Here is a 72089-nt window from a genome sequence, read left to right as displayed (position 1 = left end):
TTCGTTCGAGGTTTACCCTACCCTTCGTGGATGTTTCGCTGTCTGTTCTACCCGCTGTGTGTTCTTCTGTGTTTGAGTTAGTTTTTCCCCTCGTGGACTTTTCTTTGTGTTTTGCTTATTTGTTATTTTGAAATAAACCGCATTTGGATCCTAACCACCCGTCTGCCTTCTCCTGCTTCCCGCACCCATAACATGTAGAATTTACTTAATGTTTTCAAGTTTACACTTTTACTTCTTTATAACCCTTTCTGCTATATAACCACAAAAAATATATATATTTTTTTATTTTTACAAATTTGGAAATAAAATGATATTGATACTTTGAAAATGGTTCTTGGCACAAAACATGAGAATACAGACTTTTAATAATGTGGTGTGGTGCAATGATATTTAGGCCTTTTGGACCATTTTGCACTGATCTTCAACCACATAATATCCAAGCCCAAAACATTTGGAATTTAACAGGGTTGGCATTTTGAAAGAGAAATGTCAATTTGTCATAAAATGTATAATTCAATGAAAATGTGTGATTTATTACAAGGTACCTAAACAGAGAATACAGATGATTTTATTTGAGTATCAGGGTTCATTCATATGCCCTATTACTGCAATATAAAAATTAGTTGCAGTTCAATGCTTCTAAACTGCTCAAAAATATCAATACATCTCATGCAACTCTCATGTAGAACAAGAGAAGTAAATAAAAACAGAACAGATTGGAACAAGGGTTCTTGATGATTTCCATTAAGAAAACCTCTCAGGTCTTGTCTTGTTATAAAGTCATTAGTCTTTTGATCAGTGGTAGATTGGCTCCAATAGAAAAGTGTGTGAGACAGACAGCAATTGTAGCATCACTGACCACGCAGGTGTCCAAACTTCATCTATGATTCACTAATTAACTCCTTATATCTGCCTGAAACTGTGTTTCAATTAGGCTTAATTTAACTATATGATGGAGGGATAGGGGGATAGGGGGTTTTGTTTTGCCATTTTTTTCTGGTTTACATTATTTTCTCATTTTAAAACTGAGCCCTTAATATATTGACCATCAAGCAATCTGTTGGACTGCATTCACTTCCTGTAAGTTGCTTTGAAACTGGCAAGCTCACCCTCTCTTAAGAGGCAGTAAGCTCTTAAACAGTTAATGTTACAATATTCTCTAGTGGACAAGTAAATGATTTGATGTTTGTGTGATGTCAGGATTGTAATTTCTGATAAGAAGCAGTTTCCCTTAAAATGTAATGTTTTCTGGCAAGCTCCTTTTTATAAGTCTTATAACACGGACATTGTGGTTTTATGCAGACTGTAGGAGCAGCAGAAATAAATTGATTCTGAACCTGGGCTGCCCTGAGCCCTTAAAGTCAAGCTTTGCCTGGTGTGGCTGAATCTTGCTAACACAGTGCAACTTTAAAGCTCATCAGTGAGGAAAGCAGGGTGATAAAAGAGAGGGCAGTCGCTACAAGATGCCCTCTGTTATCTCCACGAGGCAAAGTATCCATTGATTGGACTACATTGGCTACAGTGTGTGCCAATCTGCAGGCGAGTAAACATTACAATTCAGCTCCACCCATCTTGAGTCCATTGATCCAGTCATGCATCTGGGAGAGAGCCACAGGAGACCTTTGAGATGGCTAATGAGTCGAATTAACAAGGTGGATGAAGAAATAAGGCGCAAACATTAGAAGGGGGTCCAGGGTGCTGATGCTGACAGAAACATGCATTGTTTAATGTTTAAAGGTGTGTGTTTTGATATAATTGAGACTGGGACATGTTGTCTCAAGGGCTGTATCTCAGGAATGGGTTTTGTGTCTTGTGTCCAATTTCAACTTCAATTGAGTCCAAGTAAAAAATATAATATCTTTAGCTGTGGTTTAGGATGTTAGCTTCAAAACCAAGTTCAATAACCTCTTTTTGCTTGAGCTGTAGGGTAAATAATTGACTAAAATAAACCACACTAGGATGCATTAAGGTAAGGGTCAAGATCAAGTACATAATGAAGGTAGATTTTAACTAAAAGGTGGAACTGTTCTCAGGACAAGGGTATTTAAAATTTCAGGTAGTCAAATTTGTATTGGGGCACGTTTATGGCTATTTATGATTGCAATATTTGTTGGCCAAAATAAGGTTGTGTATTTTTGTGTTACACTAGAAAAAAGGGATAACCTGCAATTGTTACCTCAAAGACATATTTCTACTGGAGCTAACCAATAAAAATGACTTTTGTTGGTGTAAAGTAATACTTCTGACTGATTCAATCAGATGAAATAACATTTTTGACCTCAATAAACCAGTTAATTTCAATGTTACCACACGAAGTACATTGTTAGGTTACCTGACAAAATTGTTTACACTGTACCTTTGACATCTTTTTTTTTGTGTGTGTCTTTTGAATTGTTTTGTGTTTCTTAATTGTTTTACTATTTACATTTTCCTTAAAATCTATGCTTTTAATGGCAGTTTTCACAGACAGAACTTTGGGCATGTTGTTGCAAAACCCAAAACGAGTTGAACATTTTACCTAGAAGTACAAAAAAAAATAAAAAATAAAACCCAGTCTGTATGTACCTCAGTGATGGTATGACCCCTTGTACCTTAAATGTTACTTTTTTCTGATAGTGTACTTTTATTCATGAGCAATAATGGAATAAAGGTTCTACAGTTCATATACTGTACATTTAATACAATGTATGTGCATAAATATGTTCAGAACACGACTTTCAAAAATAAACCTACCCTAATTAATAGTCACTGAAGTAAAAAGTGTGACAACTAGCCCCAGTCTCTTCCACAGCTACAGAGATAAACTCTTTAGCTTTTCATGTATTACATACCTTGCTGATGGAGCAATCATGTTGTGGGGAAATAAACAGATTGTGAATATGCAAGATGTCTTCTGACAAACAAATTGGTGTTTAAAGAAAAAATGTGATCTGTTTCATACAACAAGAAACATAAGAGAGAAATATTATACCTCTGAAACCGGGTTGCATGACTGATGGTAATAAGGTGGGTGTGTTTTGTGATCAAATCTAGCAGAACTGCAATGGGGCTGCTGTAAAACTATTTGGAATTCAAAGCATGCCGCTCTCAGGTTCACATAGTATTCCAGCCAGACTTTCAACAGATTCTGTGGAAGTAATGTTACTGAAATAGGATGGCAAGCTCAGCTATTTATTTATACAGGGGATCAGTCTGCTTTGTCTCTGCAATCTCAATGTAAATTATTGTCAAGACAAAACATGCAAAATAAAAAAAAAAAATAAAGATAATCTCCAGGCTTGCATTCCATTACCATTAATCAGTTTGTTTACAGTTTTGTCCTTTTGTGTTGTTTAAGTTCAAACAATAACTTGGCTAATCCAAATATCCATGAACCGCCAGACAGAAAGATGTGACAAAGTGCTGATCTCTGATCAGGTTTTTCCATGCTTCATCTGGTCTAAAGGAATATTAGCTGGGATTTAGTTTTAAATGCAAATCAGGTCAACTCCAGCAGCCTTTCTGAATTTACTGCCATCAAATGTTTGGCTGTTTATGGGTTTATGAAGAGCAAGGCAGAAATATATTCCAGTCACAACCCCTTACACATCTGTCTATGCCTGACTGCTTCAAAGTGGAGCAGGATGGGGCCACAATTTCAGGCCTCAAACCACACAATAGTTTCAAAACAGCCTTTCTTTTTAAAGTCAGTAACTAGTGGTCACCACCATAATGCTAGGGGGTTTGAGTGTTTGTTCCGAGTGGTTTTAATCATGTTTTTATGCAGTTTAAGGTGTTTTGGGTGGTTGCAACTGTAGGTAGTAGCAAACTGGCCCAAGTCAAAACACCATCCCATTTTTCTAGTTTAAAACCCTTATATTAGACAATTTCTTTTGTGAATTCTAGTGGCGACATTCACATAAAACCCATGTCACTGCTTTAATAGCAGGTTCTATTGTGACAGCTTACCCCATATAGTGTGGACAAAAGGTCAATGTGTGTTCAGTGAACCGTATCTTTTTCTTGGGCAATAATGGCGAAAATGTTGAATTGCTTCTTTGTAGTCAAGATTTCAATGTGTGTCCATACAGATATGTGACTTTTAAAGATAAACCTACCACCTACTCTGAAACTGGAGTAAAAAATATGAAAACAAGTACCGATCAAGCTAATGAACATTTAGGATGCACTTCTCGGTTGGTAAAACAGTATGTTATTTAAACAAGTTGTATGAATAATTTTTGGACATACTTCATCCTGGAACCTGGGACCCCAATATGTGACGTTATAACCATAGGCGGAAATTGTGGGGGGGTCGGGGGGTGTAAGGACCCCCATCTGAGGGTTGTCCCCTCCAAAAATATCATTAAAATATGTGTATTGTAAATAATATAATTATATATTCTTCAAATAATTGTTTAAGAAATTAAATAATACAAATGCAAACGGGGCAACAACAAAAAAAACCTTGGTGTCCCCTTCAAATATTGCTCTTGAGAATTGTTATGTTTACTGTCCCCTCCAACATTTTGATGAAATTTTCGCCCCTGGTTATAACAACAATCACGAAAATAATCTACTCTGATTTTGTTAAAAAGCAAAATGTGATTAGGCTCTACGTTTGTGGGCAATGGAGGAGTCAGGAGACAGTCTCTTTATTTCTCTTTCAATGTTATGGCTTATAGCCAACTCAACAAAAAGGTTCTTTGTGTTGCTTTACTTTTTCTTGCTCGTCCCTGGTGCTCTCTCTCCCGCTCTGATGCTCTGGCATGCCTATTCAGGTCTCCCTCCACCATCATTATAATCAGAGACAGGTGTTAGAGTAATCATAACCCAGGTGATGATCCTTACTGCTCTCCCTCTCCCGCAGACCGACACATGACCACGCCCCCTGTTGTGAATTCTTTGACTTATTGTCAGTAACCTTTGTTAAAGTCTTGGGTTACGGAAAACACGCATTATACAGTTTGACGCAGATATGATTCTAACGTAACTGACGCATTCTTTATTACGCAAGTGGCGCAACCGGAGTTTGTAACGTTTCCATTCATGCGTAGCATCCCTAAGTGCAAGTTAAAGTTATTGATGACGTAAGTTCATATCATGATTCTTTGTTTGATGCGGAATGTTTTTGTATGTGTTGCAACCACTGATCTATATATATAGATATTATATATATAGATCAGTGGTTGCATCTAGTTCTGGCGTTAAGCCAGTATTTCAGCTGTTTGCGATCTGTATAATGATTAGTTTGTCACATATTAACACTCGCGCTAGCGCGGCTAGCTCGCCTGCTTATATTGCTAATATCTGCAATATTATTCTATATGTTCATTTATTTCCATATGTGCATAATACTATATTTTACTATATTGTAGTTTGTTATCTTTAATAACGCATAATGTGATCCATGTTATTAAGTCCTTTCCATAGTTTATATCCCTTGCTTTCTTTATCTAAGCATATATATGAGAGACATACATATATATATTGATATTGTTTATTGGTAATTTCTGTTGAATCATAACAGTATGTATGGATGTAAACAAGTTATTTATTTCTGTTTGATTGTTTATTACAGGAACTACCTCAGTTGTATACTGTTATGTGTACAAGGTTGAATCTTGCACAAATAAAAGGTGGGAAAGATATCTGATGACTCCTACTCCCTGATCAGAGTACTGTAGTGGTTAACACCTTAAAAAAACAGTGGGGTAATCCCCAACACCCCCTATGCCACATACCCCCACTGCCGACTCAGGCCGGGGCAACATTTCTGGAGAGAATGTCAGCCACAATCATCTGTGCCCCCGGTCTGTGGACCAACTCAGATTTATGATACCAACGGGTGATCCATGCGTTAGTATCCTTCATGCGGTGGAGCCACTGCAGAGGAGTGTGATCGGACCAGAGGGTGAAGGCCCGCCCCAGCAGGTAGTAGCGGAGGGTAAGAACACCCCACTTAATCGCAAGACACTCCTTCTCAATGATATTGTAATTTGTCTCACTGAAGGTGAGCTTTCGACTAATAAATAGCACTGGCTGTTCCTCCCCTCCCAACTCCTGCGAAAGCACCACCACCAGCCCCCTGTCAGATGCATCAGTCTGCAAAATAAAGGGGAGAGAGAAGTCAGGTGCATGTAAAAGTGGCCCCCCACAAAGTGCAGACTTTACCTTAAGGAAAGCCTGTTGGCACAACTATGTCCACTGGACTGGATCGGGAGCTCCCTTTTTAGTAAAGTCAGTCAGCGGGCTGGTGAAATCAGAATAGCTAGGCACAAACCTCCGGTAGTAGCCAGCCAACCCCAAAAACTGCCTTACATCCTTTTTGGTCTTGGTCGCCGCGCGATCACTGTGGCTTTGTTAACCTGTGGATGCACCTGTGAAGTGGAACCCCAGATACCTAACTTCCACCTGCCCAAATGTGCACTTCTTTGGGTTGGCCGTGAATCCCGGCTGCTGCAGAGCTTTCAGGACAGCCCTCAGATGTTGCATATGCTGCTGCCAGTCATTAATATAAATTATAATATCGTCCAGATGTGCGGCAGCATATGCCGTGTGTGGTCTGAGGATCTTGTCCACAAGGCACTGAAATGTGGCCGGGGCTCAGAACAAAGCGAATGGAAGGGTCATGAATTGGTGTAATCCGAGCGGTTTTGAAAAAGCAGTTTTTTCTCGGGATATTGAAGTTAAAGGGATCTACCAAAAACCCTTTTTTAAGTCCAGCATTGAGTAAAAATGAGCTGCGCCCAACCGATCAAGTAACTCGTCAATTCGCGGCATTGGATAAGCGTCAAATTTGGACACCGCGTTCACTGTCCGGTAGTCAACACAGAACCGGACCGAGCCGTCAGTCTTCAGTACCACCACTACCGGGCTGGCCCAATCGCCAATCGCCCGGGATGGTCTAGATATTGTGATCTATAAGGTTTGTGAAACTGGGAAGGGACGAAAACACGTCCGCTTGCAACTGGGCAATGTCTGTAAGATGCAAAAGTGAGAGGTGGTCTCCGCAAGGGACCAGGGTGAATTAATTTGGTTTTGGGAGATAACTCCGGCCCAAGCTCTGCCCTCTCCAGAACTATCATCGCAAAGGCTACAGGCACCGCCTCCCTCCATGGTTTGAGGTGGTTGGAGGTGGTTGAGGTGTTTGACATGCGCATCCCCTATCCATTCGCCTATCCTCATAATCGAGATCTCCGACTCGTCATGTGACCTAAAAGGGTCCTTGCCACTTGGTGAATATTTTGGAGCTCAAAGTGGGCAGCAATACAAGCACTTTATCTCCCTGTGCGAATTCCCGTAGTCGAGTGCCCCTGTCGTACAGTCGGCATTGACATTCTTGCCCTTGGAGCAAATTCTCTTGTGTTACCTGTCCCAAAGTATGGAGTTTTTCTCTAAGGTCAAGAATGTATTGAATTTGGTTTTTGCTATTCGAAGGTCCCTCCTCCCAAGCTTCCCATCGAACACACTGAGTGACCCATATAGTAGTTCAAATGGGGAAAACCCTGTGGAGGCTTGTGGGACCTCTCGTAATGCAAACGACAAGGGTTCGAGACAGTTTTTGGCGTCATTGTGTACGAACTTACGAACAATTTTTTTCAAGATCTTATTAAATCGCTCGACCAACCCATCAATTTGCGGGTGGTAAACACTGGTGTGAATCGATTTAATGCCTAATAATTTGTACAGTTTGTGTAGTGTATGTGAATGTTGTGCCTTGGTCAGTGAGGTTTTCCTTTGGAATCCCCACTCGGGAGATTATTTTGAGGAGTGCCTCCACAACACTACGTGCTGAGATGTTGCAAAGAGGCATGCCCGGCCAAACTAAGCAGGCCATTATGCAGTTCAAAGTCTTTTCATGAGAAAAGTAGCCAGCCATTGGGCTATAATGAGCTGCCTGGAAGAGTGTATCCCGACAGCTCTTTGGTACTAATAGCTGCATTGTATTCTCTTTGGTCAGAGTGTCCTGTGTCACTCAATACAACTGCTCTTTGATAATGAAAGTATGGGTATGTGATGTGAGTGTATCATTAGGCTGAAGCTGTTGACCATCAATTACTTTCACTTGGTCAAAGGATTGCTAGAGGGACTCATCACACGACTGCTCCAGAGGGAAATCCCCCTCTGGGCAACGATCCTGACTATATCTGGTTTCCCCACAGCTCCAGCAGACTGGCCTAGGCCTTGCTTATCAATATGGCTTAATCATATAAGCATGAGGGCAGAGCAGGTGCGGTAATTCCCATTCCAACTGACATTTCCTTTTTCTCGGGCTGGTTGAATTGGAGGCACGCAATGCCAGATCAATAGCAAAGGCGATAGTTGAGTTTCTTGAAAAGTGTAACCTTAAAAAAGAGAATCTTCAGGGTATTGCATCTGTGATGACTGGGGTGCACAAGATTTTAAAGGAAGAATGTGCTTTGCCAAATTTGGTTCTCATGTGTGTTTCTGGTCCTGCCAGAACCAGAAACAGTGATCATGATCCATAACTCTTCAATAAATTGAATGGCATCAATGCTAATATTATTTTAATTGTTTCACTGTCTCAACCTCAGGACTCCTATCCTGAGGTCTATCCTGCTTCGTGTTGGACTCCACTGCTACGTGTCTCTGTGTGATGATGACTAATAGCAGCCGGTGCCAGCCAAACATTACTTCAGTCTATTGCGATGGACTTCAGATGATGAACTGATGCCAACTCCAACCATAAGACATGGGATATTTCATATGCCATTGTCTGAACCTTGGATTTAGGATAGACCTCAACGAAATTACAGACCAGGTTGAACTGCAATGCAACTCACTGATCTCTGCCAGCATCACCTTGGTCTAATGATGGACTACACTCTTGAAATGGAATGCATAGACTAACAGTTGCTAACAAAAACCTTCATCAGCCAACTAACAAGGACAATTGCATCTATCTGAACTTCTGCAGTTAATCCAGGATGTACTTCAAAGACATTAGTCATTAATCTCAAAGTTCATACAAAGTCTTTGTTTAAACACTGTACCTTAACACTTACTTAGTTTAATAATTTTAAACCATGACTTGCACTATACAGAAGTAATATTGGCAAAATATTCATGATGTTAGCCAGAGGGGAACTGGCCCCCACTGTGAGTCTGGTTTCTCCCAAGGTTATTTTTTCCATTATCCAACATCTTATGAAGTTTTGTGTTCCTTGCCACAGTCACTTTCGGCTTGCTCACTGGGGTTATAAATACAATTATTATTGGATTACTTATTTTTAAACACAATTCACAATCGTATTTAATCAAACTACACAATGATGACTCATAGACATTCTTAATCTTCTGTTAATGCCTGATCTTCTGTAAAGTGTGTTGTGAAAGTTGCAATACAAATAAAAATGACTTGACTTGTGTGCCATTCATTAATTGGCTGTCAGTGCAGCATCCAAAGAATCCATCCCTAGGAGTGTTGAATACTTAATTAGGAAAACCTGCATCTGGTTTGTGATTTCCCCAAAATGGCGGGAGGCATACAAAGAAGTGTTTGCCACCATTAATTGTGGTCAGAAACCCCTGCAGATAACCAAAGTGTGTGCCACACATTGACCATCGATTGAGCCTGTGGTAACTTATATATTGGACCAGTCGGAAGAACTGAAACTCCACTTTGAGTTGAACAAGACAAGTGAGCATTGCTACATGGCAGCTGTGCTCCTTCCATGCCATGTACATTGACAAGACAAACTATGTCTACCTTACATTCTTAAAATCAATCCTGTCTTAAGTACAAGTTGCAGTGAAGTCATTTGAGGGAAAAAAAACAGATCATGTCAATCTTTTGGACAATCTGGTACACCTCTTAACATCGATTTGCAGCAGAGTAGTCAACCCTATGGCAAAAATGTATGTCCTGATGGATGCTATTGATGGACAGCTCAGTCCAGCACCATGCATTGGGTACCTTTTTGAGAGCACAATGTCCCAACTCAGTCTTGCACCAGAGGACAAAAAGGTAATTCGGAGACAATGCATCAACTATACTGTTGCTTTAAGCAAGGAGCTGCAAGCAAGGCTCCCAGACAACCTAGAAGCCTTACGAAACATGGACTTATTCAGTGTTAAGGAAATGCTAAAGCACAATAAAGGCACCATTTAAATTATTAAAGTAGCTGAGCTACTGGGGTACCAACCCCAGACAACTGACAAAATTGTTTCCCAATGGAGAAACATCCATTTGTTTAGGTGGGAATCAACTGAAAATACCATAGAGTTTTGTAGCGAAGTGTATAACTACACAGACTCTTCAGTCAAAACCATTTGAAGAACTGTGCAAAGCTGCACTCACTGCCCTCTCCTTGCCACACTCAAACGCAAAGGTTGAACAGCTGTTCAGCCAAATTAGTGTGGTCAAGTCAAAGTTAAGAAATAAAATGTCACTGCACACTCTCAACTCCATACTCCTGCGATATGGACTGAAGCTGGCTGGTGATACCTGTTACCAGCATAAACTTCCAAGTACAGTTCTGCAACAGTTTGGCACCACAGCAGCATACAGCTTTAAAGCCACACCATCCTCTTCTGCTGGTACCAGCTCATTGACAGTGCAGTTGGACAGTGAAGATGAAGAGGATTTCCTTGCCAATCTATGATTCATCATTGGATTTTCTGGAACTGGCAGAGACAAGGCTGATGGTGGCAGTGTGCACTGCATTGTGAATGAGAAAAGTGCCAGAGGAAACCATTGAACAGCTAGCCAGCCAAGCAGCACACCAGCCTGGAGAGAGTTGGAGAGAGGTGCCTAGCAGTACACACATCATATTTAAGTTAAGTTGCTAGTTGCAATTGTTCAGTAATAATTGTTCATTTATGGTGCACCTTGTTATTAGCATGTACCTATCATTTTTGATCAGTTAGGTAGCATAGTAACTAACTACCAATACACTGCTTAGAATTAAAATGGTTTAGAATGTGTAGTTTCACTAAGTAATACAAAAATACATACAATTTAATTGTTCAAAAATGTGTCACTGTTCAATAAAAAAAATTATATCTGATCATAAAAAATGTGTTGTGTTTATATTACTTTTACAAATAATATATATGTTGATATTACTGTTACGAACAAATCTAAATTAACATATTTCAAATCATATATTTTGCTGAGATTGCCAGTCGTCAATTTGAGTAACCTTTACGTAATGACGCAGTTTTGCATCATAGTTACTTAATGACGCCATCACACAATGACATCACAACGTCATTTAGCAACATTTAGCAATAAATCGACCTGCCTTTAGCAACTTCCCCTGAAAATTTGTTGGCAACACTGGATGAATCACAGCAAATCTGCTTCAGATGGCCCAACTGTCACTGAAATAAGCTTGACCTAAATCCTTGACTCTACAACTGTAGAACAGCAACGTTGTAACAGCGTGGTCACAACCTTAACCACACAACATACAATTTTGATCCTTTTAGCCACGTTGTCGCAACTCTGGTAGAAGGCTGGCAAATTTGAGACAACATTCTGTGTTTGCATGAAGCACCAGTAATGAGTGGAGTATTATAACCTCACCTCGCTAGTAAAGAAATACTTTTAAATTAAATTGTAGCAGGATAAAACTAGCACAACCTCTACACTTTTAAACAAATGCTGAACTAGGAGCTACTCATCCAACTGGAAGCCATTCGATTACCAAAACCTTAAAGATTTATCAAAGTAGTAATAATGGACTTTCCTGAGAAAAAGCAAAAAGCTATTATTTTCATTCAAAAGCCCCAGAGGTATTTCAAGTAACAATATGGTAGATATGATAATGGTGAGATCTATGAACAATCAAAGAGAGGGAAACTTCAGCGGGGAGCAGTTGTGCTGCTGCTAGATTGGATGCTTGTAAAAGTCCAGCGACTACAATCTCTTTAAATCCCAAAGCCTGATTCCTCCATATTCTCAATTATAATAGCTGAATTATATTATGAACTAACCCAAAATTCTATCTACTGTAAAGAATCTTATGCTTAGTCCATCCAAACCACTCTCAAGTAGGCCTACTTATCAAACTTGAAGGATACTGAATAATGACATCAAATTGTAATAAAGAGTGTTGAAAAGGCGATGATAATCCTGGATGAGATACTATGTGGGAAAAATGAGACATGCATCATACTCAGAAACATGAAATGGGTTTTCACGGTTTTAATCACAACAAAGAATAATTAAATTCTGTATGACAGAGCTATGGACTATTAATGATGTGTCATTTTGTAGCATTGTGGATGGTCAAGGTTTTTTTTAAAGAGAACAGAAATGAAGTACATGTCAAAGATGAAGATGTGAATTACAAGACAAATGAGTTTTGTAGGGATTATAATTAAAAACATTACATATTGTGTTCTGCAGATTAAGTAGATGCTATGGGCTGTATTTAATTTGAATAATGAATTCAAATCAATGCTGTGAGGTTGTCAAAAACTGTCCTTGAAATCTGAGGAAGGCCTTGAGAGTTTGATGCATTTTCACTTGTCTTTTGAGTGCTTCTCTACTTCCAAATTTCACTTCTAATGACCTCATGTCATTTTTATACTTTTTCTGTATTGTTCCAGGAAACCGTACAATGTCCTGAGCACATTGGGACCGCATAGTCTCAGCCTCTATTAACAAAATTCCTCGATTCCTAATTCAAGCAGACAGAGACAGCCACTGTAATTATGACAGAAATCTTCCCAATCTGACTAATTATATTTCTCATCAGAGTCTGACGATGCTCATTATGCTTCCTTTCCAAGAAACAGCAATAAATAAGAGGCCCAAGCTTGTTGAAAGTGACTTAGATGCAGATGTTTGTGTATATGCAATACAAAATATTTGTATTATATAGGAAAAAATATATATTAGAATTTCACTGTAAAATATGATCCATAAGATTAATCCATAAGACTCCAGTGGTTAAATCCATGTCTTCTGAAGCAGTTTGATATTTAAGTCAATATTTAAGTCCTCTTTAACTATACATCTCCACTTTCACAATCTTCTTTTGCTTTTGGAGATTTGCATTCTTTGTGCATATCACCATCTACTGGGCAGGGAGGAGATTTTATAGTATAAAAGGACTTAAAAATGTATCTGTTTCTCACCCACACCTATCATATCATTTCTGAAGACATGGATTAAACCTCTGTAGTTTTATGGATTATTTTATGCTGCCTTTATGTGCTTTTTAGTGCTTCAAAATGTTGGAACCCATTGTATGGACCTATAGAGCTCAAATATTCTTCTAAAAAAATCTTCGTTTGTGTTCAGCAGAAGAAAGTCATACACACATCTAGACTGGTATGAAGATGTCAATGATAAGATAATTAAAAAATGTTGGGTGAACTATCCCTTTAATTATAATACTAATTATTTAATTTAACATGACAATGCATTTAAATTAATGTTTGTTATGTCATTATTTGCCACAGTTGCTAGAAAAGCCACTTTTGATCCAATTTAAGTCATCATGTGTCCTCCATTGTACCATCTGCATTATAAAAATGGGAATCAGTACATTTAAAACCCATTCAATAAAACCTTTTGTAGGTTTTAGCCCATGTCAGTAACATTAGAAGCTATCTTTATGCTTTCCTCTATTTACTCACTTAATAATGAATACATACAGTATATATACAATTTGAAGTAAGCAAAATGTCATCTCTTAATGCCTGAAATATTCTCACGACAATCAATGTATATCACTAACTGGCCCACACTTTTTTATCATTAAAGAAATGGTAAGCATGCTTTTGTAGCATAAAATGTTTTAATATGCAACTTGAATAAGAAGAGTTATTCCCCTAAATAATAATTGAGCTCTCAGTCAGACTTAATAAGATTATGACAAACCCCACTGAAAATTTAATTGATCAAGCGTTCAAAATGTTGATGCATCACAGACACTTTAATTTGAAACTAGTTTTATGTTATCAGCTTATGGATCAAATAAATGTTGGATCATGAATGTGCTCATTGTCTTTGTCAAAGGATGAATGGTGTAAAAACAAGATACTGTACATCTGACTGAGCGGTAATCAATAATATTGTCAAACTTATCTTGTTCTTCTCTAAATCAAGCCTCTAGAATCAATACTAACCTTGGTGAATGTCAAGGAAACAAATATCAATGTAAATCTGTTCCACGATAAACAACAGGCATCCAGCCTTGTTAATAGCACACATTTGTACTCATGGTTATTGAGGATATTTTATGGAAGTGTCTAGAGGCACACAAGGATATTGTTCTGCTGTTGTTTTTGGCCCATGATACGTCTGCTAATATCATTACACTGATACACATTGAAATTACATTGTACCATAGTAGAAACATTGCACATTAAAAACCTGACCAAACGTAAGGAAGGAGAAACATTTCATTCAATAACAGGAGAATGTATTTTAAAATGTTTTTGTAACCAAATTAAATATGTGTATGTCATTTAACCAAGTTCAAATCACCTTCATACGATGTTAAAAGGATTGAAGTTTACAAAACTATCTACACTTTACCGTTTCAGCTTCGGTAACAACTTAAGGTGATATAAAATCTCTTAAAGGTCAAATATATTATGGCAGATATAAATAAACCTTATGTGAAGCCATTGAAGACAAATTGAGCACTATATTGCAAAGGTTCGTAAAGCCATTTTATTTTAACCGAATGTTTCTTTTTTTTTAGTTTAGTTGGTTTTTCAGAAGCTCAGTTTGATGCAGCTAAATAAATGACTGATTACACTTTTTTTTTTGATGGTCTTTAATATTTATTTAGATTCAGTTCTTCAGAGGCATTAATCTATAACTTGATGGTTTTGAGGAGCACAAAAAAAATGTCTCTGCACTTCTGTATATGAACCTGCAGAACAAATACCTTGATCCTTCTCTTTGCAGACTAGAACATGTGGACCTCAAATAAAAGCTTTCCTAAAAAAATGGAAAGAAATGTGCTTATAAATTCAGATACACGGTGTTCTTTTCTATACCACAACGATGTATGGAAGAAACAGCACTCAGGACAGAGAGCCCTTTTCCTTTTTTAGACATTGCAGGCTTGAGCTTGGTAACCTAGGACACAGCACTGATTCTCAGGTCTTGGATCACGCGTCTCGCTTTCGCCTGCGACTTCTTAACTCTGGAGACCCTGGAAGCTCTGAGAAGTGCAGGTCTGCTCTTCACATCTGGGTTTCCATGGTAGGGATGCTGGGACAGTGTGCTTGATGACAGATTTGTACATTTCTCTTGCTGGCGCATCACTACAAGGAATCAATGAACATTGATATAAGATATACTCATTTATATACAAATATTCAAATAACAAGACTTGATGTACAATATTCTTCACATATGTCCCATCTGAAAATTCACTTGTAATGAGAAGTCAGCAGTAGCCTCTTCTCAGCGGATCACTCTAATTTAAATGTATAGTGACACATAGGCACAAGTGTGGCTTGCTTCCATGTGAGATTTCTCTTACACATTTCAATAGAGATTGCAAAATGCAAACCCTTTCCATCATCTGAACAGAACAACAATTTAAGACTGAAAAAAGCTGAAAGAGCTATTATATTTGTTTTGAAATAACAGATAATGGCATGACCAACAGAATGTTCAGCATCAATTTCAAATACAAGTTAATGGTGCTGTAAGCGATTTTGGCCATTCTGGAACTTACACGAGACTGAGCCATTGATTTGAACACTTTTTTTCAGTGATATCTCTGCATCTGTAGCATAATGTTGATTAGCACAAAAAAAAAAAAAACGAAAATGGCAGCAACAAAGGCACATACAATGGAAGTGAATTCACAAACATAAACACTGTTTTAAAGTATAGCAACAATATAGTGTTAACATGATTTTAAAATTGCTTACTAACCATATCTGTTTAAAGTTATATCCAATATTACAACTTCATTGCCATGATGCAGTTCCAGTAAACCCTGCAAGCGATTTTAATATGCTAGAGTCTAAAATCATGTAGAATGAGATTTTATCACAGTAGTCATATAAACATGCATAATAATTACATCTTGTGGCTTTACTTCTGAAACCCAGTATTTGAATGTGAAAGGACTCAGACAATTTCCAGTGCCTTACTGTAATAGCGATTGTAAACAAACAAATCAATATCAATAATGTCATGCAACAAATGCTGTTGATCATGCTTAACGTGCATTGAACCTGGAACATTCCTTTAAATAAAAATACTAAGAACAATAAAAATAAAACCCTTCAAGATCCTGATCACTTTGTCAGGCTTTGTTTTGAGATAAACTGTTATATTCTTTACCAGCTTCCTTAATTACAAATGTTAGGGAAACTTTGTCCAAGAGACCTTTAACAATACTAATTAACAAGACGACCCTGACTCCTTTATTAATACATTTAAATATTTAACAATATACTGTGTAAAATAGAAACAAAGTGGACTTTGTTTAGTGACTGTTCTAGCCTAATTTAATCACAAACACTTAAAAGGCATTTTAGATGGAGCTTCCCCTGATTGCGAAACAGACAGAGGCTAATTCTGTTGTGGATTTTTTTACTACATTGCTGTGGAAGATGTGCTGTAGCCCACCAGCGGGGATGTGGAAACTGGGATAAACAGACACATTAATAATGGTCGAAAGAAAGGGACAATATGTGGAAGACCGAAGCCGCATAAAGAGATTGCACAGCAGTGCTTGTTGGATGGCATGCCAGACACTTCTGGAACAGGTTGTGCTGATCCAGAATAAAATGACTCTTTAATCTACTTTACAACCGACAATGCTGACCTTGCTCAAAGATTATAAGTTTGGAAGAGATATTTTACGGTCACATTCTGTCAAATCTTTTGGTAGTGCTGGGTATCTTACAGGGCCTACCTTAGCATGACCATCAGCTCAAACTCAAAACACTGTGCTCGTTTCAAGAGCTCCATCTAGTGAGTGGCTTATTACATTGTTGAGCAAACTTATTGGTCAGACCCTCGTTTTAAGGGATACATTTCCCATTAGAAAACAAAAAACTGCACCAGCAGTGATTTTTTTTAAGGGTTTATTTTCTTTGTACTTAAAAAATACTGGATCGCGCCAGCACTCACTATCATTGGCTATAATGTGATCCTCCCAGAGAAAAGACACAACAGTACCAGTCAATATAAGTACAAGACATTCATACAAAAAGTGTTTTAACCCAGAATGCTACCCCGAATCCATACTGGAGAGAGACACACAGTTAAAAAAAAAATCACAACAGATGGTTATGATTAAAACACCCACACACAAAGCAAAAATGGGCAAACACAGCTTCCACCAAAATATGCCTACTATGAATAAAGTTTTTGCATACTTTGTCCTAATACAACACAATTGTACAGGCACATCTTTATGCAGACTTACAAATACAGTTCCAGAGAGCACAGTAAAACTTGGGGATTTTTTTTATTCAACTATCTGTTTGTCAAACATTCACACAAACTAATGTGAAACCCAGGGATAACATTCTAGATATTAAAAACCCAAAAAAATGGGGCAGCAAAATTTTTGGTTTTGCATGAGTGACGCACTTCTGGCTTTCATCGCTACTGTTGTTTTCCTCTTCTCCAATTAAATTTTTACCACTCTAAAATATTACATGTATATAATTTCATAGCTATATATAAATATTTACAAACATCACTTAGTTGTGTCCCATAAGAATATTTTTTATATAAAAAAGTAGATAACATGTTAATGCCAAGGAAAAGAAGCTTGCATTGGCAAATTACAATAACTTAACCATAAAAAAAGCGAGGCAAAAACAACAAAATTTTGATACAGTAAGTGCGACAGCCCCTTCCAAGTCTCTAGTAAGGAAAAATCAAGGCTTTGCACGTGATGTAGCACCAGATGGGTTCGCGCCTCAGTGCGCTTGAGAAATTACCTTGGAGTAGAAATCTTCCAGGTGGTCATGTGTGGTACAAACCAAAACAATAGTAATAAATTAGTGTTGGATAATTTAGGATGACTTTTATTTACAGCCAGAGTTAAACACGAGGGGTTTTCGTGGATGGTGATGGAAGTGTAAAAGAAAGTTGATGGCAGTGTGCGAGTTCACAGCAGTCTTGCAGCACATTATAGGAGAGGTGAAGGTGCTCTCACATTCGTCTGTTGAGAAGCTTATCAGCTCCTAACAGAGTTGGGAGGGAGGGGGGGCCTCGGTAGACATGGCCAGTTTGATATGCAAGCATAGCAATGGGTAAACATCGGGGCTTGACGAAACCCTTACAATGACCCCTTGAACAAGGGTTAATCTCCAGCGCCTAAGTCCTGGACAAGGCTCAAGTGGTTCATGGCACTGTTGAAGGCGCTTTGCACAGCTTTACGAATACTTGACGTTCTGCCTTCCAACATTTTACTTTTGTCTAAGGTCTTGTCAATCCCAAATGGTACCATCTTGGATTTAGGAAGCCATTGCCTGAGGGAAATTGAAGAGTAAGGGTTATTTTAAAACAGCAACAGAAGCAGGACCTATTACACCATATCCTTACCAGGTGCAATGTTGCAATTTTCTATAGTCAAGTAATTTTTCTGTTGATAAGAGTGCAACAGTGCCAGCCCACTTTACCCATCTTGGTTCTGGAAGGAATTTTTCCTTATGTTATGAAGCACAGGTCTCCGTGAAACAACAAAGGGCATTTCCCAATCTGTGGGCATTTCAAACTGGAATAACTGTTTTTCAACTATCAATTGAAAGTAGGGAATCTCAATGTAGTAATCAGTGGACGTTTCTAAACCAGGATGATGTTTTTCAACTATCCAAAGACATTAGGGAATCTCAATGTAGTAGGCAAATTGTGTAAAGTGGTTGAAAAAGGCCCAGTGATTGTGAAACACCCATTTATTTCTGCAGACACACAAGTATCTACAGTGCATCCGGAAAGTATTCACAGCGCTTCACTTTTTCCACATTTTGTTGTTACAGCCTTATTCCAAAATAGATTAAATTCATTATTTTTCTCAAAATTCTACAAACAATAACCCAAAGTTTGTTTGAAATCTTCGCATATTTATTAAAAAAAACTCACATGTACATAAGTATTCACAGCCTTTGCTATGACACTCAAAATTGAGCTCAGGTGCATCCGGTTTCCACTGATCATCCTTGAGATGTTGCTACAACTTGATTGGAGTCCACCTGTGGTAAATTCAGTTGATTGGACATGATTTGGAAAGGCACACACACCTGTCCCACAGTTAACATTGCATGTCAGAGCACAAACCAAGCCATGAAGTCCAAGGAATTGTCTGTAGACATCAGAGACAGGATTGTATTGAGGAACAGATCTGGGGAAGGGTACAGAAACATTTCTGCAGCATTGCAGGTCCCAATGAGCACAGTGGACTCCATCATCCTTAAATGGAAGTTTGGAACAACCAGGACTCTTCCTAGAGCTGGCCGCCCTGCCAAACTGAGCAATCGGGGGAGAAGGGCCTTAGTCAGGGAGGTGACCAAGAATCCGATGGTCACTCTGACAGAGCTCAAGCATTTCTCTGTGGAGAGAGGAGAACCTTCCAGAAGAACAACTATCTCTGCAGCACTCCACCAATCAGGCCTGTATGGTAGAGTGGCCAGACAGAAGCCACACCTCAGTAAAAGGCACATGACAGCCCGCCTGGAGTTTGCCAAAAGGCACCTGAAGGACTCTCAGACCATGAGAAACAAAATTCTCTTGTATGATGAAACAAAGATTGAATTCTTTGGCCTGAATGGCAAGCGACATGTCTGGAGGAAACCAGGTACCGCTCATCACCTGGCCAATACCATCCCTACAGTGAAGCATGGTGGTGGCAGCATCATGCTGTGGGGATGTTTTTCTGCAGCAGGAACTGGGAGACTAGTCAGGATTGAGGGAAAGAAGAATGCAGCAACGTACAGAGACATTCTTGATGAAAACCTGCTCCAGAGCGCTCTGGACTTCAGACTGGGGTGAAGGTTCATCTTCCAACAGGACAACGACCCTACACACACAGCCAAGATAACAAAGGAGTTGCTACGGGACAACTCTGTGAATGTTCTTGAGTGGCCCAGCCAGAGCCCAGACTTGAACCCGATTGAACATCTCTGGAGAGATCCATCCAACCTGATGGAGCTTGAGAGGTCCTGCAAAGAAGAATGAGAGAAACTGCCCAAAAATAGGTGTGCCAAGCTTGTAGCATCATACACAAAAAGACTTGAGGCTGTAATTGGTGCCAAAGGTTCTTCAACAAAAGTATTGAGCAAAGGCTGTGAATACATATGTACATGTGATTCTTTTTTCTTTTTCGTTTTTTATTTTTAATAAATTTGCAAAGATTTAAAACAAACTTGTTTCATATTATACCTGTTATATTCATGTTGTCATAATGGGGTATTGTTTGTAGGATTTTGAGGAAAATTATGAATTTAATCCATTTTGGAATAAGGCTGTAACAACAAAATGTGGAAAAAGTGAAGCACTGTGAATACTTTCCGGATGCACTGTATGCTATTGGCGAGTATTGCAAAGCTTGTTTGGCATGCTTTGTTTTCCGCAATTCTATGATTGGTGGATCCTCTCTCTTCATTAGTAATGTAGTTCTTCACCAGGAATTCCACTATGAAGGGAATACACCAGGTTCAATACAAGTTAGGCTTAATTGACAGAATTTGTGGCATAATGTTGTTTACCACATTCAATTATTCAGACTCATCCCTCCTTTTCTTTAAAAAAAGCAAAAATTGAGGTAACGTAGCTGCTTTTCTACAATCGGGCCAGTGCGAGCCAGGGCCATCAACTGGTCAGCTTGTGCCAATAGTCTCGGACTTCGAGCTGCGAGAACAAAATCAACCTGCGTTCCCTCCATAGGGCCAATAGCCCTGCAGCATTGCCCTAAAAACTGACCTTAATACATTTGCTCTGGTGCCACGTCACACACCCCACCCATTTCACAAGCAAAAGGGAAGCTCAAGCTGAGGTATCACGTTATCTATAATTTAGAGTATATATATCATTTGTAAACGTCAGCTAGCTAGCAAGATAAGTTAGCATTGACAACTCACCGACTGTAACTGCCTTGGTCTCTCCACTAACAGTCAATGATCTCAAACAATGGAAAGTACTATTTTGTTTGTCTTTACGGATTGGTACGGCGTCTGCAATTTTTTTTTTAACTAAAACATGTTCCGTTCTGCGCTGTACCGTTCAATGCTTGACATTGACCCCGCCTCAATCCCTAGTTGGTCTTGTTTGGCCCAAGGGTAATCAGCGGCCAAAGGCCATTAGCTCCAAATAAGCCCGAGGCAGCATGAAGTCCCAGAAGTGACAGTGGGAATGCAACTGGCACTGACACGCACTAGCATGCCCTCATTTGGCCTGATAGTGGAAACACTGCTTGTGAGGAACTTACAATGGAAGTGAATGGGGCAAATTTTTGGAGGGTCTAAAAAAGGCAGAAATGTGAAACTGTTCATTTTATAAAAGCACTTACATTAGTTCTTCTGTTAAACCTTGTATATTATTTGAGCAGTTTAAATTGTCATTTTGAATGGTCGTTTATGGTCTACGACGCTAGGTTGTCATGGCAACGAAGTTGTTAATTGGATATAACTTTACAAAGAAAAGGTTAGCAAGTTATTTTAAATCACACTAAAATCATGTTTTGTGGTAATCAACATTGTCACAAATGCTGTTGAACTTAACTCGTGATAAGTCTCTCTTTACAGTTTTTAGTCATCATTAAAAATCACATTGTCTATGGAAAACATTTATGGGATTTTTATTTCCAGAACCAGAATGATGCGCTCTATAGTCAAAACTGAAATGCTGCATGGAACAACAAAATCACTGCCAATAGGAACATTTTTATTAGACTTACAATACAGCTATATGGAGCAAGATTTTTGACTAATGAGAATTCACAGTATAGGTGGGTAACCCAGTGAGATGCAACAGAACTCAAAACTAAAAGACAGACAAAATGTCTTAATGCAGTTGGTTAGCATAAAACCTCAGATTAACACTGAAGACCATTTTTTTACTTTTGCTTTATCATGTCAAGCCTGTTTAGGACATGTATCTGATTTGTATCTCTTTCTGTTCTATGACACATCCTGATACTTGTGCAGAAGATTTCCAGGGTATTGCTATGACTAAAATACTAATGTCTACTGAAAATAAGAGTAATAGTTAATAGGAATAGTTGCCCCAAAAATAAACATTCTGTCATCATTTAAATCACCCCTCCTTTTCCAAACCTGTATGACTTTCTTCCATGAAAGAAAGACAGCCGCAGTCAATATTCACTTTCATTGTATGGAAGTAAAGCAGTGTGTTTCACATATGGGTTTGGAACAACATGAGTAAGTAAATGATGACAAAATGAAAATTTTTGGATGAAATTTCCCTTTAATTGATCGTTAACATTTCATTCTCGCTGTATGAATTTTTGAATACTTCTAATATGACTTCTCACCAGTTGCGTTTGCTGTCGAAGAAGCGGACGAGGAAGAGTTTCTCCTTGGACCTGAACTGCATCAGCTCTCCGACCCTGAGCACGTCCCGTGGAGGGGTGGGAATGAACTCGCCGTTGAGTTGGCAACCCGGTCGAGGCATCTGAGGATCTATGATCTACAGGTGGGCAGAGAGGCCATCAACAACACAACGCTAATCTTCTAACACACATCCCGAAAGGCCTGACCTGGTGGTAACCCAGTATCTACCTGTTCCTACTAATGTATAAATCGTTGGAAATGGTTGCCACATGACACAGGGAACACACACAGACTCGCTTACATACACACACAAATGTATACACATCCTGGTTGTATCACCTGGCAAGTAATGTTATGGTTTAGTGTTAGCCACTGAAAAGAATGATGCATGAAATAATGAAGAGGAAAAGGAGGAGAACCAGTCCGTGAAGGGCATGCACACATGCACACTCACCAAGGCAGGATAGGAAGGATATCCACTAAGTTTGGCCCAAACTAGTTTAAGGGGCTCCAGATTTAGTGGTGTAGTGTTAGCAGGCATCCAAATATTGCTGCTGTCAATCTCTATGAAAGTAGGAATAATGGAAAGTTACGAGGGGTTCACCGTAAAAAAAAATAAAAATAAAAAATTGGCGCAGAACACCTCAAGAGCCACGGCAGTATTTGGCCAATCAGCAGTCGGCAGCAAAAGATCATTTCTTTAACGGAAGCATGGCGAGCCATTTATCTGACACCTTTGCGCCTCATGATATTTGCAAAAAAAAAAGTTGGAAACCAATTTCCAAAAAATAAAAAAAAAAAGTTCATAATATCAAACAGGCTAACATAGATTATATTGTGGATCACATGTGGTTTGAAAATGCCAAATAAATCATGTGACTAAAGAGCCCACTCATGCTTGCGAGTCAGAATGCAGCATTAAGCTTACTATTTCTGGGAAAGCACGTGGCACGCCAAAAGATTTCACTCAGCAGTGATGGGCAATAAAGGAGAAAGCTTTAAGGAATTTGAAATTAGAAATTTAGGATGAAATTACATTTAAAGGAATTGTTCACTCAAAAATTCTGTCATCATTTACTTACCCTTATGGAAGAGAATGATGGTTTTCATTTTTGGGTAAACTTCCTTTAAAGTGCCATGTTAGCAAGCGAACATTAGCAGCAACTACTCAAAGTGACGTGATGACTATAAAAACATGAGGGTTTCACACATGCAGACAGTAAAGCAGTAAGCAGAGGTATTTTATTGTGTTAGACAAAGCCATGAAGAGCAGGTCAGTGCCAAAGCAGGCAAAAGAAAGGACAGCAAGCTTCAACAAGCTGACGGGACACCAAAGCAGCTGCCGGAATGGGTCTTCTATGTAACGCAGCTGACCCATTGCACTGAACTGAAGGATGGGGCTGGTGTAAAAACCCACACACCCAAATCTCACCCACTAAAAGCTGGACGCTCACCTGCTGCCATCTTACTGGATTTGGAAATGTTCCCCGTTTCCACGTAATTGACCAACTCTTTTTTATCGTCTGTCGTATTTCGTCTTGCCATCGCCAGCTTCCCTTTGACGCTCCTTACATGACTGACATCACTGGATAAGATACAAAAAGAGTGGTTTAAAATTCATCAACAAATTAAACCTCAAAAACACTGAATATCACATATTGTGAAATGTGAAAAACAAATATTGCATTTTTTATCAATTGCAATATTTATGTTTTGTAAAGTGTAAATTACAAAAATCTATTTAGTATACTCCAGTCATCTCTTAATTCTCTTTTTACAATGCATGTTTGTTTTGTTTTTTGCAACATTGATGATTGTAACTAATCAGAGTCCGAATGAATGGAATCAGGAATCAAGAGATCGGTCCAGACAGAATCAGACTTTTTCTTGGCATTTCCTGGTTGATTTTGTTTAAAAAAACAGAATGGAGTTGCAGAATGGATCTAAATATGGTAATAGAGTAATTTTAAAATTAAAAATGAGTAATAAGAAAATAAGAACCATGTTCTTAATGGCTGCTGATGGAATTATCAAATTAGCTCAACTACTCAATATATACAAACAAAAAAGGCAGGGAATGTATGGAAATCTGCAGAATTTTCTCTAGAATTCTACAAACAGATTCCACATCTATCAGTAAAAGTCCTAAAGAATGAGTTAAGTGCAGTCTGATATATGTTTTATGCCTGACAAGAACACCGTCCTCAGCTTGTTTTAGATGTTTAGCCTAAATAAAGTATATGGCAGTTGTCCATACACAAAACGTTTAAAGTAAATTCTATTAATAGGAATAACAAATATGAAATTACAATTAAAATATCAAGGGAGATAATTGACAAATATGATAATCCTGCAGCCCTAATATGACAACAAGGAGTTAAAAGAGTCACAACCATTTTTATGGCAATAAGTAATATATAATTTAACCTGTTGATAAGCACCCCCTTTTTGAGCACAAACCATGAAAATGACATACCTGAACTTAAATGGTTGTATTTACTGAACCCTTTGGAGTATGGACACAGTTGTAGTATATTTTGAAAGAAGACACTTTGGGCTTTATTTCCAAAGAATTAAAATATGTTGTTATTTTTTTTGAAGTTAGAGAAGCTGAAGTTTATAGTAATGGAAATATTTTGTACTGAACATGTTTTTATAATCTAAAAAAACAATAATAGATGTGCCAAGACAACCCAGAAATACAGTGTTCTCAAAGCCACAAGCCTAAAGAAGTTACGTTTCAAATTTGAAGATGATCTAACCAAAAATTTGGTTCCTGCAAGCTTTTATATCTGAAAATCGCTGCCGGTACACAGAGTAAAATTAAGGCTCCGCATTTCAAGACGACACAAAATCAGACTACACTTCTCAGCAATTATGAATAAAACTACGTCACATTTTTAAAAATAGACTCTGGAGACAGGCTCATTTTGTTTACGGGACTCTAATATATAAGATCATATACAGTTTTTCAACATGAATGCTGCTCAGATTGCATAGTTTGTTGAAGAACGATGACGAAGGGTAATTCTTTCAGGCGAGGTATCATGTAAACAATAGAGAATATTTCAATATTTCTCAGATTTATCACTTTTATGGACAAAAGGTGCTATTGGATGTTTTTCAATGAACTCTTGACATGGACAATTGACCCAAGTGTGGCGAACTGGATTCATCCGGTGATAGCGTTTTCATAAAGGTTTGAAGTCCCGTTTTGATATTGCATGTTTTCGTTTGTACACCTGGCACAAATAACTAAATTGCTGTTTCTGTAGCATTGCTATCATGAAACAGAGATTGGATATCAATGTTGAACCCTTAGACAAGAAGTATAATTTGTTAACATTCATTACATTTATAGATGGTAAATTATATATTAACAGCCCAGTGACGTCACCACTGCATGTGGGGAAATGCGTATTAACAGGTTAAATAAAAAACAAAACAATAAAACAAACTCTTAAAGCATTCAAATTAGTGCTGTCGGTTAATAACTTTAATTGTGATTACTCGCATACTGGAAAGTTTTTTCGTTAATCGCGATTAATCACAGATTTTGAAAGAGCTGAAATTTGACTCCATATACTTTGCCTTTTTTAAAAAAGCAAAAAAAAGTAACAATTTTATTACCATTTAACAAAAAATGCTTCCACACTATAAAATAGGAATGCACTAAAATAGCACCAATTCAAGTAACATTAAACATTTCCCAAAGTCTAAGTTGTAGGTTTTCTAATTAAAATAATTAGACGCCACATAGGTTGCATATTCATTGCAATGTGCATTAAATCTCTTAAACGCTCTGCATGAAAAGTGCTGCAGATGGTATCTGTGTACACTTACTGCTTCTGTCATATCTATGCATAACAGAAATAGTAAGAGTAGTTTGGTAGAAGGCCATTTCACCAACATCTTGTTCTGCTTTTAGTGCTGGCAATGCCAACGTAATGGTGCTTCATCCAAATTGTACAGTAATCATTAGCTGATGCTTCGAAAGCTCCGCAGCAATGGGTACAAAAGTTTAAATGATTTAACCTAGAGGATAGTCAACAGACCCTCCACGGTAGAACAACAAACTGTGCAGCGGTCCCCCATCAGTACCATATAGAGTGTCTGTCTTGTAGGTGACATTTAAGATTTGCCATTGTTCGGTGGTAAAATTTCAACTTAAAAAGGATGCAAATTATTTTATTTTTATCTTAAGTTCTATTTGGGTTAGTTTTGTGGGAGATCTTTTGTCAATCACTTGATGTTTGGCACGCAATCGCTGTTGTGAGTTTCAGGTGTGTACATCATGTATGTCCGCACCAGACACATTGCAAAGGTTCCGCCCTATTCCAAACAGTGTTTAGAATTCACACAGCGCTGAATAAAATATCAGGATCTCATGTGAAAATTGGTACATGCATTAAACGCAATTAAGAATTATTAATGCGTTTAACATTTTTTATTAATTGCATGCGTTACTGCGTTTATTTTGTCATCTATAGTATTGTTTGTAATGCATGATTTGAACCAGCATATGTGTGTCTATTTTTTACCACAGGCCCCCCCACTGTAAAACACAATTTTGTAGGGAATGCTGCATTACTCTATAATATTTCAGGTGCATATTCCCACCTTGTGTTTTCCTGGGCACTTCCACTACCGCTGGAGGAGATGCTGGACTCTGAAGCACAGCGACGGCGAGGCTCTGACTGTCTACCGACAGTTAGCCCTTTCTTCGGCTCCAAAAAGCCATTAGACAATCCTGCAAGCACACATGCACATGTTTTTCTCAAAATCAAATACATTTCTGCATCACTAAGTCAACCGCAATGGTTGATTCCTGCTTTAGTGTTTACCAGTATCCAAGCGTTTGATTGGACACTCATCCTCCTCTTCATCCTGACTGTCTCCGCTCGCACTACGCGTCCTCTTCCTGTGCTGGAGTAGGGTTTCGAGGCGAGGTAGGACTACTGACAGAAAGGTCTTAGAGCCCAGCTGAGGGCAGTCTACTGGGGATTCACTCATTTTTGGCCCCTTCTGTGGACTCTTTGACTTCCGGAACAGCACAGCCGTCCGTCGGTTGACTGTATTTGCTGGTTCGTTAACAGTGGAGGTAGCAAACATATTATTTTCAGAGGGCAGAACATTAGGGGAGAATGCATTTAAAAGTGAGGTAGAAAGCATCTCCCCATCAAATTTGACCTTTTTCAGCCACGTTTCAGGGCTGGAGTCGACAGGTTTCAGAGTAGGAGGTTCAGAGGGACTTTCTGAGTTTGTCAGAAGTTGTACACAATCTGAAGGCTCCAGTTTTGGGGGTAATGACTTGTCACCTGTAAAAAACAGATTAACTGGTTATTACAAATCCATTGTGAAGGTTTTCAATGTTTACTTTTTCAAATTTTGCTTTACAACTTGTATGTTTAATTAATGAAAAAATAACCATACAAAATTGTCCATACTGTTGAATTCAGAAGTTTACATACACCTTAGACAAATACATTTAAACTCAGTTTTTCACAATTCCTGACATTTAATCGTAGAAAACTTTCCCTGTCTTAGGCACTATATTTTATGAATTTGAAATATCAGAATAATAGTAGAGAGAATTATTTAGTTCAGCTTTTATTTCTTTCATCACATTCCTGGTGGGTCAAAAGTTTACATACACTCACATAGTATTTGGAAGCATTGCCTTTAAATTGTTTAACTTGGGTCAAACATTTTGGGGAGCCTCCCACAAGCTTCTCACAATAAATTGCTAGAATTATGGCCCATTCCTCCAGACATAACTGGTATAACTGTGTCAGGTATGTACGCTTCCTTGCTTGCACACGCATTTCCAGTTCTGCCTACAAATTTTCTATCGGATTGAGGTCAGGGCTTTGAGATGGCCACTCAAATGCCTTGACTTTGTTGTTCTTAGGGCTGGGCGATATAGAGAAAAATATTATCACGATATTCTTTTTCATATCATTCGATATTTATCACGATATTGAATCACATTTGCACATTTTTTTGAATTTCCAAAAAAAGGAGAAAACAAAATCCTAAAAAGTCTTTACAAAACTGCATTGGGGGCCCAGATACCATCAATGCAGTGGTGTCTGAGGGATTGTCTATAAAAATATTACAATATTTTTAGTGTATCAATTGAGTGCAGTTGGATATGAATGTTATAAGATGTTAATTTAGTGTCATAATGACAGATAGAGAGAGATATATATATATATTTTTTACATTAAAATTATTTTCATATTTCTTTACATACAGATATCCAAGTATGGGTGTATAAATGCCATTGTGACTGAGAAATGATACTGTATGGGGGTTCAGGGGTATCTCCAGAGAAAAACTTTTGAAAATGTAAAAGTCTGAATGGACCATTTATCTATTTTCAATAAAGTGAGAAAGACTAGGCTACAGACTAGTAATTGTTTTGTCTTTCATCCTTGTCAGAGATAATAATTTCACAAAATTAGAACTGAAATCTTTTTGACAATTATTAAAGGCTTGGAACATGCTGATTAAAAAACTAAATTTAGAAAGAAAAAACGTTATGTGTAAAGGCGCTCTGGAAACACGTGCCTCGTGTTTACGCACATGTGGGGAAAAGAAGATGTGGGTGCGGCCTAGGACAGGGCATCAGTGAAGTGGGTTTCAGTGCTAGAGAAAAATATTAAAGAATACAGCACAGAAAGATCAGATATGATTTAGCTGTCGTTTTGTCGCGCTGCTCACTAGAGACGATGAGAGGGCGTAACCGTCGTCATGATGTCTTGCAGTCAAGATGGAATCAATCTGGGGTCCAGATCTGGAACGCGGTGACCTGCGTAGCAGGGGCAATAGCAACTTCATACAGTCCAAGGCTGCGTTTCCACTGAAGCGGAAGAAATCCGCACAAAGCCACTCCCAAATCTAGGGAACCGCTTGCCCCGCGCTGCTGTCAATTTTACAATCCACCTTGCGAGCTTGACGCTTGGCTTCCATAGGAAGGAATTGAAAGCGCTCACTAATGGAAATATACGACAAGACAGACAAACTGCTAGTGTTTTTAGCAGCATGCATGTCTAAATGTAGAACACAGGCTAAATATCGAAAATTACTCAAAAGCTTACGTTGATATTGTGGAGATTTTTTTATCGCGATAAATATTGATACTGTTTTAACGCCCAGCCCTAGTTGTCCTTAAGCCATTTATCCACAACTTGGGAGGTATGCTTGGGGTCACGATCCATTCGGAAGAGCCATTTGCGACTGACTGATATTTTGAGATGTTGCTTCAATATATCCACATAATTTTCCTTCCTCATGATGCCATCCATTTTGTGAAGTGCACCAGTCCCTCCTGCTGTAAAGCACCCCCATAACATGACACTGCCACCACCATGCTTCACGGCTGGGATACTGTTTTTTTGGCCTGCAAACCTCACTCTTTCCTCCAAACATAACGATGGTCATTATGGCCAAACGGTTACATTTTTGTTTCATTAGACCAGAGGATATTGTGCAAGTGCACAAGTCCCCATGTGCACTTGCAAACTGTAGGCTGGCTTTTGACTGGCAGTTTTTGAGCAGTGGCTTCTTCCTTGCAGAGCAGCCTTTACGGTGGATATAGATACTGGTCTACCCGTTTCCTCCTGTTGCTGTTGTTCTGGGATTGATTTGCACTTTTGGCACCAAACTGGTACATATCTAGGAGACAGAACGAGTCTCGTTCCTGAACGGTATGATGGCTGCATAATCCCATGGTGTTTATACTTCCATATTATTGTTTGTACAGATGAATGTGTTACCTTTAGGCAATTGGAAATTAATCAAAAGGATAAACCGGACTTTTTTTGTTTGATTTCTTTTGATTTTCCCATGATGTCAAGCAAAGAGGCACGGAGTTTGAAGGTACACCTCCAATTCAGTACACCTACCAGAGAAGCTAATTGGCTAATTGTCTAAAGGCTTGACATCGTTTTCTGCAATTTTCCAAGTTGCTTAAAGGCACAGTTAACTTAGTGTTTGTAAACTTCTGACCCACTGGAATTGTGAAATAGTCCATTAAGAGTGAAACAATGTGTCCATAAACAATTGTTGAAACAATTACTACTTAACGACTTGCCAAAACTATGGTTTACCAAAATTAAATCTGTGGAGTGGTTAAAAAAAAAAGTGCATGTAAACCTTTGACTTAAACTGTATACAGCATCAAGCAATTATAAAGTAAGGTAACATGAACACTTTTCATGCAAAAAACATTTCACAAATACAAGTTGACCTTGAGACCAGATGGCTAATTGCAAAAATGACTTGGAAAAGTGAAATTAGTTCTGAGAAATATATAATAAGTTATATAAAGTGCATCCGGAAAGTATTCATATTGACGTTTATGCATTTGGCAGGCGCTTTTATCCAAAGCGACTTACAGAACCCTTATTACAGGGACAATCCCCCCGGAGCAACCTGAAGTTAAGTGCCTTGCTCAAGGACACAATGGTGGTGGCTGTGGGGCTCGAACCAACGTCCTTCTGATAACCAGATTACCAGTTATGTGCTTAGACCACTACACCACCACCACTCCACAGCACAGCACTTCACTTCACTTCACTTTTTTCTCAAAATTCTACAAACAATACCCCATAATGACAACGTGAAAGAAGTTTGTATGAAATCTTTGCAAATTTATGTAATTTTTTTTATAAATAAATAAAATAAAAAAAACACATGTACTTAAGTATTCACAGTCTTTGCCATGACACTCAAAATTGAGCTCAGGTGCATCCGGTTTCCACTGATCATCCTTGAGATGTTTCTACAACTTGGAGTTCACCTGTGGTAAATTAAATTGATTGGACATGATTTGGAAAGGCACACACACCTGTCTATATAAGGTCCCACAGTTAACAGTGCATGTCAGAGCACAAACCAAGCCAAGAATTCCAAGAAATTGTCTGTAGACCTCTGAGACAGGATTGTATTGAGGCACAGATCTGGGGAAGGGTACAGAAACATTTCTGCAGCATTGCAGGTCCCAATGAGCACAGTGGACTCCATCATCCTTAAATGGAAGTTTGGAACAACCAGGACTCTTCCTAGAGCTGGCCGCCCTGCCAAACTGAGCAATCGGGGGAGAAGGGCCTTAATCAGGGAGGTGACCAAGAACCCAATGGTCACTCTGACAGAGCTCCAGCATTTCTCTGTAGAGAGAGGAGAACAACTATCTCTGCAGCACTCCATCAATCAGGTCAGATGGAAGCCTCTCCTCAGTAAAAGGCACATCACAGACCGTCTGGACTTTGCCAAAAGGCACCTGAAGGACTCCGACCATGAGAAACAAAATTGCCTGGTCTGACAACACAAAGATTGAGCTCTTTGGCCTGAATGGCAAGCGTCATGTCCGGAGGAAACCAGGCACCACTCATCACCTGGTCAATACCATCCCTAGAGTGAAGCATGGTGGTGGCAGCATCATGCTCTTAGGATGTTTTTCAGTGGCAGGAACTGGGAGACTAGTCAGGATTGAGGGAAAGATGAATGCAGCAATGTACAGAGACATCCTTGATGAAAACCTGCTCGAGCGCTCTGGACCTCAGACTGGGGCGAAGGTTCATCTTCCAACAGGACAACAACCCTAAGCACACAGCCAAGATTACAAAGGAGTGGCTACGGGACAACTCTGTAAATGTCCTTGAGTGGCCCAGCCAGAGCCCAGACTTGAATCCGAATGAACATCTCTGGAGAGATCTGAAAATGGCTGTGCACCGATGCTCCCCATCCAATCTGATGGAGCTTGAGGTCCTGCAAAGAATGAGAGAAACTGCCCAAAAATAGGTGTGCCAAGCTTGTAGCATCATTCACAAAAAGACTTGAGGCTGTAATTGGTGCCAAAGGTGCTTCAACAAAGTATTGAGCAAAGGCTGTGAATACTTATGGACATTTTTTTTTTTCGTTTTTTATTTTTAATAAATTTGCAAAGATTTCAAACAAACTTCTTTCACATTGTCATTATGAGAATTTTGAGGAAAATAATGAATTGAATCAATTTTGGAATAAGGCTGTAACATAACAAAATGTGGAAAAAGTGAAGCGCTGTGAATACTTTCTGGATGCACTGTAAATATCACTGATTATTGCTACAATTATATGATGAGGTTCAATGGAATTTGAGCTACTGTAACAGTAAACTAAATCATATGATTAAACAGTAGTGTACCTTCTTCCTCTGGGGCCGGTGGTGTACAAATAGGAGTCTTCTCCTCTTCCTTTGGACTGTTCTGCTCCAAAGAAGGGGGCTCAGTTTTGTGACTCATTTCCATCCGTAGGTCACCGATGGACCTTTTGAGTAACTTAAGCCGCTTGCTCCTTGAAGGGCATGACTTCATGGCACTCACTGAATCCTGTGTCTCCAACAGTTTATTCAACTGTTCCTCCTTAGACATGTGTTCTCGATTGGATGCGTTTAACAGTCTATCAACTGTAAGAAAAAAACTGAATAAACTCCAGGATAGTTCAACAACAAACCTAAAAAAAAATTAAAAATCAATGGACAGTTAAAGGCAAAGTTCACCCAGAAATTCTGTCATTTACTCAAATCGTTAGAGAAAATTAAAGAAATGATAAACATGTTCCAAATCTGTATGCCTTTCTAGCGTGAAACACTAAAGATGTAAGGCAGAAGAACATTAAGGACTCTCATTCAACATTTACTGCATTTTTTTTTCTCTCCCATAAATGCAAGTTACCATTTGTAAATTGTACTGAATATTCTGCCAAATATATCCTTTTGTATTCCATGCAAGAAAGTCAAACGTTTTAAAACAACATTAGGATGAGCAAATGACAGAATTGTTATTTCACTGGGTGAATTACTCCTTGAAATGGGTAGGTTCTTACCATCTTCCCAGGACAATGATGGAGGTGGCTCGATCTTAGGAGGTTCAGTGAGGTGCATTCCACTGGCAAAGTCCAAGCCTATCCTCTCAATGTCCCGCCTCGTCTTCCTGAGGATTACTCCACCATGGTCTCGTAGACGTAAAGCGGCACGATAGAAGGTGGTGTCCTTGGCATTGTACTTCATGCAGTTGTAAATAATGAGGTTGAAGTCATCCTCAAACTCATCCAGGTTGTTGTACCCATGGGTATCAATGCGTTTCCTCATGGTAGAGAAGTCCATGGGGTGCTTGATGTGGTCTAGATAATCAGAAACCTACACAAAGAGAGAAAACAGACCTTGGAACAAGAGTCTCAAAATTTCAGTATTATGGATTTCAAGCATTAAAGCATAAGCCTTTATATCAACAGGTTTTTAAGTTAATGAGAAACAAATTCAGTCAAGTATGTCCAAACTTTTGAATGGTAGAGTTTGTATTTATGGAGATTAGACCACAAATACAACATTTCATCCCAAAGAAAGAAAGAAACAATTTTGAGTTTCATAAGGTCATCATTAAGAACAGCTGACTTGACACTCACTAGAATGAGACGGGTCTTACCTCTTCGATGCTGACAGGCTGGGCAAAGATTCTTGTCTGGTCCCTCTCTTGCAGCTGATCAAGCACCGCTCGCAACAAGACAGGAAATGGAGTGAGCTGCATATCCAAAACTGACTGTTGCATTTTCATCTGAAGAAATAAAACCAAAATATGTACATTTACAAAAACTGACACAAATATGCATTGAATGAACAAATGTGAGATTACTTGCATGCAAATGCAATATCATCACTATTATGTGATGTAAAAAAAAACTGCATGCAATTTAACATTTTAAATATCCAAGGAGCTTCAACGCGAGAACAAATCAACACAATTTCCTCTCCTCAGTGAAAGGGGTTTTATAAAACATCCCTGAACAATTATTTGAGTAATTCCTCTTCCATCTGACATCACGTGACAGTGACTGTACCTCCTCCCTCTTTAGCTTCTCTCTCTTGCAAATGAGCTCCAGCAGCAAACGAGCTCGCTCCAGGTCGTGCCGTAAACGATTCCAGTCCTTTAACTGTTCTGTCAAATCTTGATAGTCATCCTCCCCCTGCACCTGTCGAACAAATTTCCACTCAAAATTGCTATCAATCACTGGAGTCATCTAATATCTGGTGGATTTAAAGTCTTACCTGCTCTGGTGGTTTTTGCATCTGTATTGCAGTCTGTAGGCGCCTTATTAGTGGGACACCATTTCTTGACTGCCTCTTGAGCATCCAGTAACTGAGCACACGTCCCACAAATACCTTCTTCTTCTGCAGAGAAACTTGATTGAGGATTGTGTTGAAACTGGAAGCAGACAAACATGTAAAATTCAACAGAATATTCCAAAGCTTCAAAAAAACGTAAAACAAAAGATACAGAAAAATAATGACCATCTTTTGTAGTCTTTGAAATAGCACATAAATAGAATGAATCAAATGAAAGCTCAAGGAATGTGACTACAGTTTATTTTTTTCCTAATATGACTGTTCAATAGATATTCAAATGAATCACAAAGTGATATCTGTGAGACATCAAATACAAATGTCTCTTACTCCCCGATCACTACTGCTGTAAGCCCCAATAAGCTAAAATCATAATATCTGCTTTTACCCATGGCTGGGCGATTAATAGAATTTTATTTTCAATTAAGATTTTGGCTACCAATGATTACGTAAACAAGATAAGAGATACAACGATTATTGTGCTGCATTCCATTTCGCAATGAAACACCACGGCATTATCTCTTAAAAGCAATCTTTATTAAAGATTAAATAAAGAGGAAGGTTATGAAAATAAACTCAGAAACTGGCATTTCTCTGTGTGGTCAATGCCACGTCTGTGTTACCTGAAGTGATCGAGGAAGAGATTGAATCTTCTCCCGGCTGATGCACACTCTGGTGTGGGGACCCTCATCACTCAAGTGCGATTGCAGCAGCTATATTATAACATGGCTCGCGACGTAGAAAATCTAAATATATGCGTCACGCTCACTGTGTGTGTATCTTATGATGAAAATCGGCATTATGCAGCTCTAATAAGAAGAGAAAGTTTGTTTTTTGTGAGTTAAAGATGGATCGAAGGGAGCATAAATGTGGGAGAATGTAGTCTTAGCCCATTATACACTGGAACAAAATAAGTTTTTGATTAGTCTTTTTTGGCTTGTTTTCCAAAATAATATCTAAAACTAATTTAAAACAACTTACATTTACTTTAGGAAAGTATTTATGTATTATAGTCATACAGTGAAGACAGTAGTAGTTTTATGTTGCATTTCATTCTGAATGTTTACTTGAATAATTTATACTGCTGTTAAAAACTTTTAAAGCTGTTAAAAAGCACAGAATTTTCTTAATTTTTATTTTTTGTTCTATTCTATTTATTGCTGTTGTTTAATGTTATTTTATTGCTGACTGTTTACTAGTCTTTAATAACTAAGAACTTTAAACTATTATTCTTAAATTAACATTATTTTGTGTTATTATTTGTTTTGGTATTGTGTTAATGTATAGCCTTTACTGTACATGGTGGATCTTTCTGCAATAACATTATAAAAATGTAGATCTCATTCCATAGAAGTGTGAGCACCTCTGCTGTAAATGATGGTGATGGAGGCTTTCCTTTATTTGACTACCATACGTAACAAAATAATTATCATGACAATAGCCTCCTCACCTACACAGTGCAGTTTACATTTCAAGTTCAAGGAAATCCACTGGTAAAAAGACGGTGATGTTTCCAAATTCAATGAGTAATCGTGTTAAATAATAGTGATCTCAATATTGACCAAAATAATCGTGATTATGATTTTTGCCATAATCTAGCAGCCCTAATTTTACCTTAGGCAGTTTTTCATTATTTTTCTTTTTTTAAAATGCAATTTTCTACTTGTTTGAGAGCTTGCTTGTGTGAATAATTCAATGTTATATGATCTTAGATGTCCAGAACAAAATATGCGGACCAGAGGAAATGCATGCTAAACAAATCATCAGAAATATATGTGTTATTGACTACAGATGATTAAATTAATCAATCGCAAAGGGGAGCATCTCTGCTTTCCAAAGACACCTAAATTGAGCTTCTAGTCCACTCAGAAGTGGAGATATTTGATGAAACAATGAGGGTGGTGAATGAACTGAAAATTAGACAATGACTATGGACTAGCACATCTGTGAGGGCTGAAATGTGTTAAAGCGCAACCTAAATTTCCGATCTGCATTTTGTGATGGAAGGGGGAGGACTTTTTTTTTTTTCTTCCTAAAATAACAGCCATCTAGTGAAATAAAATAAGTTTTTCTCTGTTTTTCTCTGTTTTGAACAGAACCAGAATTACATGCTTAATTTTGAAAAAAATAAAATCTATTCATAATAATATTGTAAACCTGAACAATACATTTATGAACAATTGGAATATTTCTTTTTTATTTTCACCTTTATTTTCAGGGATTCTGAAATCATTTGACCAATTTTTGTAAAAGGTAGGCTTTTAAGTTTGTGTGTGAAAAATTGCAGGCGATAGCCCAAACATTTGTTGGAGGCTAATGTAGAAAATAATCCTTTTCCAATGCAAAAGAAAACCCATGCCAGAGGATTTACCTTTTAGGAGTAATACTAGGCCCAGAAACAGTGGGAGCATCATCAACAGGCTCCGATTCTGGCATTTTATTCTTCTTTTTCTGGCATCCTTTTGCCTTTTCCCTCCTTCTCCTGTGAGCACCCTTCTGACATAAACCATTCTTAGGTTTGCAGTCCTTGTATACAGCAAGGGGTCTCCTCATGCAACCGTTAGGTGTATGTGAGCAGCAATAGGCTGTTTTCTTTACAGAGAACGTGGTGGCTCCTAACTCATTAACCTCTTTGATGGGCTCCATCTTCATGTAAAGGCCAGCTTTCTGAGCACAGCTCACATGGAAAGCAGTGAAACAGTTGGCCTTGCTGCACTGAATACAAGCACCAACTCCCTTCTTCTTACACAGGTAACAGGTGAGTTTCCAGCGGGCTGGCGGAATGTTCGACACACCGTCAATGGGCTCGATGAGGACAGTATTGGTAAAGCTGACTTCGGGGACCCAGAGGGCACAAACAACATGCCCCCAACGGTCATCGTCTGTTCTCTTAAGGGCACCGCCCTTATTGGGGCAGAATATACACTCCGTCAGCTGAGTGGGTGAACACAGGCAATGGCGGCAAAGCCACTGGCCCTCTGGGATGTGGGGGACGCCGTAACACTCCTGATGCACTGCAAGATTGCACATTTCGCAGAACAGAATAGCATTACTGTTCTGGCACTCGCTGTCCATGCAGATACAGCACACGGCATCCTCAACGATAAGTGGCTGAGGGTCACCTTTACCCTGGGTCTCAAAAAAAGACTCCTTCTCAAAGCGGTCCATGAGGAACTCGAAGACGTTCTGAGAGACCTGGCTGTGACCATCTCTCTTCCTCTTCTCATTGATTAGTTCAAGCCATGCATAGTCTTCCTCATCCATATCATACTCAACCACCTCATCAAGCTCATCAGGTGTCTTCTCCACATAAGTATAGTATGTAGACGGCCTCCGTGGCACTGCTGGGAGGTTATACTCAACTGTTCGGATCTTTGGCTCCGGTAGCCTGCCCTGAGCTGGTGAACCTTGCACGGTCGTCAACGAGGCACTCTTCTTCTGCTGGTTTTTTTGCAGCCGCACAGAGCGCACCAGAACCTGCTGTGGCTTTTCCGTGTTCTCCTTGTTGCTGGTGCACTCGATGATCTCCTGAGCTATAGGGTCATCACTGTCAATAACATCCAGTTTGTCGTAAATGCTGAGCCTGTGAACACGTCCATCCATCTCCAGCTCGACTATACGCTGGGCCTCAGCGTAAGTCAAGGTCTCACGGTTGCGTGAGGGTTTAATGGGCGAGGGAGGCCTCTGTGGCATGGCTACACGATTATGCCGAGTCTTCTTCCTCATTCTGAATGCCTCAGAGGAACTAAAGTTCGACACAAGAAAAACATCAACTTTTAACTGACCCACAACCACAATTATCAACAAGTGTTTTTAAAATGCAATTATAAAAAGGTAACAGTAACACATTAATTTCACACCCATGCTGTGAAACCAACCCAATAACAACATTTCCACTACATTGCATCACTGTAAGTAACTGAAAGCAAACATCCCACACTTGAAAAAAAAAAAACTTGCATCACTGTAAGTAACTGAAAGCAAACATCCCACACTTGAAAAAAAAAAAAAAAAACTTGCACGTGTACGTATTTTGTAGCTGTCTCGCCATTTGGCATGTTAATTATTTAGTTAAAAACAATACTAGCCTAACATAGTTAATAATACAATAATATTTATGGTGCCTGCCCATCTTGTAAATGTACTATTGACTATAATATACTATTTCTATTAAAATCCTTGAATGACTTCTTGAGGTTCACACATTGACACATTAACCCATATAACCAAAGACACTGATGTGTAACACATCACAACCGTGGCTTTTATGTCCAGGCTTTTGTTTGTTTGAGGGGGGCAGGGCGGAACAAGGCCAAACACACAGCTCTGGAGGAAACACACACAACTGAGCAACAAGGACAGACACGGGATCCTAGGCCTTCTGGCGGCTGTGCTAGTGAGCTAATGCTGTTATAAAGGGTCCACCGATATTCCTGCAAATGTGGCGTCAAACAAAACCATTGCAAAAACATAAATGCACACGTCTATTGTGGCTGTAGATTTGTGTTAAAATCCCACAGGCTCATTTGCAGTTAATAGGGTGTGTTCCTACCTTCACCGTCGACGTTAACTGACGCTTTAAAGGCAGTAAGGCCGAGCTCAAAGCAGCAGCGGTGTGGCCTACTGAACAGCAGTATGTTTAATCCGTACACGAGTGTCGTTATAGGCGCTTCCGTCCACGAGCCGCTTATCAGCGGCAATCGAAAGGTAATATGAAGTACCCGTAACGGCCTCCGGGATTCAAAAATACGCATTTAAAAGCCGGAGTTACTCGCTCACGGTAGCAGCAGCTCGACCATGCTAACGCGGCTGTTTATCGGTCCTTATTGCGCTGGCCGTATGTGGCGCCCCTGTGCTAGCAGGCTAACTCGCATCTCTTCCCCCCACAACAATGCGGCTGCAGCGCTCCATCGCCTTACGCACTGCGTCATCACGCACTGCACCGTACGGAGACGTAGGATGGCAGGGGAAGACTCATTCATATTTATGAGGAAAGCGATACCTGATTGGTTAAATTTAGTTTTAGGCGTTGGGTTATAGTTCACCAGACCAGTCAGGTAGCGCTTTTGTAAAAAACATGACTAATTTGTCCAATCAGCTATGGCTTTAATCGTTATTATGAATAACTACGTCTGCCATCCTACATTCCGGATTTTCGCCCTGTGTTTTCTCTTTGGTACTCCAGATTAGAAAATGATTACGTCTTTGAGCTCCATACGACCAGGATTGAGCAAAACTGTTAAGTAATATTTTTTTTTATGCTGCATGTAGAAAAGAAATACCAAAACAGTTCATCTAACGCCAGTACATTTGTTTCGCCGAGTGTAACCGCATGTGGATGATGATTCGTTTTGAAGTAGGTGTCTGTTCTTCATTTCATATCGATACAGCGCATATCAGTGGAGGGTGAATTCAGTTACGATGTTGTTACATTCATTTTAGGGTTTTGGGGCTTGTTGGCATTACATCGTCATGGCAGCGAAGTTGTTAAGTTGGTGAAATGGTAAATTATTTTAACACAGTAAAACACATATTGTTTGTCTTGTGGCTATACTTTTTAAACAGTGAGTATTTTAACGTTTACGGATTGGACCCATTCACTTCCATTGTAAGTGCCTCACTGTAACCCAGATATTTCCTTTTTCTTAAGGAAAAAGGGGGATGTCAATATTATGTTTTTGTGGTAATCAATACTGTCACTAATGCTGTCGATTGACCTTCGATTGTATTAAACCCGAAATATTATTTTAAGTCCAGCATGAAACACTGCATGGCAATTATTTACTTAATGGTTTCCACTTTAATGGATTTAATGGAAAATATGGACATAAGGGAATTTTAAATGGTAATTTTCTGACCTCTAAAGGATTAGCACCTCTAAATCTGAGGCTATGGTTCTCAGCAGGAAACCAATGGAGTGCGTACTCCAGGTAGGGAAGGAGGTATTGCCCCAAGTGAAAGAGTTCAAGTACCTTGGGGTCCTGTTCACGAGTGAGGGGACAATGGAGCGGGAGGTTGGCCGGAGAATCGGGGCAGCGGGGGCGGTATTGCACTCGCTCTATCGCACTGTTGTCACGAAAAGAGAGCTGAGCCGAAAGGCAAAGCTCTCGATCTACCGGTCAATTTTTGTTCCTACCCTCACCTATGGTCATGAAGGCTGGGTCATGACCGAAAGAACTAGGTCACGAGTACAAGCGGCCGAAATGGGCTTCCTCAGAAGGGTGGCGGGCTTCTCCCTTAGAGATAGGGTGAGGAGCTCAGTCATCCGTGAGGAGCTCGGAGTAGAGCCGCTGCTCCTTTGCGTCGAAAGGAGTCAGTTGAGGTGGTTTGGGCATCTGGTAAGGATGCCCCTGGCCGCCTCCCTAGGGAGGTGTTTCAGGCACGTCCAGCTGGGAGGAGGCCTCGGGAAGACCCAGGATTAAGTGGAGAGATTACATCTCCAAACTGGCCTGGGAACGCCTCGGGGTCCCCCAGTCAGAGCTGGTTAATGTGGCTCGGGATAGGGAAGTTTGGGGCCCCCTGCTGGAGCAGCTGCCCCCGCGACCCGACTTCGGATAAGCGGTTGAAGATGGATGGATGGATGGATGGATGGAATTTTCTGACCCGGAAAAGTCATTGTATTTAATAAAATCTTCAAACCACATGGAAATTTCTGTCTTGAAATATATTTTCCATCTACTTATGCTTAGCTCTTAATCTTTAGCTAAAAAATAAATAATAATAATAAAGAAATTTGATATTAAAAATCTTATCGGGTTATCACAAATAACCAAAAAAGTGTTTCTTTCTGTTACTTAACATTTTAGTTTGAGATCCTAAAACCCTTAGGGGCAGCATACTCACATAATGTATGTGATTGTCCAATCTTTACTCCAGCGGCGAGAGGTTTGTGTAAGGACATATATGCAGAAATTATGATAGTCCACATCTGATTATTGAACCAATTACTAAGATTCAGCTAAATGTTAGTCATGATCAGTGGTCATGATACGTCTTTGCTGTAGTTACTCCCTGATGGAAGTGCAATTAATACATTTTGCTTTAAAGGGTATTGAAACACCAAAAAAAAAAAAAATCAAAATGTTAACAGATATGTACAAGTGACACTGACATAAACTGGCGGCCCAAAAAATGGAATAATGTACAGATTTTGCTGATTGGGAATGAAATTGTTACTTATATTCACCAAAGTGGCATTCAACTGATCAAAGTATAGTCAGGACATTACTGATGTAAAATAAACAGCACCATCACTATTTAAAAAAAGTCATTTTTTGATAATAAATCTAGACAGGCCCAATTTCCAGCAGCCATCGCTCCAACACCTTATCCTTGAGTAATCATAATAAATTGTTCATTTGTTACTAGAAAATCATGTGTTATTAAATCAAACACAGACGAAAGCCATTTGGTTCATTAAATTAAGCTTAACATTGTCTTTGTGTTTGTTTTTGAGTTGCCGCAGTATGCAATAGACTGGCATGTCTTAAGGTCAATTTAAGGTAAAAAAAATTGCAAATAAGAAACGGCTGTCTCTAGAAAATCATCAGTCAATCATTGTTTTGAGGAATAAATGCTATAAAATGCTTTTCATACAAAGTTGTACACTACAGTCTTCAAAGACAAAGGACAACTGGCTCTAACAAGGACAGAGAGAGATGTGGAAGACCAGATGTACAAATAAACAAGAGGATAAGTACATCAGAGTCTCTAGTTTGAGAAATAGATGCCTCACATGTCCTCAGCTGACAGCTTCATTGAATTCTACCCACTCAACACCAGTTTCATATACAACAGTAAAGAGAAGACTCAGGGGTGCAGGCCTTATGAAAGAATTGCAAAGAAAAAGACACTTATGAAAAGGTTAAAGTGGGCAAAGAAACACAGACATTGAACAACAGATAATTGGAAAGCAGGGTTATGGATCTTAACCCTATTGAGCTTTTGTGGGATGAGCTAGACTGTAAGTTGCCTGAGAAGTGCCTGGTTGCCTTGTGCATGAGCCTGCTTTACAGCCAAAGCAGAGAATTCAAACTCATGGACTTAACATCTGTTCAGGGCAGATGTGAGACTTTAACAGCACTCACAGAACTGACATGAAAGCGGACGTTTATACTAAACAATGAAATCGATTGAAATCACTTGTCAGAATGACCACAGTCCATAACGGACCAGTTTCTTGACTGCAGTTCTGCCAATCGTGCTCCAAACACACTGTTTATGAGGACTGGCATGCTTGTACACTGTGTTTCTGATAATGGACCATACTAATCTAGCTACATAGTCTGTTTTAGGATTATAATTGGTTTAATATTTAATAGAAACACTGCTGCACATTGAAACCTGAGGATGTTATTTAAATGCAGACACCACAAAAGGTTTACATATGAAAGAAATTTATTGTGTCAAATATAAAAAATAAATGTTTCACCAGTTCAAAAAAAAAAAAAAAGTTCCAGTCACAGTGGAAGGACTAAAACACATTTTTACTTCCACTTCACATGGAGAATAAACTGATACTAAATTTTACACTACATAAGAATGGTATCACTAAACATCTGTCATATATTTGTATCAGTATTAGATAGCTTTAGCATGTTTATGATCATTTAGGTTAAACTAAAGAGAAGCCAGGGGAACTTTTACATTTAATAATTTCAATTTAATCTTTGCAGATGGTATAAACTGAATAAATAAATAAATAGCCACATTACTCATGTGGAATGTTTGTATTGCATGAATAAATAAGATACATGGAAGAAAATGTACATAAATACAATGCAAATACTTGAATTAAAAAATTATAAAAGAATCGGGAGAGACAGAAATGGGTCCACGAATATTGCATTGATTGTGCACATCACTCAAGCCTCTGCAAAACAAGGGCTAGAGAGTGATGTCAACAGAGGTGAAGTAGTGGAAGTCATTCAGAAAATACCAAAAGGAAAAAAAAAAAAATTGAAATAGTAAATATGAAAGGCAGAGAAGCAGAGAGATACTGTGAAAGAGAGTAGTAAATGTGTAGTTCAAGTATTCGACCACTAGAGGGTAACGGAGATCCACCACATACAGCCTTGGAACATACCCATGATTTCAGGGGAGTTCCCCAAAAATCCATGAAAATTCACCTGGTGTCCTGACTCGATTCCCATAAAAGCAGCTTTCCAAAAAAGGCACAGAAAACTAAAAAGATAGTCTAAAAGAAAAATTATGTTCAAGCTCTATAAGAGCAACCAGTAAAATAGGATTACTAGCATTGCTGCTTAAATGCAATCCCAGTGGGTAATGACTCACCCTTAGCAAGAAAAAAAAACAAAACAATTATGCAACAAAGTCCCAATAACCAACTGACTGGAAACAAGGGCCAAGAGTCTGTTCACTCAGCATCTCCAGTGCTGTCAAAGGCTTTCTTTGCTCGAATTGGAGCTCGATTCTGTGCTGATGGTGTGAAGCATGATGTCACCATTCTTCGTTTTGGTATCTGCTTCCATACGCATCCACTGATGCTCAAAGATTTGCTCCAAAGTGGGCCTGTCCGATGGCCTCAAGCAGAGGCACCATTTGATGAGCTGTTCACACACTGCAGGAGAAACCAAAGGAACAAAGTTAATTTATCATGTTTAGATTAAAAAAAAAAAAAAAAAAGTGTTTATAATGAAGTATAAGAGTGTACTTCACATACCCGGAGAGATTCTCCTCCTGAAAAATAGACGTCCCCTCAGAATTTCCTCATCGTGCTCAAAGGGGATGTCCCCACACACCATGTCGTACAGCAGGATGCCAAGAGACCACACGGTTGCGGAGCGTCCATGGTACCTGTGGTAACGTATCCACTCAGGGGGACTGTAAACTCGTGTGCCTGCAAAATAAAAACAAGACTTTAAATACAGACTTCAAATACATTGAGACTATACACATTTCATTATGGGGTTTGAGAGCCATGTTTGCACCCACATACACACAAAAATTAAATCCTCATATTTTGATTACACTGCAGCACTGTATATTAAGCCACTCTAGTCAGCTGACTCTATGAAGGGGGCGCCAGTGGTCTGGCTTACACACAAGCTCTCCTCCCTCCTCCAGTCCACAATGAGCCCATTCCAAAAATAAAAACCATGCCGAAACAGGACTATCTAAAGGGGGGCTTTTCAAACGCGCTCAGGTACAAACAGCAACAAGCAAAATCCCAAATGCTTTCTGCATGAGTCACTTCCCATAACAAAGGCCTCTTTGCTAGGGTTGGTGTGAGGGTCCCCTGAAAATGCCACGAGTCGCCTGGATACCAAACAAAAACAGGGATCCATGATAAAGTCACGTGCTTTAGTTGTTCCATGAAACACCACAAGCTTTCGCATTTATTTGGTAGTAGCGCCGACAAAATATGAGGTAAACAGGTTAATTTAAAGTGATACGCCCAAATTCATATGATTAATGTCTAATATAAAACAGCACATATGCTAAAACTGATTGGACACTTTAAGGCTACACATACATTTAAATAAATACCAGCGAGATTAGCAGGTGCGCAAAAAGCACCCCATGAACCCGAAACGCATTTACGCCCATACAAAGCAGGAGGTGAAAGAGTCAAGGACGCACCTTCAAAGTCAGTGTAGACGGTGTCCTTGAGGATCGCCCCGGAACCGAAGTCGATGAGTTTCAGATCCCCATTGCATAAATCAACGAGGAGATTTTCGTCTTTGATATCCCGGTGAACGACCCCGCAGCTGTAGCAGTGCCGAACCGACTCTAAAACCTGTCTGAAGAATCCCCGGGCGGAGTCCTCATCCAGCGCGCCTTTCTCGGTGATGTAGTCGAATAAATCCTTCACCATCTCCGGCCGCTCCATTATAATCAACCAACCGTCGGGTCTATCATACCAATCTATGAGTTTAATGACCCCCTGAAAGGTACTTCCCACTTTCTTCAGCAGAACAATCTCCAGTGGAACCAGCGACCCATTCTGAAATGTATATAAAAGCATTAGACACGCACAAATATTTAAGATAGCAAAGCAAAAAGCAGATATTGGATGGGGAAAATTAATAAAAGTCCTTACAAATGTACCCCATTCGGTGACTCTCTCCTTAGCGACGTGTTTTATCGCAACCTGGATAAAAACAAATTAAAAGAAATCAGAAAACAGCTGGTGTGTATATGTGTGTGGCGCGAAATGCGGCCATGTGCTGCGACCAAAACAAAGCCTGCACTTACCGGGAGAGCGTCTGAAATCCGAGTACCGGCGTACACTGTCCCAAAACCGCCACTTCCCAGCACCGAACCCACATTGTAGACCTTCTCAAAAGGCTCCCGTTCGTTCTTGGCTGTAATATGAAAAAAATAATCAGAGTTAATAAAATAACGCAAATGTGCATTACGCACGGTTGGCAACAAAATGGCTCCATTTACTGAGGTCACATGCGCCTGTAGTTTATCAGTATAGACTCACGCGGGAGTACTACAGATAACATATTTCAAACACACGCAATTAAATGACAATATGCATTGTTTATTTTTGAATCCAAATTAGCGGTTTAATCAGAGCGTGGGCTACCTGCTTGAAGTTGAATTTTCACCGGTAAGTGGTCGATGTTTGTAGTGCTGCAAATATGGGAAAAAGATCCAAATGTGGACAGTAACATTTTCTGTTGTCTTCACAAAATGATTATCAGTCTTAAAAGTCTTTAAGATGCGTAAATTTGCTCCGAGCCGTGAGAAAACACCGGCACTTCGTCCTTCACTGAGAAGACCGAATTCCCTTGAAATGTATTTTTAAGAGTGAGACTCCACAGGAAATCCCACGAAAACGGTTCCTCTTCTACAAGGTCTCAAACTCCGGTAATTATTCACAAATGTCCCCGAGCATCCATAGTGAGAAAGATCTACACACGTTCGCGCTTTTGAGTGTTCTCGGTGCGCTCTGTTGATGTCTGTGTGAGACCGAGGCGGGCGACTGTATTAACTCTCAATTCTCGTGTTTGGGCTCTTTGCGCGTTGCACAGATCCATCCGCGATTGGTAGACTGACTATTACGTGCAAATAAAAAAAAACAAAATCACCGCTCAAAATTATTTAATGTTTCAAGAAAAACAAACTGCATAGTATGGTCTAGAATAACACCGTAGAATGTATAACAATTAATCAACAACGACAAATAGTGCGAGACGCCCATGGATACCGGAGTCTGAGAGCTTTGCGCTTAGGCTATTTGATAAGACCAACCACGTTGCACTTGCACCGTTTTATATAATTGCACTATGTGACTAATTGTAGTAATATTGATGAGCAGCGTGTGCATAATACAATTAATAATAATAACAACATTCTTATTCATACTTCACTTTAAATAAATTGTAGGAATTCTATCTATCTGTCTGTCTGTCTCTTTATGTTTATATAGCTGTCTATCTGTCTGTTACTCTTTGCTGTCTGTCTGACTATCTATCTGTCTGCCTGCCTGTCTGTCTGTCTCTTTATGTTTGTATATCTGTCTGTCTGTTACTCTTTCTCTATCTGTCTGTCTGTCACTGTTTTTCTGTCTGTCTGTTACTCTTTGCTGTCTGTCTATCTGTCTGTCTGTCATTACTCTTTCTGTTTTTATCTATATATCTCTGTCTGTCTGTCTGTCTTTCTGTCTTACTCTTTCTGTTTTTATCTATCATGTGTCTGTCTGTCTGTCTGTCTGTATCCATCCATCCATCCATCAAATTTATCAAATTTAATTGAATTTGTAGTATTAGTCATCGAAGTTCAGCAGCTTGCACAAAATGACACATTCACCCTCCTCTACCCTTATAGAAAACCATGATTTTGTTTTTGTCAGCATGACAGCAGCTTTCTTGAAATTATTAACATGCACCTGAATTAATTAAATGTAAAAAGTGTTCATGCTATATGCTGGCACAGATAAAAATCTTTCAGATCTTGAAAGGAAAGGTATCACTGAGAGTACATTTCTGTATTACCAGTGACACAAATAGTCAGACTTTTTTACATTTCCAGGGGCGTAAAAGCATGGCTCACTGTGCTGTAATAAGCAAAATCACTCCTTCACTTCCCTATGATTACAGATAGTCCATTTAAATACATAGTCACCTCATGCAGGCAAAAGCATATGGTTGTGCAAAAAAGTTTTAGCTGTGTGTCTTTTTGTAATTTGCAATGGCGAGAAGTCATGCACTTTGAACATGCATTTATAGTGACATTACATGTCTGATGGGAGCATTAAAATGCTTCCAAAAAGTAGGTGCTGTTATATATGTTATGATGAATCATCATCATATGCTAATTTCCAGGTATCAAATATTGCACTGCATGCATGTAATATAAATGTAGTATCAAGTAGCCTATTCAATGGGTATAGGGTGTAAGGTATTATGTCAGTTTACATAAATCAAGCAGATCCTTAAATTAAGCTGAAGTTAAGACTGAAGCTTTTCAGATTTATTTTCTGGGATTATCTATTTGTTCAGATCAATCATCTTCATCGCCCTCATCTAAGGAGGTAAATTGGAGAGGGGCTGATGGAACAACGCAGACAGGATGTCTCAAAGACAGGGAGACAAGGTAAACAGTGATGCCATGCTGTGACAGAGGATGGATGTTGTTATAAAAATTCATATGATAAGCTAGGCTCTGCAAACAGACTCGCTATTCATTTCCAGTTGTGCATGTCTGAACATTAGACAATGATATCAAACTACAGTCATATGATTAGCCTTTACATGGGAAAACAAAAGCCTTCCTTTTATGTATATTGATGTACATGAAAATGACTTTGACCAAGACGAATGAAACAATTGTGATTTCATATGAATTTTGAGTGTACTTTAAATCTTAAATGTGTAATTTCTGTGGCACTAGTGTCACTAAATGGAATTGCCAGAATAATGACTTTGTTTTCAAACACGTTTCCTGACATACAAAATATGTACTTCAGCTTTAAATGCTGGAATGACTGCTAAAAATTAAATTCAATGAGCCATGGCTGAACATCTGACAGTGAATGTGTGACATTCATTTAGTATTTAGTATTATCACATGTCTTCCTACACCTGCCTTCCCTAACAGCAGAAATAGATCCTCACTTTCATCTCGTGCCAGATTAGGTCATACCTCAGAAGGACATCAATGCTTTGGGGAGCTTTTATGAGACACTGGAGTAATCAGGAGGGAAATCCCTCAAGGTTTTGTTAAGTTTCCTGATGTGTGCGCAAAGAAAATGTCGTTTCAGGGCAGGGCTAGACTGGTAATCTGGCATTACCGGGCATTTTCCCGGTGAGCCGACGCACTGTGGGGCCAATCAGGGGTGGACTGGCTATCAGGAGAACCGAGCGGGCCGGTGGGTCGGCCCGTGAAACGTGTCGAATGGGCCACGCTAAGCAAAAAAGAGCCGCCACGTTATGCAGAAAGGACCACAATACAGAGCCGCGATATGCAGAAAAGGACAGCAAACCTGCCCCCCCACCACTCAACTACGTTGGGCCAGTTGCCATGTAAAATCCCGGGCCGATTTCTCTCCCCAGCCCTGCTTCAGGGTTACTACAAGACCCCTCCGCTTCATGTTGGCGTCCCATAATCACCCTGTCTGGGTTTATTTTGCGATAATGACCGGCTGTCTGTACATTATCCCTTACTTATGTAGCACTTTCAAATTGGTGCTAATGTAGTCTGACTTTTTGTAAGAACACCTGCAATTGCTTTAAATAGAATAGGGCCCGAAATAGGCTTAGGGGCCATTCACACCAAACACGTTTTTGCATCCATCTGTGCTGTTTTCAATTGTTGTTGGTCAATTTGTTCAACAATTTTAGATGCTGTATCAACTTAGAAATCACTGTTAAAAGTTTCTCAAGACTCCTGCATTTTACTGTATTCGTGGCACTGCCTCTTGCTTGTTTTAGTGCAAAGATGTGTTCAGTGTAAACAGCCCCTTATAGTGATGACCACACACACATATAAAAGAAATCTGACTAACTGTCAAAGTCATCAAGCAGAATGCTTCCCAGAGACACTGTCTAAAAATGACATCTAAATGCAAAGGACAAGACTAGATTAGTATTTCTTTGACAAATAACTTTTCTTTTATTTATTTTTTGAGAACACAAATGATTATACAACATATGTTTCTGCTATTTTGGTACCCCATAGATATTTCTACTCTACTAATAACAATCTTGAATGTGTATTATATCATAGTAAGTTCATATCTAAAGTAGACATGGCAAGTTTCCAAACACAGCACTATTGTTGGTGGCTGTTCTATCACAATGACCTCTGTATGACATGTAGTAGAAGAAAATGTGATAACCTGTAGCAAAAGTGGCTTTATGCAGCTTTACACTTCTAATCTGACAGATCACAAAGACCCCCACTATTTGCCCTGACAAGAGGGGGCTTATAATGCACAGTTCCGAATCCTCTTCATAGGTTATCTGGAGGGCAGCATTAGACAATCACTTATGTTTTCACTGGGGTGGAACATATGGTCAAATCCTAGGCATAACTAAAAATGGAAAACATATAATCACCTATTACATGTATTATGATGTATATAATACGTGACCCATTCCAAAGTCCAATTTACTCATTCAATTCTAAATGCTATTCATGTCTTGTTCACGTTTATTCCCACAAGTGTATTATTTTTTCAGCACACTTACTATATAATTTTGTATTTTGACAAGTTTTGTGTGATTTATTTATAGAAATATCTATATCTATATCTATATATATATATATATATATATATATATATATATATATATATATATATATATATATATATATATATATATATATATATAATCATTCTTTAATGGGATCCCTGCTGAAAAAAACTGCATAGTTGGTCACCAGCATTTGTGTTGTTCTGAATGCTGGTTTTCTGGAAGGGATTCTTTAATATTAGTTAATTTTAGTAAACAAAGGCATTTTTTTTCACTGCTAGTTTTTGACTTTTTAATCGTTTTTGTTAACTCATGGAAATTGGTGGTGGTCTAAGATGGTCTTTTCAGTAGGGAAAGGATGAGGGGTTTATTTGGTATTATTCATCATGATCATGTAGATTTTCTAAGATATTATGACCAAAACAACACCATGGAGACACAATTCAAGGAAATTATTTTTTCATATTTTTCAAACAGGTTTAAAATTAGGGGTTTTAAACTCTATGGATTTGAGCATTCTAGGAAAAGGGACAAATCAGATGACATAGGGGTGAAAAGAATAGGGTAGCAAATAGACAATATGCTAGAGTGCAGCATTACCTCATATTACACCTAAAGCATAAATGTAATTAAAACTTTGGAAGGTCAGATTGTGCCTACTCCTGCTGGCATCCCCGTCCACAGGTCACCACAAGGTCAGAGAGCTGGTCCTGAAGCCCGATGTTGTTTTTTTTACCCACATCAACTTCCTGCATTGTTTTAGTGAGTGGTCATCATCCACAGGGGATCACTGCCAATTGGCAGACATGAGAAAAGCTAAACGCAAATTGCATCTGTACAACCTTGAGAGATATTGTGATGTGACTTTTCTGTCAAAGTAATCAAAATATTTGTTTTAGAATGTGTTGGGATGGCACATTATCAAGATGTCATTGGGAAACATTGGTGAACATCCATATTACAACAAAAATATCCATAAAACTTAGCATCATTCATTGTTTTTTACTCTTATTTAAATGTGTGATCTTTAAAGAAATTGATAACCCAAAAATTTATATTCTACAATTAGTTACTCACCCTCATGTCGTTCCAAACCCATATGTTTTTCTTCTTAGAAACGCAAAAAGAAATTACTTAAAGAATGTCCTGTTGGCTGAATTCAATACAATGACAGTCCAACATTTTAATAAAGCACCCAAAAGTATTATTCGTTCTCGCCCGTCTCGTGACCAGAAGTCATGACATCGTGTGGCAAGAATCAATGACATCACAACACTGAGTCCCAATAAGGTTTGATGTTATCAAAATAGTCGACATATTGGATTTCAGCACTGTTTCTGGACTGATTTTATTTTATTTCTAGTGAATAATGAATTAATGTACATCAGACAAATTGATCGTATGCCTTCAGAAGACTTGGTACATGCACATGTCGCATATAAAAAAAATGTATGACACTTTTGGGTACTTTATTAAGCGTTAAAGTCAATGTATTCCCATTGTACAGCCAATTCTTTGACCTTTGACTTTAAAGACAACATGAAGTGGCATTGACAACCCATTTTGCTTCTGTAATGTGATGTATTTTCGAGTGAAACGGGATATTCAACAAGACAAAATGTAGAGTGAGATATTTTCCATTGGGAGTTGATTGGATCATAAACACTTTGCATTTATGATCATAGTGAATCATAAGGAAGCTAAACCTAAATACGAGTTTGCAGTTGATTTGAAGTCAAAACAGAGAAGGATTTTTAAATGGGAAATTGAGCCTACAGGTCAAGTTCACTTTCATTTGTATTTTGCATAGCTAATTGACTAATGGTTATCTTCCAGCCTTTTTTTTTTTTTTTAACAATGTACTGATAAATCATCACAATAAGACCGGGAACATGTACTAAGAAAGTAAATGGGGTCCATTTTGATTTCATGTTGATGTTAACAATTCCATGTAGGTTGCATCAACCACTGTGGTGGTGAAATCTGTTGAGTCATGAGAAAACAACACCAAAAATGGCTAGTTTGCTAGTTTTTGCACTGAAATGATGACCAGTCATGCGTATGTGGTTGCCATGTAAAGAGAGTTTATTACCCCACCATTTTCTTTTAGCACCTGCAAAGAGTTAGGACATCAAAGCCCCCGCAAACAGGCAAGCATCCCAGAGCCCCGCCCCCAGCCTTAGTGCTTCTCCTCATGTTATTGTTTTGACTGAGGGCACGTCTAGTCATATGACCCTGCAGTGTTATGACTGGGGGCTATGGAATCTAGGTCACACTGAGCTCTCCCTCAGCAAAAGCCCATAAGAAAGCTGAGGTGCACTTACAGGACTGTCCCACTCTGAGCCCACTTTCTTTTTTCTCACTCCTGAGAAGGATAGATGTATCCGCTCATATATCACACAGCTAAGGATGAAAGGAGAAAAGAAAGAGAAGAAGAGGCACTGCATAGCATTTCTGAGAGCTGGTACAAACAATAAAAGCAGGATAGAACTGAAGATTAGTAACCAAGAACAGGAGGCTGTTCAATTAGAATTTTGGAGATGAATGAGTTCGTATTCTGCTCTGTATAGACTAATTCTTTGTTTGAATAACTCTTGGCATGATTTTCAAATGCTATTAAAGGAATGGTTCACCTAAAACTGAAAATTCTGACATTGTTTACTCTTATTTACCCTCATTCCAAAGGTGTTCCAGTAAGACTTTATTTCGTCTTTGGAACACATAAAAAGACATTTTGAAAATGTCCTGGCTGCTGGTTTATATGCACCTAATAATTGTTTAAATTTATAACAATGAATGGAAGTAATGATATGCAATAATATGGCTTCAAAATACATGGAATATAGCACACTAGTCAAACGGACCACTTTTATGGTGCTTTTGCGTCCTTAAATTGCTTTTGGAATTGCATGGAAAACAGCGACCAGTACATTCTTCAAAAAGTATCCCTTTGTGTTGGAAGAAAGAAATTCAAATGGGTTTGGAGCAAAAAAATAGTGAGTAAATGATGACAATTTACATTTTTGGATAAACTATTCTTTTAACTCAAAAACTTTTCCCATATTGCCTTTACATTTCACTAGTCAATCAGATGGCACAGTTGCAGACCGATGCTCTGAACAGTCTGAAGCATCTGACATCTCACATGAGAGTCACAGATTCCTTTGTTTTTCACACTTAATTTAACTGTCAGTCAATCTCACAGTTACATCTAGAATTCTTCTCTCCCCCTAAACCCTTCCCCCTTTACCTCACCCTTCGAATACTATGCAAGACTGACAGCTCAATTTGTATAATGCACATAACATCTGTCCACAAAGAATAAACAAAAGAGATGGTAAAAGATTTGGGAGAATGTGCGGATTATTTTTTAAATGCATGCCATCAGGGATGAATCGGATTAAAGATGCATACATTATGCTTCACTTAGAATAATGCAATTAACTTTGTATTTAAAATTGTTGTCAGTCTGACTTAAAGGAAATCAATCCTACCACTAACATCAATAGTGAGTGTGCAGAAATAAGTGGTTCTTAACAGATTTTCCTTCAGGACACAGATTTTACATTTGACTTGAGTTTTAAATAAAAATAAAAATCGGTTTAAGCTGTATTTATTTTTTTAAGTAGCACAAATGTCCTTAAGATCAAACATTTAAATGTATTAACATTAACTGCATAGGCCCAACAATATGCAAAACTATTATGAATTATTAACATTATTATTAATAATTATAAAAAACGATTGTATTATTTTCCAAAACAATTTTGAGACTTTATTATATTTGCCAATATTTGTGGGACAGTATTTAATAGATGTATTGATGGAAACATACCAGCATTCCTCGATGTGGGGGGTGAGGGTGCATAGATTGGGGTTGTGCCCCACTGTCATCTTCTTGTCACACCAAAACGTCAGTCAAGCAGATGGCAATTAAAAAGCGACCCACTGTTCAGTTCCTCTGCTAATCAATGGAGAAATTAGCACACTCATCAAGGGTCCATGATTGTGGCTTTGTTTCATTAATTAAAATGCTAGAATGATTATCTCTTGAGTGTACAAGGGGTGTCATTTTACAAATGAACAAAATTAGAAATAGGAACAGACAGTTAACCCTTTGAGGAAACTTGTAAACGAATCCAATAAACAATGTTTAAGAGTAAGCCATAGGGCTTTTAAAAGGGTTTTAAATGCAATATTGATTATTGAAGCCAAGCCAGTCTTATGATAAATCGTATTAATCAGTACGATATGCTGAAACTGCAAGAAATCGTGCAAGTTTGTTGGAACAAAAACGTACAGCTTTTATGCCCCTATAGGAAAATAAACAAACCAATGAACAATGATATTACACATTTTCTTAACCACGTGCAACACTGCGTCCACATGCGTGGATGTTATATTTTGGCTTCGCTAAATGCAACACATCATTTAAATGAATAAAAACCAACTGAATACTTTTCACAAGACTCTTGACTGTCATTTAAAGGGTTAACATCTTCCGCATTGAGTCACATGCCGTCAATTTCCTTGAAGTGCTTCTACGGATGCAGCGCCAACAAAAGTGCCTCTGGTAAGAAATCTCTTCAAGTTTTTCAATTGAAACCTATTTGGTTGTAAAGAGTAGAGTCTCTAGTTTCATTTGATATGCCGCTTTAAAAAAATCTGTTCATCTATCATGCATCAGCACGCTGATAAACATAATGTCCACATATGTGGAAATTGGCACCGCATTTCCTTAAAAGTAAAAAAAAACACTAACACATCTGTGGATCATTTCGCTTCATTATGATATACATTTTGTTATATTTCATTTTGTTATCACTGTCCAATACGATTCTGTTCATTAACATTAGTAAATGTGTTCCTATATGAACTGTGTATTTTCACAATGAGAATAAATGCGTTCATCCAAAAGCTGAAAAATTGTTTTCAGAGGTTTTATATGGGCCTTATTAAAATAAGGTGCATTTCAAACTGTTCCGAGACCAGTGCAGACAGACAGCACACTGGAGGATAAGTCATTCACTAAATATGGAGAAAGGGAACATCCTATAGCTTTAAGCTTTTTATCCTAAGTGCTTTAAATCCTAAAATATGACTAAAACTTCAGTTTCAGGCTGCAGATGATGTTTGTACCACTCAACATGTTTGGCACACATGGGACAATGGTAATCTGTACATAGATTCACAATGTATAATGTATAATTTTATTATAACATGGTTGGGAGTGATTGGATGATGCTGGACATTAATTTGAATCAAAATTATTTATTCAGTTTTACAGAAAATTTCAAAACAATTTTTTTGCTTGTTTATTAGGTGCTACTAGTTACAAATAAAAAAAGGGAAATGGAAATGGCACACAGCAGTCATGCAGGGGTTTCAGGAGGTACAAAGCTGAAGTTTGTCATTCCTGCGACACTAACTCGAGTGAACGGAATTGCAAAAATAAATGTTTTCAAAACAGCTTTCTGAATACACCCCTCATCTGCAGTTGTTCAGATAGTCCCACCCCCAACTCACACCATTGGTTGAGTAATGATGTTGGGGTGGGTTTAAGCGGGTCTCTCAAAACAAACACTGGAATTGTCATAGTGCCACTGTGACACAGTGTTTACAGTTTTTGAGAAAATTAACCTATGAATGGCTTATATTTATATAGTTGTCTCTGCATATTAAGCTGGAATAGAAGAAATTATTTTAACACTGAAAAAGTTACATGCTTTACCTTTAAGTCTAACTCCTAACCTAGACCTAACCATAAAGTGTACCCCGTTACCCAAACCCTAAACCTTACCATGATTTTCATAAAATAATAACTTTCTAATTAATTTGAAGAAAGAAAACATTGGAGTTAATAAAGCATTGGAGAAAACATTGTCTTAAGAAAAGGGGTGCGTGGTGTATTGTGTGTGGATGCCGCGGAGAATAATGTGGGCCTCCACATGCAATACGTCTCTGTGGTAACGCGTTCAACAAGCCACGTGATAAGATGCGTGTATTGACAGTCTTAGATGCTGAGGCAGCTGAGATTCATCCTCCGCCACCCGGATAAAACGATGTGTTATTTTACAAACTGATTTATTTTGCTTGTGGAAAATCAACAGTGAAAATGTTGGTACATGCCTATTTCACAAATGAATCTTTATTGTATTTTCCAGCAGTCAAAAATGGGCTCACTTTGCACGTCCAATGCAACAAATCCATTCTTCCCTTCAAACAATTTGTTGCAGTGTTACAGGGATTTAGGAAGGTGCCATAATTGTTATTTCTGCTTTCTAATGTTTTAGGACTAAATAATATTCAGTCTTTTACCATTGGGGGGCCTTTTGCCCCATTGTAACCTATCATAAAAAATGATGTTAGTAAATGTATTTAGCAGGTGGGGAGGCTAGAGAACAGTACAGTAACCAAGTACACAAAATATGCAGTATTTATAACATACTATTTACCTGTCCCAGGTCAAAAATAACCCAATGAAAATAGGAGGGTTAAAGGTTATTGACAAACATCAGTCATTTTTGTTGTTGTTGTATAAATACCTTTTCGTACAAGCCAAGATATTGTTCAATATCGCCATCTCATATGAATTATTAAAATTTAGCATGAGACTACTGTATATTGATAAATGCTAAAGTTCACAATTTTAAACACAAGATCTGAGGGGCGAATTGACTAAACAATGATTATACGTTTTATTTATCCACCTGCAAGTTTAACAAAAGCTAAATGTGTTGAAATGTTGCTTATGCGCCAAGTAAATTCATTGTCAGCGCAACACATTTATAGGTAAATTAAGCTTTTTTTATTTGCAAAACTATAAAAGCGATATTTACAAAATTAAGTTTCTTAAAAAAAAAATACAAAAATGTTGTTATTTCATTAATTTAATTGATAATGGCAGTAGTAATGAACCATATAATGATCAAAGGATAAAATCACTATAGTTATTTATCCAGATGCACGCTGCAGCCGAGAATGCCTTTTTGAAATTTTTAACCTAACCCTAACCCTAAAAGCTTAAAATGCATTCATCAATCACCTGCTAAACTTCAGTAGAAGCAGGTGGCAGCATCACTCATATGAAACGACAGAAACACATTCCATTATGTGTTGCGCACCCTGCCAAATGTCCTTTGTAGATCTTGCTGTTGAGGACTGAGTGTACACATCTCCTGTACCGTTGGCAGATCTTTCATTCTCCCCTCTTTGTAGTGGGCTGTTGAAGTCACAAACTCTTTTATACAGCTGGGATGCAAACCGACACACACACACACACACACACACACAAACGGTTTGAAGTGGTTTGCTCATGCAGTGGTCCCAGCATGTGTTTTGGTAGGGCAACAACAACACAACGCTCTTCTATTGATAGACCATTTCACCTTCTGTCATTGTACCCACCCACACTTCCTTTCTAGTGATCCAAGCTTGTATTATCAATGGATGTTTGTTCTCCTTTCTTTATGCTGTAGAAGCAGATGTGGTTTATAATTGTGATCAACTGGTTTTTGATTAAGGTGAGTTTTTGGTCACTCTTTGATCTTTTTATTTTATAGTTCAGCCAAAGGCCGCTTATAACATCAAGGCTGCTGCACAACTACTAGATTGGACCTTTTCACCTTTTCTATTTCTCAGAAGAAGTCAGACGCACTACTCTCAATTTACTCCTCCTCAAACATTTGCATCCTCCACTCTCAGAAAAATTATAGAATTCAATGAAATCCTTGATTTAGCTTTTGTAACCCACACAAAGAAGATATTTTAAGCTCTTCATATTTATTCTGCCATCCTCACTTTCTTATGTATTAGATAAAAAAGAGGTGTATGTGAGATAGAAAGCTAAAACATAACACTTCTTAGTATTATTACTCCAAAAATAGTTTCAAAATAAAAACTTAATTAGGTTTCTTACCAGATGTAGTTTTGTTGGTGTTTCTCCCAAAGTCAACTCCGCTGTGATTGGTGCCATGTTATTTTTGTCACATGACTTCATACGTTGAATGTTTAACTCTTTACTGACAGCCCAGATTCTCCTGGACTGAGATCAGTTGGTTTAAATTCATTTAACTTATACGTTGTGTATAGCGAAGCCAAAATGCAACTTCCCGCCTGTATCCGCAGGGTCGCATGAGGTTATGCTTGGTTGAATTTTATTATTTGCATTTATCACTGTTTTTCCCTGCTGACCCAAACAGACCTACGACCCTCCAATTGAGAACCACTGGTCTAAACATAGAGGAATTGTATTATTTTCCCCAAACATTTATGTGCTGGCTATAAAATTCTGACATTTCATTTAAAAAAATTTCCAAACAAAGAATGTACAGTATTTAAAGCTCTCTTCTTTAGAGTCTTTTCCTCTCTTGCTTGTATATTAGTTATAAAGACTTTTTATATATAACATTTATAATGTATAAGTTATATGTAAAGAGGTGTGAGGATAAAACTCCACAAATAGTTCCCACTGAACACACGTGTTTAAAATTAAACCTAGTTCTTCCTTTTACATGTGACTTAAATGAAAGGAAAAACAACTGAATTTGAATATTCTGGATTCGTCCGGTACATTCGCTTTGGGCTTTCATAATAGCCAACTTACACAATGAGGTTACACCACTGAGCGCAATCCTGCATGAAACCTGTTACATAGCCCTGCTCCTGCTGGATTTGCCATCACATGATCAAAACAAAGAGGTCACATGGTCCTGCACATGGCTCACCATGACTCAGCACAGGCAATATAAACACATTTTGACCTCTGTTTGTTATGTTTTGAAATCAAGCTATTCCCTTTGTTCTCACAATTTATTATTGTGCACTTAGAGAGGCAGATTATTTTTCTCAATGTATAAAAAAGCTAGAGGAAAAAGGTATCACTCAGAGGTTGCTCTTTTACAGTTAAGTGGACTAAATGAAGTAATTCACTGAAGTATTAACATGGACACAGCTGTTTCTCCTAAAAGTCCAAAGGACTCAAAAGTAAAAGACATAGTGTAAATGTATAGACCTTTAAAACTGACATGGATAGTATAGTTTGTATAATTTGGTCATTGAGAAATGTTTGAGTTTATACCAAAGTTTCTGACTTTTTAATAATGGCATACTAATTATTTATTCTTGCAGCCAGGCTTGCCTTTAAATAAATAATTTATATCACCAATACTTGAATTGCAAAGGTTACATAGTTCAAGTGTCTTCACCGTGCTTATCACATGTGGCCATTTAAAGTATGCATTCACATTAAAAGCAGCTGCAAAGGACTTTCTGTATACGCAAAGGACGTGGCTGTGGTGATACTGAAAGCCCATGTGTGCCAAAGTTCAACAGTCAAGCAGACACTATTAGCACTATACACATTTAGGTAGGCCAGGGGTTGAGCTCTTGACTTTAAGGGAGACTGTGATGAGGAGGAGGAGGAGGGCAGGGCCAGGCTATGAAGGCACACGGTCGGCCCTGAATCAGGCTAATCAGCCAGGCAGGCGAAAAAGGCGAGATGGAGGTGTCAGTTTGGGAGAGAGAGAGACGCATGCGGCCGCACTGGACTTTTGTTTATGTAGGATTTAAGTTTATCATTAAACTTTGTTTACTGTTCAGCTGGTTCCTGTCTCCTCCATGCCCATCTTTTAATTGTTACAGTGGTGCTGAAACCCAGGAAGGAGGAGGGATGAGCTGTCGTGGAGTCCTTGCCACTTCTGTTCGCCAAAGGAGCAGCCTGGGCCATCTTCCTGGGGACAGAGGGGCCGCTGCCGGCTGCTGAGAGACGGAGGAGCCGCGTCCGTCTGCCGAAGAAGGTGAGGAGTGATTCCGTCCACAAGGGGCCGGAGGAATCGCTGCCATACGCTGGAGGAGGAGCGAGCTGGCATTCTCCAGAGAGCAGAGCAGAGGAGTGGTTGAGGACCAGGCGAAAGCGCGTCCGGAAGCCAGTGAACAAGTTTCTCTCTCTCTCTCTCTCTCTCTCTCTGTCAATCCACCTCACTCTTTCCTATTCACCTTTTCCTCCCCTCGTCTCTCCCAGAGCTCCGTAAATGTGGGGAAGACCATGGCTGGATAGGCAACACCCCCTTCTCCTCCAGGAAGGGAGGGGAATGCATCATGCCATTTGTTTATGTTGGTTTTAAGTTTACCATTTAATCTTTGTTTACTCTTCAGCTGGTTCCCGCATCCTCCTTGCCCGTCTTTTAACTGTTACAGAGACCAAGGGGACTCTACCAGTATAGTTTCCATAGTAACGCAATGAGGGTGCCTTCTAAGCTCCTGTGTCTAGGTGTGTGTAGATAATGAATTTGAGAACTCTGGGCAACCCATGTTGATCACTCACAGAGATATGAATGCTTCTCAGCAGGACCACTGACCTGCAATTACCTCATAACTTGCACAGCAGGAGGGTTAATTGCCTGTTATTAAAGCTTTGAGTGGAGCCATGATTGGACATATTCATCTGATATACTCAGATGTAAACTGAAATTTTTTTCTTCCGTAGAACACAAAAGAATGTGTTAGTCAGAATGACAGCCTCAGTCACCATTCACATTTGGGGCTTTTCCACTGCACGGTACAACTCTTCTCAATTCGACTTGCTTTTTTGGGGTTTCCACTGTGGATAGTACCCGGTACCTTATTTTTTTTTAGTACCACCTCGGTCAAGGTTCCAATTGAGCCGAGCCGATACTAAATGTGATGTCAAAATCCTGCAGATCACTGATTGGTCAAGGAGAATCGTCACTACCAGCGTCACTGGATTTCCGACACGTGACATCAACCCGCTAGTTATAAAGTTAGTAACAGCGATAGCAGTATAATTTGTTCACGTGACATTCGAATTGTGAAAAAAATAAATGGCTGTGCGTAAAACCACGCTGCGGTCAATAAATGAGCTGCAGACGGTCCACTTGTTAGCGATGAGCGAAATTATAAAGTCTCTCAAGAAGTGTCTCAGCTGTTGGCTGCACACGGCTACCACCGGACCTACCAACAGTGTAGGACCGGTGGTAGGTTTTTTAAAAAAAAAAAACTTAAAAGTGACTACAGAACCATCAAGGAAAAGTGGAAGTGGTTTGACCAAATGGACGCTATCTAAACCAGTGAGCAATGGAAGGGAGAAAGCCCTGGACACAGCCATGATGGAAGATGGTATGTTTTGTTGTGTTAACTCTATACTCTGCTTGAAAGCTTCACTTTATTTAGTTGACCAGCTACTGGAAGCTTGCTTCTAAAACAACCAGGCCAATTTAACTGTTACACTTGTGTAAAATCACCATGCAACGACTGCATTATTCTGCACAATGAGCTAGTAGCTAACAGCTAGCGGTCGTGTTATTGTTTTGGTCAGTTTGTGTCGTGTTTAAGATGATGTCACAGCAGTAGAGGTGGCGCAACTATGACGATCAGCCTATAATCCCACCCACGTTGTTGTGGCACTAAACTGCAATGGAAATGCAAGCTCAGAAAAGTAAAGCGAGTAGATTTGAGGTGAGTCGAACCGTAACGTGCAGTGGAAATGTGCCATTTCATAAGATGCAATGAAAGTGAATGGTGACTGAGACTAACATACTGCCTAACATCTCCTTTTGTGTTCCAGAAGAAAGAAAGTCATTCAGGATTGGAACAACTGTAGAATGATTAATTGATGATGCAATTAAATTTTGGGGTGGACTATCTCTGTAAAGGCACAGTCACATTTCCCTTTGCACAGCAAAATGTTGCGGGTGAAGAAGGCATTGGCAGATGTGAAGCATGTGTGAAAACAGCAAAAAACTAATTGCCAAGCTGCTTCTTTATAGAGTGATGTAAAAAATAAACTCGCCTCTAAAATGATATCCTTGTCCATTGTGAATATTAAGTGTAGCTGTGTATGAAACACTGCCCACACAGAGGTCACTGCCACACAAAGGTCACCAAACTTGAACTCCATGCATGCAAAACCAGAAACCGGATGTCCATTCCACAAATTTCAGACCGTGTGGATTCCTATTGAGATGACTGTATTTCGCCCACTGAATTTGAAATAATTGTTAAAAGGTTCAGAATGGAATCGTGATTGTAAAGCAAACTAGATTTTTACTCTCACAATCCTTCATGTTTGGACGAGTTACATGCCAAAGTTTAATACTTTGGATTAGGTGTTTGTTTTAATCAAAGAATCTAGAAGCTTAAGTTTAAATGCATCTCTGTTCAGTTGTTGGATAAATGACATCACCACAAGCAAGAACAAACTAATCAGCATAATTTATCACTGATGTAGTGTAATTAATATCATTGACCTTATGTGTTTTGGGCATGTTTATTCTGTCATGCCATTGCTCATATCTGTTTAATGTTTGTCGTGAGGCATTGCTGCTATCTATAGGCAATGCTATATTGGTAACAAAGTTGGACCACAACACACCATGTGTTACGAATGCAGACAGCAAAGGCAGACGAGGAGAGCGGATCTAAGTGCAGCTTACTTTATTATTACAAATACAAAAAAAACAAAGGAAAACCCTCAATGGGGAAAATAAACACAACACCGAAAACACAGGCAGGGAACACACACCGGGCTAACAACATTCAACGAAAGACAAGGACTGAACCAAAAACCAGGATATAAATACACAAGGACAGGATGATTACAAATGATAAACAGGTGTGAACAAAGACACAAAATGGCAGTGATGATGACAGGTGGATACTGGGAAGTGTAGTTCTTTAAACAATAGACTAGTGAGACAGTCGAGCTAAACAAGGGACAAAAGTGAACCTATGGAAAACAAAAGGGACAAAAATGGAAACCAAAGGGGCAACGGTAAAACAAGACAAGGTAACCTTAACATAGCCCCCCCTCTAAGGATCGGATCCCAGACGATCCTAAAAGAAAAAAAACACCAAAAGACAAAAAAGGAACCCACAGAAAACAAAATGATGGCACCGGGGGCACAGAGGGCAGGCAGGAAGTCCTAGGGGGCACAGAGGGCAGGCAGGAAGTTGTGGGGGGCACAAAGGGGCAGACAGGCAGTCCAGGGGGCAACGAGGGGCAGACAGGCAGTCCGGGGGGCAACGAGGGGCAGACAGGCAGTCCGGGGGGGCACAAAGGGCAAGGACAGGTTCAGGTGGTCTGGGAGCTGGCCACCGGGCAAGGATAGTTTCAGGAGGCCTGGGAGCTGGCCACAGGGCAAGGATAGGTTCAGGAGGCCTGGGAGCTGGCCACCGGGCAAGGATGGGTTCAGGAGGTCGGGGAGCTGGCCACAGGGCAAGGATAGGTTTGGGGGACCAGGGAGGATGCCACTGGACAGGAACAGGGTCAGGGGGCCTGGGAAGAGGCCACAGGACAGGGGCCGGGTCAGGAGGCCTGGAAGGAGGCCACAGGACAGGGACTGGGTCAGGGTGCCCGGAAGGAGGCCACAGGACAGGGGCCGGGTCAGGAGGCCTGGGAGGAGGCCATAGAACGGGAACTGGGTCAGGGGGCCTAGGAGGAGGCCACAGGATAGGGGCCGGGTCAGGTGGCCTGGGAGGAGGCCACAGGACGGGAGCCTGGTCAGGAGGCCTAGGAGGAGGCCACAGGACAGGGGCCGGGTCAGGAGGCCTGGGAGGAGGCCACAGGACGGGAACTGGGTCAGGGGGCCTGGGAGGAGGCCACAGGATAGGGGCTGGGTCAGGAGGCCTGGGAGGAGGCCACAAGTCAGGAACAGGGTCAGGGGCCCTGGGAGGAGGCCACAGGACAGGGGCCGGGTCAGGAAGCCTGGGAGGCTCTGAGGACGGAGCTGAGGAAGGTTCAGGAGACGGAACTGAGGAAGGCTCAGGAGGCGGAGCCGAGGAAGGCTCTGGAGTCTCTGGGGCCTGAGCCGTAGGAGGCTCTGGAGGCGGAGCCGTAGGAGGCTCAGGAGGCTCGGGAGGTGGAGCCGTAGGAGGCTCGGGAGGCGGAGCCGTAGGAGGCTTGGGAGGTTTTGGAGGCGGAGCCGTAGGAGGCTTGGGAGGTTCTGGAGGCGGAGCCGTAGGAGGCGCGGGAGGCGGAGCCGTAGGAGACTCGGGAGGCGGAGCCATGGGAAGTTCTGGAGGCTCAGGAGGTGGAGCCGTGGGAGGCTCAGGAGGCTCTGGAGGCAGAGCCGTAGGAGGCTCGGGAGGCGGAGCCGTGGGAGCTCAGGAGGCTCAGGAGGCTCTGGAGGCAGAGCCGTAGGAGGCTCGGGAGGCGGAGCCGTAGGAGGCTCGGGAGGTTCTGGAGGCGGAGCCGTAGGAGGCTCAGGAGGCGGAGCCGTAGGAGGATCAGGAGGCTCTGGTGGTGGAGCTGTAGGAGGCTCGTGAGGTTCTGGAGGCGGAGCTGAGGGAGGCTCAGGAGGCAGGGCCGTAGGATGCTCTAGAGGTGGAGCCCTAGAAGGCTCGGGAGTCTCTGGGAGCAGAGCCGTAGGAGGCTCGGGAGGCGGTGCCATAGGAGGCTTGGGAGGCGGAGCCCTAGAAGGCTCTGGAGTCTCTGGGAGCAGAGCCGTAGGAGGCTCGAGAGGCGGAGCCCTAGAAAGCTCTGGAGTCTCTGGGAGCAGAGCCGTAGGAGGCTCTGGAGGCGGAGCCCTGGAAGGCTCGAGAGCTTCCTAGAGCTCGGAAGGCGGAGCTCTGGAAAGCTCGGGAGGCTCGGGAGGCGGAGCTCTGGAAAGCTCGGGAGGCGGAGCTCTGGAAAGCTCGGGAGGCTCGGGAGGAGCTGACTCTTGGACGGACACCACCACTGGCGCTGGCTTTTGGACGGTCATGGCTACTGGCGCTGGCTCTTGGACGGTCATGGCTACTGGCACTGGGACGGACAAGACCACAGGCGCTGGCTCAGGGACGGTCGAGGCTACAGGCGCTGGCTCACTGACGTCGGAGGCTACAGGCGCTGGCTCACTGACGTCGGAGGCTACAGGCGCTGGCTCAATGACGTCGGAGGCTACTGGCGCTGGCTCGCTGGCCGTGGCAAGCGTGGGCTCTGGCTCGCTGGCCGTGGCAGGCGTGGGCTCTGGCTCGCTGGCCGTGGCAGGCGTGGGCTCTGGCTCGCTGGCCGTGGCAGGCGTGGGCTCTGGCTCGCTGGCCGTGGCAGGCGGAGACTGGGGAGCAGAAGCCTTTCCTCTTCTCCTCCTCCGCCGGGCGGACGAAGCTGGCAACGCTGGCTCGTTGGCCGTGGCAGGCACGGAAAGCCCAGAGGCGGAAACCGGGATCGAGAGAGGTGATTCCCCGGCAGCGAGTTCTCCCAAGACTAACCTCACATACTCCCTCCATGTGAGGTCTCCGGAGTTCGGCAATTCCCTCAGCTGGTATGTTGGTAGCCCAAGCTGGTAGATGGTCTTTAGGGATGCGTCGTCGAAGCCGGTGTGGGGGGCAACAGCGGAAAAGAAGTGGGAGAACTCGCGGATGGTCAACTCTGCCTGGGTCAGTTCCATGAGGTAAGCTGCTAGATCCATTTGTGGTTCTTTCGTTCTGTTACGAATGCAGACAGCAAAGGCAGACGAGGAGAGCGGATCTAAGTGCAGCTTACTTTATTATTACAAAAACACAAAGGAAAACCCTCAATGGGGAAAATAAACACAACACAGGCAGGGAACACACACCGGGCTAACAACATTCAACGAAAGACAAGGACTGAACCAAAAACCAGGATATAAATACACAAGGACAGGATGATTACAAATGATAAACAGGTGTGAACAAAGACACAAAATGGCAGTGATGATGACAGGTGGATACTGGGAAGTGTAGTTCTTTAAACAATAGACTAGTGAGACAGTGGAGCTAAACAAGGGACAAAAGTGAACCTATGGAATACAAAAGGGACAAAAATGGAAACCAAAGGGGCAACGGTAAAACAAGACAAGGTAACCCTAACAACATGCACCAGCTAGAGGAGGACAGTTTTGTTTACTGACACACAAGGGAAATTTCTGTGTAAATAACTTGGTCAGTAAAGAGATTTTTAGTTAGTGTTTTAAATATTGGTTGACATTTTGTAGACAATTGCTTCAAGTATATTGTGAACAGAGATACTTAATATCTTAAAATGGGGTTTACAATGGTGTGTTTTTATAAATAGAAGACAAGAGAAATCTGATCTCAAGTAGGCTACTACACATGGATATCGTCAAGTTAAGAGTTGGAGAGTTGTTTATGAAGCAAACAAGTTGCTGCTGTTAAGAGACTGTGAGTACTTCAGGGCACTTTACTGATCTGGGATGGTAAAGTACCATCAGGATGAGATTCACATGAAGAACCTTCCTACTCATGGTTTCATCATGTTGGCAGGGGCCAGCAGTGACCCATTCTGAATGGTGACGATTTCTGGAAGCCATGTGCTGCATTCTTCCAGGCAGAACCTCTTGCCAAGTATCTTCAGGATCTTCTCAACTCTGACAATTGCCTGCTCATGTACCAAGACTCAGCCTTTATGGGGACTCCATGAGATGTCAGCACAGTTCATTCGAAATATGCACCAAGACCTGCAAGAAGAGTTGAAGAACCTTTCTCAAGAGTTGATTGAACATGTTGAGTCTCAAGTTTCTAGTACATTTATAGCTGCTGATGAGCTTCCTGTTGCTGCCATAAGGACAGTATGTTACCTTGATGAAGATGATCAGGATTGGAATGTCCTCACTGCCTTGCTCATGGAGACCAGCACCTCTCTGGCTGGTGTTACCATCTTGGAGAACAGACTCTACATTGTTGGAGGTGTTCACGGTGTTGACAAGAGGGCTGTTGAAAGTAACTTTTGCTATGATGCCATCACAGACACTTGGAGTTTGCTTCCAGGCCACAGACAACCATGGTACAACTTTACTCTAATTGGATTTGAAGGTTCCCTCTATGCCATGGGAGGAGAGTCTGAGAGAACCACCATGTCCTCAGTTGAGATATATAATGTCACTACAAAGAACTGATTCTTTGCTGCACATATACTGAGAACAGTAGCTGGGGTAGCTTGCACCAAAGCTATGAGCAGGATTTTTGTTTGTCTATGGAAGCCAAGGGAAAGCAATGAAATCTACTAATACATCTCACACCAGGATGCATGGGTTCTGGTCAGTAAACTCCTGAAGCACCAGAGCTATGTACACTGTATGGTGACCCACAGGGACAACCTTTAAGTTATACGCAATGGACCCAAGGATGACTTCTTGTGTTGTTTGATGGACTGCTACAACATCACCACAGGCAAATGGACTTCAATGCCTGAGCACTAGGTAACAGCAAAGGAGCACTGTTTACAGCTGTAGTGAGAGCAGATTCTGTGTTCACATTAAATCGTACAGTGAGTTTGAGTACACCATTACAGGGAACACGTGGAAACCTCGTAACCAGATGAAAGGTTTTCCTATGAATGGATCTGTGTGGACATTTCTACTGAGGATTCCGAAGGAGAAAAAATAACCAAAGTGATTGTGTTACAGGGGCCCAACTACACAACTGGGGTTGATTCAATGACCTCAACCCCCCTTTGTGTGGCACCCCATGTATTGCATATATATATTTTTAGAGCCCCTGATTTGTTACGACAGTAGCAAAATTATTAGCTATTGCGAATCATCTGTTTTGTCAGACTTTTTTCAGATGCAACAAGATTGTTAAAAATTATGCAATTCATCTCATTGATGCAATTCGTCTACAAATTTTGGCAACTCTTTACAATAAGGTTTAAGGATTTAAAATTAGGTAACTGCATTAGTTAACAGGAACTAACCATTAACAATACTTTTTCAGCATTTATTCATTTTGGTTCAAAATACACCAGTACATGTTTAAAATTCAAGGTTGTATACATTAGTTAGCATTATGATCATATTAGCATTATTAACTAACATGAACTTACAATGAAGTATTGTAGTTTCATAAATTAACTTTTTTTTTTTTTTTTTGCAATTTCTGTGTTCTCTTGTTGTGAATAGGTCTTCTTTGAAATTAAGCATGTTCACTTTTAGAGCTGAAAAGCTTACCAGAGTATTGAATTTATATTCTTGTCAATATGTTTTATCACCGTTTAAACATTTGTATATGTACAGTATTATTGGCTGACTTTTTTATTGTATTCTTGTTTTTTTTTTTTTTTGCCATGACTAGGTCAGAATAATCAAATAATTTGTAGCTATAAGTGGCAGCGTTGTCATAAAATTTGTTCTGGGACGTTATGTGACAGTCTCTCAAGAGCATGTTTGTGCCTTTGGCAAATCTAAAAGGGCAGAATTCAAATGCTTGTCAGATCCATGTGACAGCTGATCCTTCTGCCATGTTCTCTATCCTGCTCAAGGTGACATTTTCATTTAATAGTCATGTAAAGCTTTGAGCTCTTTAAGGACCATAGGGAAAATGTTCTTTCCTTAATAGACAGATTAAGGTATCCATGTCATATCATTTTGAAATGACTGGTGCTGAGGCTGACACAATATAGACACAAATCTTATGATCAGTTTAGAGACCGTTCCCTATTGTAGTGTGGTGTTCCAATAAATAGACAAAAATATATTTCTGTTTATTTCTAAGGAGATTTTTTTTTTTTTTTTACATTCCCATTAGCAATACCAAATTGTTTTTAGGTGTGTGTCTTTTAGCATTTGCCCATTTTGAATGTCTATAAAATAAATAATACACCATTAAATTTTATTATAAACCCATGCTCAGACATTTCATACAAATTCAAGACAAATACATATTTCATAAGCACTGTGGCTTGGTTTGCAAGACCTTCTGATTTGTTAGTGTAATAATTTGTTTAGGAAACATGAGTGATCCTTAACTGTGGGCTTTACGATTTTGAGCAAACTCTGCAGTCTATTCAATATACTGCAGTGACACACATATAGAAAGCCCTTGGTTATAATACACTCTGACAACCAGTTAGTGGGATGGATAGCAGATACTACCAATGAGCAAGTAATTTGACTTTCAAGCACAAGCAAGTAGAACGAGCTCCATGGGTAAGAGCTAAATAAGTTTTGACTGAAAATAATATCATGTGGGTCACCTCAGGACAGAAACGTTTCAGCCAGCCTGTTCCGCCTCTTCCAAACCATGCTAGGAACTTGTTGGTATGTAGTGCTGGGTAGTAATTGATTACATGTAATCTGGATTATGTAATCAGATTCCAAAAATCTAGTCATTTAAACGGGACAAAATGTATGTGATTGCATGTTAATCAGGCAATGGCAGTAAAGTTTAAATTAGCCTACACTGTAAAAAATGATCTGATGAAAAAGTTATGATAACTTATATACAGGTGAAACTCGAAAAATTAGAATATCGTGCAAAAGTTCATTAATTTCAGTAATTCAACTTAAAATTAATTCAACTTATTAGTGAAACTAATATATTATATAGACTCATTGCAAGCAAAGTAAGATATTTCAAGCCTTTATTTGATATAATTTTGATGATTATGGCTTACAGCTTATGAAAACCCCAAATTCAGAATCTCAGAAAATTAGAATATTACATGAAATCAATAAAAAAAAAGGATTTTAAATACAGAAATGTCGGCCCTCTGAAAAGTATAATCATGCATATGTACTCAGTTCTTGGTTTGGGCCCCTTTTGCATTAATTACTGCCTCAATGCGGCGTGGCATGGATGCTATCAGCCTGTGGCACTGCTGAGGTGTTATGGAAGACCAAGATGCTTCAATAGCGGCCTTCAGCTCTTCTGCATTGTTTGGTCTCATGTCTCTCATCTTTCTCTTGGCAATGCCCCATAGATTCTCTATGGGGTTCAGGTCAGGCGAGTTTGCTGGCCAATCAAGCACAGTAATACCATGGTCATTGAACCAGGTTTTGGTACTTTTGGCAGTGTGGGCAGGTGCCTAGTCCTGCTGGAAAATGAAGTCAGCATCTCCATAAAGCTTGTCTGCTGAAGGAAGCATGAAGTGCTCTAAAATGTCCCGGTAGATGGCTGCGTTGACTCTGGACTTAATAAAGCACAGTGGACCAACACCAGCCGATGACATGGCTCCCCAAACCAACACAGAATGTGGAAACTTCACACTGGACTTCAAGCATCTTGGATTGTGTGCCTCTCCATTCTTCCTCCAGACTGTGGGACCTTGGTTTCCAAATGAGATGCAAAATTTGCTCTCATCAGAAAAGAGGACTTTGGACCACTGAGCAACAGACCAGTTCTTTTTTCTTTAGCCCAGGTAAGACGTTTGACATTTGAAGCCCATGTCCAGGACCCGTCTGTGTGTGGTGGCTCTTGATGCAGTAACTCCAGCCTCAGTCCACTCCTTTTGAAGCTCCCCCACTCATTTGAATGGCCTTTTCCTGACAATCCTCTCCAGGCTACGGTCATCCCTGCTGCTTGTGCACCTTTTTCTTCCACACTTTTCCCTTCCACTTAACTTTCTATTAATGTGCTTTGATACAGCACTTTGAGAACATCCAACTTCTTTTGCAATTACCTTTTGAGGCTTTCCCTCCTTGTGGAGGGTGTCAATGATGGTTTTCTGCACAACTGTCAGGTCAGCAGTCTTCCCCATGATTGTGAATTCAACTGAACCAGACCGAGAGACCATTTAAAGGCTCAGGAACCCTTTGCAGGTGTTTAGCTGATTAGAGTGTGACACTTTGAGCCTACAATACTGAACCTTTTCACAATATTCTAATTTTCTGAGATTCTGAATTTGGGGTTTGCATAAGCTGTAAGCCATAATCATCAAAATTATATCAAATAAAGGCTTGAAATATCTTACTTTGCTTGTAATGAGTCTATATAATATATTAGTTTCACCTTTTAAGTTGAATTACTGAAATTAATGAACTTTTGCACGATATTCTAATTTTTCGAGTTTCACCTGTATGTCATTAACTCAGACATAAAATAATGTGTTATGAAATTTCAACTCAATTGTTTGAGTTTTCAATCTTCCAATTTAGGTTCATAAGTTACTTCAATGAATCACAAATTCCAGGTGCCTGAATGAACTTGCCATTTTAAATTGAGTGGGGTACAAGTCTTTGGCCTGTTGCAGATTGAGCGGAGGACAGCTCTTTGCGCATGTGCGGGGGACTACCGACGAAGCCATGAGACGAACTGGTTTACGCGCCATCAAGCAACTGTCAAGCAATCGAACTTCAATCGCCCGGGTGCCTCATTTTTCTGTCAGACCCGAATCGGGTTGGCGTGAACAAGTTCGCTATTGGTAAGTGTTCGTGTTTTGTAGATATTAAGAATGTGAGTTGATGAAGCCAATAACGTGATTAACGTTAGCTATCGTTACCTTTTGATATGTGCAACAACTGTGATGTCATTTAAGCGAGGCACATTTCAGCGACCGTTAACGTTAGTTAGAACACGTTTGCTAGCAGTTTAGTCTTTTAGTTCAGTCAGAGACTGTTGATAAAGTTTTATCTGAGACGATCAGTTTTCATTGTAAACTTTGTAAAACGTTGTAGAAAACACAATTTCTGATAGACCGTATGTCAAGGCCAAATACACTAACGTTACCGTTCAAAAGTTTGTGGTCAGTAAGAATTTGTATTTTATTTTTGGGGGAAAGAAATAAAATAAATCAATACTTTTATTCATCAAGGATGAGTTAAACTGATCAAAAGTTACAGTAAAGACATGTATAATGTTAGAAAATATTCCATTTTAAATAAATGCTGTTCTTTTGAACTTTGTATTCATCAAAGAATTTTGAAAAAAAAATTGGCCAAAACTGTTTTCAACATTGATAATAATAAAGATTATTTCTTGAGCATCAAATCATCATATTATACTGATTTCTGAAGGATCATGTGACACTGAAGACTGGAGTAATGATGCTGAAAATGCAGCTTTTATCACAGAAATAAATTACAGTTTAAAATATATTG

General features: G+C 39.7%; 2 protein-coding genes and 1 pseudogene across 5 annotated transcripts; 1 reads left to right on the top strand and 2 right to left on the bottom strand.

Annotated features, from left to right (window-relative positions):
• Positions 1-14773: 14773 nt before the first annotated feature.
• Positions 14774-39527, bottom strand: LOC127638391 (bromodomain-containing protein 1-like). 4 transcript variants are annotated; one of them, XM_052119888.1, is made up of 13 exons: positions 39177-39527; positions 36996-38369; positions 34550-34706; positions 34342-34473; positions 33930-34058; positions 33331-33643; positions 32651-32911; positions 27306-27779; positions 27082-27211; positions 23916-24046; positions 22916-23025; positions 22443-22597; positions 14774-15240 (listed from the first exon to the last, which is right to left on the bottom strand). In XM_052119888.1, exons 2-13 carry the CDS (start codon positions 38348-38350, stop codon positions 15114-15116), a joined length of 3474 nt encoding a protein of 1157 aa, XP_051975848.1. In that variant the 5' UTR covers positions 38351-38369; positions 39177-39527; the 3' UTR covers positions 14774-15113. The 4 variants fall into 4 exon arrangements, with proteins under 4 accessions (XP_051975848.1, XP_051975850.1, XP_051975847.1 ...); XM_052119887.1 differs by lacking the exon at positions 14774-15240 and adding an exon at positions 16354-18426; XM_052119890.1 differs by lacking the exon at positions 22916-23025 and having other exon boundaries at positions 15109-15240.
• A 3504-nt stretch (positions 39528-43031) lies between these two features.
• On the bottom strand, positions 43032-46556 carry LOC127638337 (serine/threonine-protein kinase pim-3-like). The gene is made up of 6 exons (XM_052119816.1): positions 46182-46556; positions 45842-45951; positions 45687-45737; positions 45227-45590; positions 44307-44483; positions 43032-44204 (listed from the first exon to the last, which is right to left on the bottom strand). Exons 1-6 carry the CDS (start codon positions 46267-46269, stop codon positions 44023-44025), a joined length of 972 nt encoding a protein of 323 aa, XP_051975776.1. The 5' UTR covers positions 46270-46556; the 3' UTR covers positions 43032-44022.
• A 19810-nt stretch (positions 46557-66366) lies between these two features.
• Positions 66367-67659, top strand: LOC127637901 (kelch repeat and BTB domain-containing protein 13-like; annotated as a pseudogene).
• The last annotated feature ends 4430 nt before the right edge of the window (positions 67660-72089 follow it).

The sequence above is a fragment of the Xyrauchen texanus genome, chromosome 46 (genome assembly GCF_025860055.1).
Source record: "Xyrauchen texanus isolate HMW12.3.18 chromosome 46, RBS_HiC_50CHRs, whole genome shotgun sequence".
Lineage (NCBI taxonomy): Eukaryota > Metazoa > Chordata > Actinopteri > Cypriniformes > Catostomidae > Xyrauchen > Xyrauchen texanus.
The sequence above is the reverse complement of the archived record's forward strand: the minus strand, read 5'-3'. Positions and strand labels throughout refer to the sequence as shown.

Bases quoted from the DNA above. Each gene is read 5' to 3' on its own strand.
- LOC127638391 (XM_052119887.1), bottom strand. From the start codon at position 38,350: ATGAGGAAGAAGACTCGGCATAATCGTGTAGCCATGCCACAGAGGCCT. The intron at 34,707-36,995 runs GTAAATCCTCTG...GTCTGCTTCCAG, and splicing joins CCTAGTATTACTCCTAAAAG to TTTCAACACAATCCTCAATC. The intron at 18,427-22,442 runs GTGAGAAGTCAT...AATTTCCCTCAG, and splicing joins TTCGACAGCAAACGCAACTG to GCAATGGCTTCCTAAATCCA.
- LOC127638337 (XM_052119816.1), bottom strand. From the start codon at position 46,269: ATGTTACTGTCCACATTTGGATCTTTTTCCCATATTTGCAGCACTACA. The intron at 45,952-46,181 runs GTAGCCCACGCT...TTCATATTACAG, and splicing joins GAAAATTCAACTTCAAGCAG to CCAAGAACGAACGGGAGCCT. The intron at 44,205-44,306 runs GTATGTGAAGTA...TTTCTCCTGCAG, and splicing joins CAGGAGGAGAATCTCTCCGG to TGTGTGAACAGCTCATCAAA.